Raw genomic sequence first — 72,089 nt, forward strand, 5'->3', positions numbered from 1 at the left:
GCTATAAAAAGGGAGCAAAGGGGCCGGCGCCCTAATGAAGGTGAAGCTCTCTTCCTCCAAGCCGTGGCCACCCCTCTCCCCTCCTTGGTTCAGCCGCAAGCAAAGGGAAGAAAAGAAGAAGCCATAGGCGGCCTTCTCCTCCTCTCTTCCTCCTTCCAATGCAGGAAAAGAAAGAAGGCTGCAGGGGCTTTGATCCTTCTCTGATCTTCATCCTTATTCTTCCTCCTCCCAAGCACAATCAAGAGTTGATCAAAAGGAAGGAGATCAGCCACCAAAAAAAAGTCTCTGCAAGGGAGCTAGCACCCCGGGGAGACAAGGAAACCTTGATCGGTCCTCTACTTCGTGTGGATACCCGTAGAGGCCGGACGCTTGTGCGGCTTCAAGTGAATCTTATTCCGAAACCACGAACTTTAGTTTGCGGTGATCATCTACCCGCACAAGGTGAAGATATGATCTTCCTAAAGGTTTTAAAAGTTTTAATCCTTATCTAACTACGAACGGTTCATGAAACAACGTTCATGAGATGAACGTCGATCCCGCACATGCCGATTCCGCTGCCATCTGATTTTGTTTTGAATTATCAGCGGCATGGGCGGGGTTTCCAACAACAACATCTCATGTCAATAGAGAGGTCCAGCCCCCCGATGAAACTTGCCCACTGTGTCCAGCCGAGACAAACCAACACCAGAAAGACCTTAGCAACTATACTACGGTGGAAGACCTGTGGACTTAATATTGGTTAATCATGTCTTAGTGTTTGCAACCTTGAGCTCTTCATAATTAAGTAACCACCTTTCATGCTTTCCTAGACACCAATTAGATCAATTAATCTAATATGACTCGCTTATGTTGGTTCACTCTTGACTGATTGAGGAGGTTTTAGTTTAGGTCTCAGTGGGATTGCTCTACTAGTTTGCATCATATGTAAATCTATCTATCCCGCATACATTCGCATCACATGCAAACAGCACATCGCAGGCAGTCAAAATCGCAGCAATAAATAAAAGCTGAATTTTAAATAGGTGATGATCATGGATTCTAATTAGGTCATATTACAAGCACATGCACGTCAGTCGATCAACTGGTCTTCAACTCTTGAATTGGTCCTAAGCCTCCTTGATTCGATCCTCGATCAACTCTTGATCCAATCGCCATCAACTGCTCAGATCGCCGTTCATCTCATGTACTATCTTCGACTGATCGTTGACGTACATTACATCACAGAAATACAACCAGATATAAAATAAATTACATCTCTTTTAGGAGGCACAGAGGCCCCTCAAAACATCAAATAAGATGCATGCAAGCATCTGAAAGTATTACATAACATTACAGATCACATCGCAGGTCTTTACATTTGATACCAAAAGGGTTTGAATCCTATGATCATCACCACATGCATCTTATGCATGATTTTATCTAATCTGATTTTAATTTTATTATGCAACCATCTGAGATCCAGATCATGCAATACCTTAATTTTAAACATCATAATCATATCAGAATTTTAAAACTAACATCGCATGATCGATCTAACAAAATCAGCATGCTGAAAATTTCAGCAATCACGAAATTTCAGCATGCAGAATTTTTCAGCATGCATAATAATTATAAAATCAGAACTAATTCATAATCAATTAATTATTATCTTAATTGGTTCCCCAAAAACCATGCTCTGATACCACTGATTGGTTCACCCCACAGCGGCGCGACGATCGCGGCGGAATCCGCATGCCGGGCCCGGTGCATCGCATACGCCGGAACAGGATCGGGTGGATTTCAAAAAATTTTTGAATCAGAACGATTCAGAACCCTTTTGAATTCAGATGGGGACTAAACTAAGATCTAATAATTAATTATGAATTGTTAAACTACCAGCAAATCAGAAATCTAAAAATTCAAATGAAGATCTCATCTTCACCTTTGTGCGGGTAGAAGAACACCGCAACCGATGATCGTGGTTTGGTTCCTTGTAGCCGCACAAACGTCCGGCCTCTATAAGTATCCACATGAGGTTGCTGAAAATCAGAGATGGGGCTTCACCGGGGTGCTAGCTCCTTGCAAAAGCCTCTTTTGGATGTCGAAGAAGAAGGAAGAAGAAATCACAAAGATCCCACCTTGTGCAGCCTTCAAAGGAAGAAGAAACTTTTTTTTTTGTTTTGATTCTCTTCTCTCCTTTTTCATTGCTGATTTAAATATCCCAAAAATTCCTCCTTGCTGCCCCACGCCTGGGAGAAGAAGTCTTGAAAAACTTGGGGTGTGGGGCTCCTTTTTTATAGGGTTCAAAACCCTAGGCGCCAAGGGTCCTAGTCCCACTAGGATTCCTTGGCGCCTCCTTTTTTTAATTGGCTGGCCCCTTGATTCTTGGAAAGAATCAAGGGGTGCCGGCTCCCAGCAAAGAAGGAGAGAGGGCCACGCCCCTCCTTGCCCTCTTGGCTGCCCCCTCTTGCTTATTTTGACTCCTCAAAATAAGGCATCAAGAGGGAGGCTCTTCAGGGAAAAAAAGTTGAATTAAGCAGGGTTTTTAGGGACTCGATCTAGCCAACTCTTGACTAGGATTTGAGTCAAATTTTTTTGGGTCAGACCCAACATAATTTGACTCAATTAATCAGCAATAAAAGACTTAATTATAATCTAATTATAATTATTTAATTCTTTTATTTAACTCACTAACTCTTAGTGGGTTATTTCAAACATCAATCTTATTAACAATTGACATTGTGATTCCAAATCACAATTCGACAATCCTAATAATCAGAACCTCTAATGTGTGTGACCTTATAGGTTCTAATCTGACTGGTAATGAGACATATTGAGATCTCCATCTTAATATCACTGAAACACCTTTCAGTGGACTGAAACACTTTCAATTCTACTCGTCAGGGTTTACCGATCATCAGGTAAATGCCCGTGAGTCCCAACATCCACAAGTGACACCTAGCAGTATGTAGTGGCAACCCAGTAGAATAGAACAATGAACCTCTAGGTGCGTTATCGTATGATACAGTCCTTCTATCGTGGATTCCTATAGGACGGAGGTCATGAACAACTCATCAAACCCCATCGTCTGTCATATGTCAAGATTTATTCGACTTAAGATTGAGAGTGAAAAACTCTTTCTCCACTGTGTATACTGCCCCGGCCGAGGTCTTATGAACTTAGTCTTATAAATCACATAGGATATCTCCTTATCTATCAAGGTCGACATATACCATATAGGTGCATACCCTACTCCTACAGTGAACCTACTGCAGCCAATCTACACTGCATGGATCCATATATCTAGAGACCATGTATTCGTACAGTCAAACTATAATAACCTCACTATGAGTAGCCGAAGCACCGCAGGTCAAAGAACCAATCACACTACTGCAACATCAAGCAAGTTACTGACGAGTGAATAGACATCCAAGTGACTTCTTGTCTTGGTCACGCTCAGTACCCTTGTTCTCTAACAAGCACCTGCACTATTACTTCAGTGTCCCCACACCGTGGACTCGAGTCTCGTCCATCCTCAAGAAAAGTAATGTGTGCACTGATCTCATCGGATCGATCACCGTCCTCGTGATGATCCATCGATCAGGAGCATTTAGAAATTAATTACCAATGATACATGGCTCAAATTCTCAACTCTTGAGAATATGCATCATTAACCTATTAATTCTTTAGACGATTCATAGACACATAAACAATATGACTGAAAAAGATGCCTTTTATTTATTCAATAATAATAAAGTCAAGTACAAAATTATGTCCCAGAATTAACAATGTGTCAGCCAGATTGGCTTCTAGGGCATACATCTAACAATTTGAACGTCTAAGACATTGCATAATTCATGGGTTAGCTAAATCAAATCCAATTGATTTGGTCTCAATGGTTGAAATCAAACTTGGTAGAGTAGTTGATCTAATCTAATTAAAGTTGTTTCTTAGATTGGGTCAAGATTACTCTTAATCTTTGCAATAGTTGTAGTTGATCAAGTCCATGTCTCTGATTAGACCAAATGGATGTTGATTTAGGCTTCGTGGTTGAGCTTGAGTTATGATATTGATCGAATTGAAATTGATAAACCAGTTGGTGCCAAAGGCAACTGTAATCAGTAGGTTTTTAATTGGGAGCTACTTGCTTGGTTTCGGTCCAGTCAAGTTAATGGCATACCCTTCCGCTGATCTCACTTACCTAGCCATCTTGGTGAATCTCTTTTGATCAGATCTCTGATTGACTCTAATTAACCCATGCCTGTAAGAAAATCAGTTGGACTGATTTAGGTGCATTGACTTGAATCTATTTCCTATGATACCTGACTTATGAAGTCAGTGGGAGGATTTGGATTGAGTCAACTTTTTATTATAAAAATCCTCTAAATTATTAGGTCCATAAAATGATATGGTTAATGGAGATGACCACGTCATAGCCTCCCATTAGTTGTGTGATAATGAGTCCAATGCGTCTATATACATTGGAGGCGCGTGCGCGCACTGGTGCGTATCAACCATTGGAATTGTCATACAATAATGATGAGTCAGTTGCAACTATTGGAATGGGTGGTCCGGTTGGATACCGGCCAAAGTCGGGTTGGAATATTTTTCAACTTTACAAATCCTGTGACTCCTCACAAGGATTATCCTAGCCAAGATTTTGCTAAATTGAACACAAAGGCATTATCTCCTATCACCAGAAGGGGTCAATTCTATCTTGACTCACACACCGACTTCGCAAGTACTTGACTGCACCCAGTAACCTTCCATCACTAAATTAGAAACTTAGATAGTCTGGTACCAAAGTACAGTGAGTTGCTTGCTAGTCATCGTGGTGATCTCAGGTCAGAGGGACACATACACCCATATCCACTCGAAACATCTCTTGACAGCAGAGCATTCTGGAACTGGTCATGTTCAGTGAAATGTATTCCTACACTTCACCTGTGTGGCATATCAGTGTCTCGACACTTCTTAGTTAAAAAGACAACCAATGACTCATAGACGTATTCTTGATAATACTATTGCCCTAGTAATAGCATATCGTTTGGTCGCGAACAGGTTTAAGGACTCATAGACAAATCCTCCTTTATCTTTTAAAAGAGTCCTACGGACTTCATCACATTACTAGAGTTCAAGAAGATGTACAAAATATATGCGATGAATAATGCCAAATAACCTTTTATTAATTTATTAATTCATATATAATTCAATCATCAACAGGCTGACGATTGACTTTTAGGACACAAATCCTAACACCTACTACTGTCAATCTGCATCACAAGGATCGATATGGCTAGAGACCATATATATGTGCAGTCAAACTACAACAACCTCACTGTGAATAGCCGAGGCACCATAGGTCAAAGGACCAGTCATACTACTGCAACATCAAGTAAGTCACTAACGAGTGGATAGACATCCAAGTGACTTCTTGCTTTGGTCACGCTCGGTACCCTTGTTCTCTAATAAGCACCTGCACTATCACTCCAGTGTCCCTACACTGTGGACTCGAGACTTGTCCATCCAAAAAAAAGCGATCTATGCACTAATCTCATTGGATCAATCACCGTCCCCATGATAATCCATCGATCAGGAGCATTTAGAAGTTAATCACCAATAACACATGGCTCAAATTCTCAACACTTGAGAATATGTATCATCATCTTATTAATTCTTTGGACGATTTATGGACACATATATAACATGAATGAAAAAAGATGTCCAATATTATTAAATAATAACAAAGTCAAGTACAAAACTATATCGCAGAATAAATAATGTATCAGTCAGATTGGCTTCTAGGGCATACATCTAACATCAACAACCTAGAGTTATGCTGTAACTATTTGGGATTGCACTGTATTTAGATAGAACGATCTTTTTCATATGGTGGAAAAATCGGCTGCCAAGGTAAGAGGGCCTAGATCGGCTTAGGATAGATGCCTAGCTGAGAAATATCCATCTGGGCTATATTTTTCTCATTAGGTGACATATGATCTTGGGGTCTATGGGTTTGTTCATCCTGCTATCACCAAGATAGACTTGGTCCGGCTAGGCAGGATACCATATGAGTTATGACTTGGACCAATTCGGTCGTGTTATGCCATCAAACTCATTTTCCACTATAACAATTTTCAGGGGAGCCACCCTAGTTAGAGAATGACCTGCACTACAAGCAATTCAACAGACTTTCATGAATGACAAAATTGTTAGATCTTGCCACTAGTAGATCAATAGTGATGCGGTCTTAATCTCTTGTTTGTGAGATATTACATTCATGGAGCAGTTTTCTCATAATGGAAGAAAAAACAGAAAGATACAGGGAATTAAAAAGCTATCATGTCCCAGGTAAGTCATTGTCTTTAGCATTGTCTCACTAAGATACATCACAAAGCAATCAAGTTGTTCTTGAATGCTCACAACTATGTCAACCTTACAATATTGCATTTGTCTCGGATGGAGTAACATTTCTTTTCTTTTTTCAAGCACAGAGTTATCTAAATTTAAACTAGTTTGCACTAAAATGCTTGCACGGGTACCATGGACATTTGTTTGGAAATTAGAGACCAGTACTCTGCTCAGAATTTATATAGAACTGTTCAGAAATATACAACTTGGGCACTTCAGCGTGGCATGAACCGTACAGTTCAGAACAAGGAAATACAGGCAAGTTATTGTCATGATGTCATTGCTAATCCAGCTTAATTACACCCTCTGTTAGGGGTTTCATTAAAAATACCAGTAATAACATTTTGCACGTTGAAGGACTTCATATGAAAATGCCCCTATGTATAGCAGCATGAACTCATTCATCCCCCCTTAATTGCACATAGATGGGGAGGCCTCCAAAACTCCCCCTCCCGAAAAGTTCAATTGTCAATTTTGCAGACTGACCCAGATTTCATCCTCATATATAATCAAATCAAAACGATCCAAAGCATAAATTACAAATTGAGTGCAAAAATAACTTGGAACTAGAAGTAGGACGATAATAAAATGGCAAATTAAGACATCACGAAATTTGAAGTTGACATTCCACCATCCAGTGTGGTGAACTATACATAACTGAAAAACAAAAACTTTGTCAAAATCAAAGAGTCTCCCGTCTTTAAGGGGTAGTAAGTTTCGCAGCATTGCTGCTTGTGGTCTGACCAGAACCACTAAGGTGACTGCTGCTGGGAGGGTACTACCACCTGGACTGCTGATATGGAGTGCTTAGCAACCTGCCTATCGATCCACATGTTAAGCAACGGTCCATGAAGTCGCATAAAAATGGACCTATCATGCTCGTCCTTGAAAGCCTCGCAGGCAGAAAGGAATGCTTCGGAGGAGATGTTAGGCAGTGTTTCCAACTTGTCAATGCAATCTTCAATCGAATACACCCTCGGTCCAGCAACATTTGCACAGCTGATTTGTTCTTTAGTTATCTTTGGTCGCCTCCTTCTTGTCTGCACAGGATCTGGTATAGCTTTTGCCACAGCAGTCCTTTTTCTTTTTCTGGGATTTGAGGAACTAGAGACTTCACGGGATGTGTTAGAGCTAGTATCCCTGTCATTTGCATCTAGAGCCGTTTTATCCTGATGCTTCGCAATTGATGTGTTTGCACAAAGCAACTCAAGGATCGCAAAAGCTGGGAAAGGTCTGTCCTTGCACTTGGCATATTGTGGATTTGCCTATTTTAAAAAAGAACACCAAATAAAATGGATGGTAAAAAGGATGCATAGATTGAACCACACTACTAGCTGGACAACTTAAGAAATAAACACCTACCTCTATCATGTCTTCCCAGTCTGAAAGATCTCCAATTATCAGCATATTTTTATCTGGATCCCATCCCCATCCACTTTTGGTTGCAAGGGTATGGTACAATGAGAATGACTTCTTTAAGACCTTCAAACGATTCTTGATATGGGCCTTAGTGTAAGTTAAGCCCGTCTGAAGATTAAACGTTGAGACTATTTGTGTCCAGGCATCATTTGTGAATTGTCCCCCAACATAGTTTCCTAGCATGTACTCCTGTTTCAATATCCTCAGCATGGTCTCATCAAGTGCATTGGTCCAATTAGAAGTGCGTTCCCTAACAGACTTTGCAGCAACTCTCTTTGTTGGCATGTCTAACATCAAATATTCAGATACAACAGATACAAGAAGAAGTAACCATAGCAGCATTATATAGCAGCAAAAGTAAAATGTATGATAAATCAATCAACATAGAACAAAGATACTAGCTAAACCTCAGGCAGATCTCTCTCTCTCTCTCTCTCGCTCTCTCTCTGTCTCTCTCTCTTTTCCTAAAGGAAAGAATGGAAGACCTAGACAGGGCTCCAAATTTTAATAGTATATATAGCAAAGTATGTTACCAGATTACAGCAAACTGAATTTCATATTTTGCAAAATACAGGAAAATACTTGATCACTAGTCAAGCAGCACAATAAGTGGTAAACTAGCATAAATAGCAGGCTTAGATTGAGTCACAAATAAAATAAATAAATAAATTAAACCAAAGATGTAGAACATTATCAGAATGAAAAAAATGGCAAGGGTATACAATAGATGTGACCATGGATGACATACAAGAATATTCACAACTTCGTAGCATATATAACATAAAACCATGACCACCATAAACAAATTATGTAATGGTATATATTCTCGTAGCACCATGTGGAGATTCTCACATCTGAATTTCACATCACCACATATGAAAACAGCAGAGATACAAAAAATGGTTAGGGTGAGCCCATATAAATGAGGCTGCAATCAAGACTTAGATCAAGCCAATTCTCATTTCCAGCATGGGAACTGGAAATGAGCAATATAAATGAGTTCAAACCACAAAATCTGACAGCCAAAAGTGAACATAAGAGAAGTGTAGATTGAACACAATATTGAGGCTTGGGCTGGGAAAAAAATAAGAATTAAGGCCTGAATTGAATATAAATGAGTTCACAGCACAAAATCTGATAGCTGCAGATGAATATAATAGAGGTGTAGATTGAACACAAAATTGAGGCTTGCATTGGGGAAAATAAGAATTAACGCGTGAAAGAACCAGTTCCTCAAATAAGAACAAAGAAATTCTTTTTCTAGTAGAAAAAAAAAAAAGCAAAAACAAAAGAATAGGATTCCATTGATGCTAAAGCTGAAATGAACAACATAAACAAGGCCAATTCTATTCTCAAAACATAGCAAGGGTGACATTAAGCACTACATTTAGACAGCATGAAAAATTAGACCAGATCTAAGCAAGACCAGAACTTGCTCCCATCCACCCACACTATAGTCACCAAACTTAACTATAAAGAGACAAATGGACATAAATTAGCAGGGAACAGAGTGAGATGACCACTATCTTCCCAGACACGTACATGGTCTTCTCCAATCCCACCTCCAACAGTAAATTTTATTTTGCTGTACATACTGTCATAATGATGCAAATTTTCAACAGCACCAATCATTCCAGCATCTAATAGTCCCAGACCTTTGCATGCACTAATTTAACATATTAGCACTAGAAGACCATATTTCCAGACAAGCTTTCACCATAGAAAATTATAAATAAACCAATTTTCAGCAAGAACAACTCTAAACAGTCTGTGTTAAAACACTCAGCCTATATTAGATTGAATATCATGATCAAAAACTATATTAAAAAAACTAAAATCAGTCAAAAAAGAAACAAAATAAAAAAACCACAGGCTGTAACAGTTCTAACCAAGGTCTGCTGAACCGGTACCGAGATCCGTACTGATCGGCGGATGGGTCGGTACAGTACCGAACATCCATTTTTTTGAAAGTTTTTCAAGTTGATGTCATTGGTAATCAATCTTTTTGAACATTTTCAATGATTTTAAATCTAATTTGATGTTCTTTTGATTTTTTTTACGTTTCTATGATCTCGGTTTAACCTAAATGATGCATCTTATTGTTTTCAAATGAAACAAAATATAAAATGATTAGTGAGATATTGCATGCTACAAAAAGCAACGTAAAATATTCTCAAATCAAGTAGCGAAATAAAAAATATAAAATAATATAATCAATTATATATATTTAAAATACAACATACATACCGATATTTAAAATCTCATTGAGTGGTGATACCTCTCGTAAATATATGGATCATTACCATAGTCAGAAGGCACATCAGCCCATCTCCCTAACCAAGCAGCGTTGTAGTCTTGTATGTTCATCCCATAAAGAACGTGTTCCAAGTTATAAGCACTCTCAAATCTCTCGCTGAAGCTCTAGCTCTGAAAAGTATCTTCTGGTTAATAAACTGACCAATAAAATGGTTGTGAAGGGGCACATCCAAATAAGCCGGCAGCAAAATCCGATCCATAAGATGCTCTAAGCTGCGTAGGATAATAGCCACCGGAAGATGCCTCAGACATACTATATCTATATCCGTATTCGTATGGGTCATAGGTTGTCTGTGGCTGCAGGTAATAGGATCCAATATACGACTCGAAATCTGATACGTCTATGGATTCTACTCCACGTACGAGATCATCTGCAGCTGCATCGTGTCTTCCTAAATGACCTCGAGGAACGCGTCTACTATATGCAATCAGATCCTCGCAGGCTCCACCAAATCATGCACCGTAATCTCCATCCTATGTATGATGCATAAACTGAGACTTACCAGTGAATTGAAGACCATCCTGCAGCTGTCTCATAAATGGTCTCATGTTCACTTTTTTTTGGCCAACAAATCTATGACCACCAGAACTGCTGCTTCTGGTCTTTGAATCTAAGTGAACTACTCGACACTCTCCATTGGGGCTACAGGTGCCTTTTGTTTTTTCTTTCTTGGTGCACTGGCCAGCTACCTTCTTACCCTTCGTGGCCTTCGTTGTCTACTTACCCTTCGTGCCCCTCTATTTGGCTATGTTGGGAGGATGTATGTCGCCCTTCTGACCGACCGAGTTGATTGAGTCGACTGAGTAGCGTAGTGGCCTCGTCTAAGCATCTCTCGATCATATCTCTGAGAGAAAGTCTCGGACAAGAAGTCATATGGTGACTGGCTCTCCTATGGCTGTGGTTAATCAGCTGGAAGGATGTGTAGAATATTATTTTCTACCCATTGCCTTGCATCAACCTTAGCCTTGCAGGCTATGAAACTGGCCAATCGTAGAGGCGATCCTCGCTCATCAAGCTTGAGCTCCTGCTGCTGGCCCACAAGCCATCCGATTGTAGGATCATTCTCATCATCAACGAAAGCACAATGGATCGGATCTATATACTTTAGCACCAATTTCTTCTGAATGCACTTTAGCCTCAACCTCAGATTGTAGTGAACATATACAAGATCGTTGAGGTGCTTCTATGTCAAATGGTTTCTCTGCTTGCTGTGGATGAGGGCGAAGGTGGACGAGTTGCGCTCATAATCACTCGAGAAGACCGTTTAAGAAAGAATTCGAATAGCTAAACGCTTAAGATTTATCGTGGACAAACCAAAATAAATCCACCATTCAACTACAAAAATATTAAAAAAAATATTTATAAAATAGTACCATATTAGTAACCATCTAATTAAGATAAATGTCCTCTTGATGTGTAATATATCTGGATTCATACTTTTCTTACTTACAACAGCTGTCGAGACTCCAAAGCTCTCGGTGCCCTCTCTAAATATTTTAGTCTATGCAAAAAATCGTCTTGTAATATGTTAATAATTGAAGATACCAATTAACTTCCACATCACTTAAGTTACTTACATCTTTTAGACATAGGGCCACGACTTCTGGATCAGGCTCAATCTTATAAATCACATTACGCAGAGCGGCCAGAAGTTCGTCATCCATATCGATCCAGCTATGGTGCACTGAAACCAAGGGTTCAAATAGTATGCTCCAAATAGAGTTCGTTATTGTTTTAGTAAAATTACACAAAGTACAGAAGCAGTCTAATTTTCAGTGTTCTTGCTTACCTGCTAGATGCAAGTCTCTACTCATCTGGTAGTTCCACCGTCGCTCAATGATGTCGATGTACTCCTAGGCATACAATGGATCTGCCTTCATGATCTGAATCTTTGCCATCTCCATCATGTGATACAAGCCCATCTGAAAGTATCTCTCGTTGTCCACGATCCGAAATACTTCATACAATGGTCTAATAGCCTTCACTATCGTAAAGACCCGCTGCGAGAATGTCTATCTCATCACCAAGTCCGTAACAATGCTCCCTTAAGTGTCGGCCCTTGCATATTTACTTTACTACCACTCGAGACTGACAAATATCTGAGTAAGGCTGCTTTTTTCTCCAGAAGACTATCGAGTGCAACGTAGTTGGTAGCAAATCATATGACTCCTAGTCTTAAGATTTCTCTCCCTACATACCTCCTCATCAGTGAAAGGACCCATGCATGGTTATAAATATATCTGGTGATGGTTTTGAACGTCTCCATTGTCTGTTGCACCCTACGAATCTTCGCAATGTCTATCAACATAAATTCGATACAATATGCAGCACATGGGGTCCAAAAAATATATAGCTGCTGCTCCATCAAGATCTGCCCAATGGCCTTATATTGTGGCCCATTATTAGTGATGACCTGCACGATATTTTTCTTTTCTACTTGATCAATCACCTCCTCCATCAATTTCTCTTTGTATCACAATATATCAAAAAGTTGATAATGCTCTATCTAGTAGGACCGGTCCAACCATCACACATCACCGTCATTCCATATATGGGCCACTTGCTCTTGTATGAGGCAATCTATTTTTCTAGCTCATTATTTTCAAGAAGCTCATCGTAGATGTTTTTCGAGCCTGGAGAATACGTATTGTCTGCCAAATTCGCTAAGATGTGGCTGAAGTAAAATCAAGATCCAATAGCTCACCACATATCCTTCTTTTTATCCTTCTTCAGCATTGTGTCAACCCTCTGCTGCTTCAAATCTCTGTTGGAAAAGTCATATGGATCTAAATATGGATTATTGCTTCTGGTGGAATCTCTTTGGATGACTTCTTTTTACTACTAAAAGTCTCTAGCATAGATACAATACGACCACCGCATCTATTGACGTCCTCCTTGACTGAGAAGGTTCTCTGAAACTCTGGATCCGCCCTGCCGCTCGTAGAACCAGAGCCCGACTCGTATTATAAAGGCCCAAATTGAGCCCATTCCTGGCCACCTTATCTTGTTGTCAATGATCATCCAGGCTCACCTATATAACAGCTTGAATCTGTGCCTCCTCGTCATTTAGAGCAGACGCTTCTTCTGACTTCCTAGAGTGATAGGAAGATGGCTCTGCTGCTCGGTGGTCCACCTCCGCCTTCTTTCTGGAAATCCTCTCCTTCGCTGTTCTAAAATCAGCAAAGTACTTCATCAGCTGTCGAGCCTTCTGTGGCCATTTTCGGCAAATAAATATATTGGGGTAACCACCAACTAAAATCCTCTTTTGAACTCTATGTTGCACTTTCAATAGTGCTAATCCGAGAGCATTTACCTATGATCCCAACCAATATCACGCTCTAGCTTCTTTTCTCTTGATGGCTCTATTCATGCAGATTTATCAAATACGTCATTTTATCAATTATTTAAAGATAGAAAAATTTTATTACAATAAAGATAATTTTTTTACGTCAGAAAGTATATCTGATTTATCTAATATATAATATTAATTTTTTATTTTTATTTATTTATATATTTTCAATAAATTTAAATTTAAAAAGATGTTTAAATATTATTGTTGGGGGAATAAGATTTTTCCCCCAAGTGACACGAATGCCCCCAAGAAGCCGCACAATCGCCGAACCTGAACAGCCGAAGTCGGCATCCGACCTCAGAACGCCCGACCTCAAGACATCCGACCTAGAAAAATCTTGATGCTCAAGGTCTACCCTTGTCAGCCACCTACTACGGCCGTACTCCTCCGAGGTCCAACTGAGGACCATACCCTGCCACTGCTTCAGCATTTATTGCGCATGGCCGCTGTAACCCTCCGGTTCACTCTACAATTAATGTGGATCTCCGGCTTACTCCACCATTAATGCGGATCTCCGGCTTACTCGACAATTAATGCGGATCTCCGGCTTACTCCACAATTAATGCGCATGGCTTCTGACATCTACGGATCCTCGGCTCTCCACGGCAAGTTAGCCCAGCAGAGTTTAGTCAACCATGATAAGTCCCCGATCTCGGCCATACCTCCGACACCGATGCAATAATTCGCCTGGCAGCGCCCCAATTCAGGTCGTACGACGACCTCACCGCCGACATCGATGTAATAATTCGCCTGACCGTGCGCCGACCTGGACAACATGCCAAGCCGTACTACGGCCTCGCCCCGTTACATCACAGGTACACCGACCCCCGCCTATAAAAGGGAACCTTGGCTTCTCAGGCGGGGGGAGAAAAAAATTACACGCTCTACAAACACTTTATCTCCTCTTTAACATTATTTGCCCCCTCCCTGACTTGAGCGTCGGAGGGCCGGCGCCGGAAGACCCGGCCACCGGCTTGTTTGCAGGCACACCAAACGGAGGACGCCGCTCGCCGACGGATCGCCGCCCCGCCGTGAGGACCCCCAGCTCCCTCTCTCCGGCAACCCCAAGCGGAGGACGCCGCCCCGCCGTGGTGACCCGCTGCTCCCTCTCACTCGACCGAAGATTGCCCCGGGGTCCAATTTCCAGCAACAGTTGGCGCTAGAGGAAGGGACCGAGTAGCAGTCATGAAGTTGAGAAGGGAGCCTCCAACGTCTCCCGGCGTCCCCCGCAAAGTCCTGGACGCTCCGTCCAGAATTCTCCAACTCCGGCTGACCCAATTCCTCAGGTCCAGCCGGAACAGTTCAACGCCTTAGTACAGCAAGTCCAGGCCCTGGCCGCCGCCGTTCAGGGCCTGCGACGCGAGGAAGCTTTACCAACGCTTCCCCCGCGGGCCCAGTTCCCGCCGGAATTTCCTCCCAACGGCCCGGTTCTCCCCGGCCAGAATTTACATGGCTCCTCCAGAGCCAATAACGAGGAGCGGACTTCCCCCCAGAGAGAGCTGCCGGGGGAAGATCTCGACAGAAGACTCCAGCCTTCTGAGGCTGAGTCAGCTCCGGACCGCCGTGAGCCGGTGCAAACCACGGCAACAATTCCGCAGGCAGGGGAGCTCGACCGAAAAGTTGAGCATCTGGAGCGCCAGATCGCGGCACTCCACAGCAAGAAGGCGAGGCAAGAGGGAGACTTTGAGTTCACTACCAAGTCCCCCTTCTCCAGCCGGATCGAGGATGAGCCGGTTCCCGCGAGGTTCAAAATGCCTCAGATGGAGCCCTACAGCGGAATCACCGACCCTCTCGACCACTTGGAGAGCTATCGGGCCCTCATGGCCCTACAAGGGTCCTCGGAGGCCATACTTTGCAAGGCCTTCCCAGCAACCCTCCGAGGGACCGCTCGGCTTTGGTTTTCTGGACTGAAGCCGAACACGGTGTCCTCTTTTGAGCAACTCGGCAGGCAGTTCGCCACCAACTTTGCTGCCAGCCGGCGCCAGCCTCCCTCGTCACACCCCTCGGCCTAGGCGCGCGCAAGGCGTGCGCAAAGGGGGCTGGTCCTGCGCTGTCCATATGCAGGAGGCGCAGCAGGGCCAGGCCTGAGGTGCGCGCTGCCTGTGGACAGCCCCCAACCCATGTGCGGAGGCGGGCAGGGGCGCTGCCATTTTAGCAGGGGCCGCGCGCACGCAGCAAGCGCGGCCAGGCGAGGCCGAGGACCGCGCGCTACAGCACGCGCGGCCGAGCGTGGCACGATGGCTGCGCGCAGGCGGGCGCGCAGCCCGGCGACGCAGGTGACCAGGGCGCATGGCCCGGCGGACATCCGAGCGCAGGCGCGCGCACGAACCCGGAGGGCCGGGTGCTGCGGGCGCGCAAGCGGCGCGCACCGTAGGCCCTTGCGCGCGAGGAGGCGCGCGACATGGCAAATGGCAGCAGTGCCATGACTCGGTGCAAGACAGCACCAAGCCATGAAACTGTGTGCGAAGTGATCGCACACTAAGGAGAGACCCCGCATGGCGTAGGCGTGCGCATGCGGGACCTTGCGCGCAGGGAGGCGCGCACTCATTTGGACCGTGCGCAGCTTGGGCGCACAGCCAGGCACTCGGCGGTGCCGCGCGGCAGGGCGCGCGCGGATGTCACAGCGCGTGGGCGTGCGCGCATGGACACAGGCCAGGCGGTGGCTGGCCAAGTCAGCCAACAGTGGCACATGGGCTGCCAGGCAGCTGGGCGCCAGCCGGGCTCCAGCGTGGCTGCCAAGTCACTTGGGCGGTTGACCAGGTGGCAAAACAGTTGGCCATGTGGCTGGGTAGTTGGCCTGGTGGTTATGCAGTTAGCCAACCAGCAAGGTGATTGGCTGGGAGGTTGGGCAGTTGCTGCCAGCAAGGCAAGAATCAGTTGAACAGCAGCCAATGGCAAGCTGACATTTGGACTGTGAGCTGCCACTTGGGCAGGCTATAAATAGGCTGCATCAAGGCCAAAGTGGCAGAGCTCAGTGGGTACATTTCTCCCATCCGGAAGAGAAGAAGTCTGGAGTCCATTCCACCGAGAGGGAGTTCTTGGGGGCTGGGCCGAAGGGGATTTCATGGGAGAAAGAGCTGAGTGTATGCAGTGAGGTATTGGGTCATTCGGCCATTGTAAGGGGAGTGATCCATTCAGCCAAAAGGGGCTTGGCTGAGCTACCTGTGTGTGGGTGGCGTGGGGGTTTTGAGAAGGGCTGATTGCAAGGCTATGTTCCTCGGCTTGTGAGGGATTTTCGTTGGAGGGTTCAATGAAGCTTCTTTCCCCATATTCTTGAGCGTATGTGTGTACATTGCTGAGAAGGAATTGGTGAGGCATTGTTATGCCAAACCAAGGTGCACTTGGGCATGATCCTGGCCCGAGAGAGTGCAAGGTAGGCTGACTTGCTGTTTTGCAGGAAAACAGTCAAGTGCCGCACGCCGGGAGGAGGAAGACTCGAGAAAAATTTCGGTGTTTCCATTCCGCTCTCCCAAAGGTGTGACAGGAGGTATCAGAGCAGCGTTCTTGCTGTTCTTGGGGAGTTCTTGAAGTGATCTTGGTGTGCTCTCAGCACCATGACGTTGGCGGAACGAGTTACCCGGCTAGAAGAGATAGTGGGTAACCCGGGTGAAGATGAGTTCCCTGATTTGCTTTCCATCTCCACCGAGCACCAAGAGAGGCTGGCTACATTGGAGGCTTCTCATCAAGATCTGGTCCAAGATGTGGAGGTCCGGTCCGAACACCAAAAGGCTAAGCAAGCCGGTTTGGTGGAGAGCATGTCGAACCGAATACATTCCTTGGAGGAGGTAAGCTTGCTGAAGCGTTACATGCTCAATGCCCCAGCAGCGTCCTCTTCCCATGCAGATCATGGAGGAAGGGTTAAGGTGTCAGAACCCAAACCCTTCGGTGGTGCAAGAAATGCTAAGGAATTGGAGAACTTCCTATGGGATCTTGAAAACTATTTCAAGGCTGCAAAGGTACCCGACTGTGACCAGGTGAATATGGCCACCATGTTCTTGCATGGTGATGCAAAACTATGGTGGACTCGGGTGGCAGATGACCTGAGTGCTGGACGCCCTCATGTGGAGTCATGGAATGCCTTGAAGAAAGACCTTCGTGATCAATTTCTTCCTTGCAATACTTCTTGGATTGCAAGGGAAAGTCTCAAGAAGCTTCGCCATACGGGAGCCGTTCGTGAGTATGTCAAGGAGTTCTCTTCCCTTATGCTTGACATCACGAATATGTCCGAGGAAGACAAGCTCTTCAATTTTCTGTCGGGCTTGCAGCCATGGGCGCAGACGGAGCTTCGACGCCAAGGGGTTCGGGATATCCCCTCGGCAATGGCTGCTGCGGAAGCTTTGGTGGACTACCGCACCAACAATCAAGGTGCTGGACTGAAGGCTAAGCCCAAGCCTTCGGATGCCAAGCCGGCAAAGGGAGGATGGCCGAAGAGAAGAAAGACAAATGGCGATCCAAAGAAGAAGAAGCCTGCTGTTCTACAGTCCAAGAAGCAACAGCAAGAGAAGGGCAAGAGTTCTTGGGGGTGTTTCATATGTGGTGAACCCCATCTTGCCCGAAATTGCCCAAAGAAAAAGACCCTTAATGTGCTGCCGGTGCAGGAAACTGCAGCACATGATGGGGAGGAAGGGGGCACAACTCGTGTCAATCCTTTGCAAATGATAAGTGCAATGGCTGCAGAGCCAAAGATCCCTCCTCTCTACACGGGGCTGATGTATACCATGGTACGAGTCAACAAGGAAGGAGTGCGGGCAATGCTGGACACGGGTGCAACTAATAATTTCATGTCAAGCTGAGCGCATGCGTTTGAAGGTGTCCAATTGCCCAAGCAAGATCAAGGCTGTCAACTCCGGGGCCACACCAGTGAATGGAGTTGCTGACGTTTCCCTTGAGTTTGGCTCCTAGAGAGGTAAATGTACTCTCATGATTGTACTTCTTGATGACTTTGATTTGATATTAGGTATGGAGTTCTTTGTGGCTGCCAAGGTGAGCCTTATGCCTTTCTTGGGTGGGATCTTGATTGGAGATGAAAGATCCCCATGTTTTGTGAAGACCGAAGCAAGTGCTCCTAAGCCTAAGGGCAAGGGGGTGATGATGACGGCCAAACAGGCCAGCAAGGGGCTGAAGTATGGGGAAAACACTTTCCTTGCTGCTGTCAGGGAGATTCAGCCCGATGTACAGCAGGAAATTCCCCAACCAGTGCAGAAATTGTTGGCTGATTTCTTGGACATTATGCCAAGTGATTTGCCAAGAGAGCTTCCACCTAGAAGACCGGTAGACCATCAGATTGAGCTGCTGCCAGGCTCATTACCACCAGCAAAAGCACCATACCGTATGGCACCCTTAGAGCTGGCTGAGTTGCGCAAGCAATTGGATGAGCTCTTGGAGGCTGGACTGATCCGACCTTCCAAGGCACCCTTTGGAGCACCGGTGTTGTTCCAAAGGAAGAAGGATGGATCCCTTCGAATGTGTATTGATTACCGGGCTCTTAACAAGGTAACGGTCAAGAACCGATATCCTATACCTAATGCTTCAAATCTCTTTGACAGATTGGCAGGGGCATCATACTTTACAAAGCTTGATTTGAGGTCGAGCTATTGGCAAGTAAGGATTGCTGAAGGAGATGAGGCCAAGACTACATGCATTACGAGGTATGGCTCATTTGAGTTCTTGGTTATGCCCTTCGGGCTTACTAATGCCCCGGCTACATTTTGCAACCTCATGAATGATGTTCTTTATCCTTTCCTAGACAAGTTTGTTGTTGTATACCTAGATGATATTGTTATCTTTAGCAATAGTCTTGAAGATCATCTAGAACATCTAAGACTTGTATTCTCATCCTTAAGAACCAACAAGTTGTACATCAAAAAAGAGAAGTGTCAATTTTGCCAAGAAGAGATATCCTTTTTGGGTCATCTCATAAGCCATGGCCGAATCCATATGGAGAAGGACAAGGTGAAGGCAATTCAAGATTGGCCGATCCCTACCAAAGTTGGTGAATTGCGGGCCTTTTTAGGTCTAGCAAATTACTATAGAAGATTCATAAAGGGGTACTCAAGGATTGCAAGTCCCCTTACTGATCTCTTGAAGAAAGACAAGTCATGGGAATGGACTGCGGTATGCAGTGAGGCATTCACTGATTTGAAGACCTCAATTGCAACCGAACCCGTACTCAAGCTACCAGATTTTGATCATCCTTTTGAAGTGCATACTGATGCTTCTAACACTGCCATTGGAGGGGTATTGTCACAGAGTGGACATCCGGTTGCATTTGAGAGCAGAAAACTCAATGCTACCGAACAGCGATATTCAGTCCATGAGAAGGAAATGACTGCAGTTCTTCATTGCTTGGAGAAGTGGCGCCATTACTTGCTGGGTACACACTTCAGAGTTGTCACTGATAATGTGGCCAATACCTACTTCTCTACTCAAAAGAAGTTGTCCCCAAAGCAAGCGAGATGGCAGGAATTCCTTGCTGAATTTTCCTTTGACTGGGTGCACCGACCGGGCAAGCAAAACTTGGTGGCTGATGCACTGAGTAGGAAGACTGTTGAAGGCTATGTTGCTGCCTTAACTTCTTTCCAAAGCACTTTCCTAGCTAAACTCAAAGATTTTGCTGCTAATGATAAAGAGTATGCAAGAATTCTGCAGGATGTGCAGGGAGGTGTAACGCGCAGATTTTGGGCTGAAGAGGATGGACTGTTATATGCACGTGGAAGGAGGCTGTTTGTACCAAAGGGAGGAGGTCTTCGGCAGTCCCTTTTGAAAGAGAGTCATGACCCACAGTGGGCTGGTCATCCGAGGGCTGAACGCATGATGGCTTTGTTGTCAAGAAGCTATTATTGGCCGAAGATGGAGGAGGACATCGAACTCTACGTCAAGACTTGTCACATTTGCCAAATGGACAAGGTTGAACGCAGAAAGGTGGCAGGGCTGCTGCAGCCTCTGCCCATCCCTGAGAGGCCATGGACATCCCTTTCCATGGATTTCATCACTGGTTTGCCGGAGGTGAAAGGGATGCGTTCGGTGTATGTGATCGTGGACCGGTTTTCTATGTATGCTGTCTTCATGGCAGCACCATTCCCTTGTCCAGCAGAGAAGGCTGCAGACCTGTTTTTCAGTGGGATAGTGAAGCATTTTGGAGTCCCAGCTGATGTGGTTTGTGACAGGGATCCACGGTTCACTGGTAAATTCTGGACTCATCTTTTTAAACTAATGGGTTCGGAATTGCTGTTTTCCACAGCATACCATCCACAAACCGATGGGCAAACGGAAAGGATCAATGGGTTACTTGAAGAATTTCTGCGGCACTATGTGACAGCGAGCCAAAGAAATTGGGTAGATTTGCTGGAAGTGGCTCAATTCTCTTATAATGTCCATAGATCCTCTTCCACCGGCATGAGTCCAGCAGAGCTTAGCATGGGGTTTCAGCCCATGTCACCTTTGGAGGTTGCACTCCAGGGAGATGGGGACACATGCCCGGCTGCCCACCGTTTGCTCCGGGAGAAGGAGGAACTCATTGAAGAGGCCAAAGAGAGTCTTGCAAAGGCTGTCAGCCGCATGAAGAAATTTGCAGATCGCAAGAGGAGGCCCTTGGAGTTCCGAGTGGGTGATCTTGTTTTGCTAAAGATCACACCACAACTATGGAAGAAGATGGGGAAGATTAAGCTCCATCGGGGGCTAATGCCAAAGTATGATGGGCCCTTCAAGGTACTAGCAAGGTGGGACTGTGGCGTACCGGCTAGAGTTGCCGGAGAGGTTGAAGATTTTTCCTACATTCCATGTGAGTTTCTTGCGCCCCTACTATGAGTCGGAGGATGCAAGTAGACCGGTGCCAAGGAGGGCACCACCCACCATCAGCAAGGAGTACTCTAAGAAAGTCCAAAGAGTACTTGGGAGGCGCAAGGTGGGGAGAACCAATGAATTTTTGATTCAATGGGAAGGCGAGGAAGTGGCGGACGCTACTTGGGAGCAAGCAGCAAATCTGTGGCAATTTGAGGATCAGATCCTCTCATATGTGCAGGAGGAGTCGACGAGGGCGTCGACATCTTCGGCCGGGGGAGGATTGTCACACCCCTCGGCCTAGGCGCGCGCAAGGCGTGCGCAAAGGGGGCTGGTCCTGCGCTGTCCATGTGCAGGAGGCGCAGCAGGGCCAGGCCTGAGGTGCGCGCAGGCAGCGCGCACCCTGTGGACAGCCCCCAACCCATGTGCGGAGGCGGGCTGGGGCGCTGCCATTTCAGCAGGGGCCGCGCGCACGCAGCAAGCACGGCCAGGCGAGGCCGAGGACCGCGCGCTACAGCACGCTCGGCCGAGCGTGGCACGATGGCTGCGCGCAGGCCGGCGACGCAGGTGACCAGGGCGCATGGCCCGGCGGACATCCGAGCGCAGGGGTGTGCGCGCGCAGGCGGCGCGCGCACGAACCCGTGCGCACGGCCGCGCGCAGGCGCGCGCGCGGCCAGCTGACCAGGAGGGCCGGGTGCTGCGGGCGCGCAAGCGGCGCGCACCGTAGGCCCTTGCGCGCGAGGAGGCGCGCGACATGGCAAATGGCAGCAGTGCCATGACTCGGTGCAAGACAGCACCAAGCCATGAAACTGTGTGCGAAGTGATCACACACTAAGGAGAGACCCCGCATGGCGTAGGCGTGCGCATGCGGGACCTTGCGCGCAGGGAGGCGCGCACTCATTTGGACCGTGCGCAGCTTGGGCGCACAGCCAGGCACTCGGCGGTGCCGCGCGGCAGGGCGCGCATGGGCGTGCGCGCATGGACACAGGCCAGGCGGTGGCTGGCCAAGTCAGCCAACAGTGGCACATGGGCTGCCGGGCAGCTGGGCGCCAGCCGGGCTCCAGCGTGGCTGCCAAGGCACTTGGGCGGTTGACCAGGTGGCAAAACAGTTGGCCATGTGGCTGGGTAGTTGGCCTGGTGGTTATGCAGTTAGCCAACCAGCAAGGTGATTGGCTGGGAGGTTGGGCAGTTGCTGCCAGCAAGGCAAGAATCAGTTGAACAGAAGCCAATGGCAAGCTGACATTTGGACTGTGAGCTGCCACTTGGGCAGGCTATAAATAGGCTGCATCAAGGCCAAAGTGGCAGAGCTCAGTGGGTACATTTCTCCCATCCGGAAGAGCTGAAGTCTGGAGTCCATTCCACCGAGAGGGAGTTCTTGGGGGCTGGGCCGAAGGGGATTTCATGGGAGAAAGAGCTGAGTGTATGCAGTGAGGTATTGGGTCATTCGGCCATTGTAAGGGGAGTGATCCATTCAGCCAAAAGGGGCTTGGCTGAGCTACCTGTGTGTGGGTGGCGTGGGGGTTTTGAGAAGGGCTGATTGCAAGGCTATGTTCCTCGGCTTGTGAGGGATTTTCGTTGGAGGGTTCAATGAAGCTTCTTTCCCCATATTCTTGAGCGTATGTGTGTACATTGCTGAGAAGGAATTGGTGAGGCATTGTTATGCCAAACCAAGGTGCACTTGGGCATGATCCTGGCCCGAGAGAGTGCAAGGTAGGCTGACTTGCTGTTTTGCAGGAAAACAGTCAAGTGCCGCACGCCGGGAGGAGGAAGACTCGAGAAAAATTTCGGTGTTTCCATTCCGCTCTCCCAAAGGTGTGACAGGAGGTATCAGAGCAGCGTTCTTGCTGTTCTTGGGGAGTTCTTGAAGTGATCTTGGTGTGCTCTCAGCACCATGACGTTGGCGGAACGAGTTACCCGGCTAGAAGAGATAGTGGGTAACCCGGGTGAAGATGAGTTCCCTGATTTGCTTTCCATCTCCACCGAGCACCAAGAGAGGCTGGCTACATTGGAGGCTTCTCATCAAGATCTGGTCCAAGATGTGGAGGTCCGGTCCGAACACCAAAGGGCTAAGCAAGCCGGTTTGGTGGAGAGCATGTCGAACCGAATACATTCCTTGGAGGAGGTAAGCTTGCTGAAGCGTTACATGCTCAATGCCCCAGCAGCGTCCTCTTCCCATGCAGATCATGGAGGAAGGGTTAAGGTGTCAGAACCCAAACCCTTCGGTGGTGCAAGAAATGCTAAGGAATTGGAGAACTTCCTATGGGATCTTGAAAACTATTTCAAGGCTGCAAAGGTACCCGACTGTGACCAGGTGAATATGGCCACCATGTTCTTGCATGGTGATGCAAAACTATGGTGGAGGACTCGGGTGGCAGATGACCTGAGTGCTGGACGCCCTCATGTGGAGTCATGGAATGCCTTGAAGAAAGACCTTCGTGATCAATTTCTTCCTTGCAATACTTCGTGATCAACATGCCAAGCCGTACTACGGCCTCGCCCCGTTACATCACAGGTACACCGACCCCCGCCTATAAAAGGAAACCTTGGCTTCTCAGGCGGGGGGGGGGGGAAATTACACGCTCTACAAACACTTTATCTCCTCTTTAACATTATTTGCCCCCTTCCTGACTTGAGCGTCGGAGGGCCGGCGCCGGAAGACCCGGCCACCGGCTTGTTTGCAGGCACACCAAACGGAGGACGCCGCTCGCCGACGGATCGCCGCCCCGCCGTGAGGACCCCCAGCTCCCTCTCTCCGGCAACCCCAAGCGGAGGACGCCGCCCGCCGACTGGTCGCCGCCCCGCCATGGTGACCCGCTGCTCCCTCTCACTCGACCGAAGATTGCCCCCGGGTCCAATTTCCAGCAACAATTATAAATTCAGAAAAATATGTTTTCTACTTCAGAAATTACTTCTGAATTATGCAATACGTACTACTAATTTTTCATAATTTTTTGTATTAGTTATATTTTTAATTATTTTTTAAAATTTAAAAATAATTTTTGAATATTAATATTTTAAAAAATTAATTTTAGCTCAGATCCATATAGAACTTAATAATGAATGCTACATATATTTTTTTAGGCCTACGGACATGCATCAAAGGCTACTTATTTCTTCATTCTTTTTCAAATTTAGGCCTAGGCCACTATGCGCATGACCGCATACTTGAATAAATGGACACCAAATTTTTCTAAAGAGTAGCTTGTATTTTTCTAAATACGCTTCTAATTTTATATTTTTATGATATATATTTTTTCTCCATTTTTCATTCCAAAATATATTTTTAATTTTTAAAAATTATATATAATCCAAAAATTAAAAATTTTTACGTCATCATGCATCCATAAATCTACAACATATAATAAAATCAATTCTAAATCAAAAATTTTGGCATGATCTCCACTTATTTTGCAAATTTCGAGCTATTTTTTCAAGCCCAAAAAAATAAAGAAAATGAGATAGGAAGAGGAAGTACACATTATTTAATCATGCTGAATCGATGTGATTTTTGCCGTAAGAGGAATAAGGAATGCTCTTCAATTTAGAAACACAATAAAGGCTTTCCTAACATCCTTTTGTAACAAAACAAAGAAAGGGGGAAGAGGCCCGATTCTGAACCAGGTCGACTCAGTAGGAACCGAATGGTTTGCACTGAGTTCGAATGGACCTAGCCAGTTCCGAACGATTTCGGCCTTTTTCGGTCGGCTCGGAACCTTCCGAACGATTTGAGGTCAGAACCGACTCCAATAAGCAAACCAACTCGATTTTCTACCAGGTCGACTCGGTACAGGCCGAACCGAGCGGGTCGGTCCAGTTCGGCCTACCAGAACGTCTAACCAACCCAAGGCTATAGACAATTTCTAATTAGATAAAGGAAATGAACAAACAAATAGAGGAACCGTTACTTGCAAGGTTGGCATGAGGATGATAGTGTTATTTCGATGATTGACACAACCATTCAGAAAATATCAAATTAATAATACAATTTAACGTGATACATCACTAATGAATACGACACCCTCGATAGATTAAGAGAATGAGATCAAGATGTCTTCCAATGATTAACAACGAGATAAAATTTGTACTAAAAAAGAGATAGAGAATTCTTAATTCTAATTGAGCAAAATTTCAAGTGAAATATACTCTTAAAGGGAAAACAGTGATTTTCATTGTTAAGAGTATGTAGCACTACCGTGGTATATACTCAAAATTGCTTGAAATATATTTCATTTATTATATGGATTAGTCTAACCTTAAGATGCAGCAAAATGTGGAATGAGTCGACCCCAACATAAGTAGAGTCGACCCTGGCACATCATGGAACCATCTGGCACACCCCTGCAAAAATGACACAGATGAACAGTAAGTGGAGTCGACCCCATGTATGCTTGAGTCGACCCAGGAGTGGAACCGACCCCAAAGAACCTTGAGTCGACCCCAGCTTCAAGCTTCAAGAAAACAACTCTCTAGAATTTACTGAGAGGGCCGACCCCAAGCTTCCTTGAGCCGACCCCAGCTGGAGCCGACCCCAGGAATACTTGAGCCGACCCCAATGGAGCCGACCCCAACTAAACATGAGCCGACCCCAAGGATATATGCTTAAAAACCATGTCTCTGGAATCCCTGAGAGGGTCGACCCCAATGAAGTTTGAGTCGACCCCACTGTAGCATGGGTCGACCCCAAGATAGGTTGAGTCAACCCCAGTGAGAACAGCCGGAAATACAAGGTTCTATGATTCCTGAGAAGGCCGACCCCATTGTAGCAGGAGTCGACCCCATCACGGGCAGAGGCATAACGGCTAGTTCTGTAGAAGTACTTTTTGACCTCCCAACGGCTAGTAACGGATAGTTTTTCAAATCTGACCAATGGGAAGTGACCAAAAGATGTGGGAAAGTATTTAAAGTGACACTATTCATCAGAGAAAAGTATCTTTTGCAAACAAATCAAAGTTCATTTAAAAAAAAGCAAGCCCTAGCATTCTTCAATCAAATGCTTCATTCAAAGAGCTAAAAGAAAGTGGTTGAGCAGATTCTAAGAGGCATTAAGAGCTCCACCAACCCTTGAAGAGTGAAGCAATCTTGACAAAGAAGAGAAGAGTCTTATCAAAGCGATAACTATATTCTAAACTCTTTTTTGTAGCTCATAATTGTTATATTTGCTCATCTAAGAGTTTCAACTCTCTTCCTCTTAATCAATTTGTAAGGTTTGTTGGTGAGCCCGTAAAACCAACGGTGTAGGTTTGTTGGTGAACCCGTAAAACCAACGGTGAGGGTTTGTTGGTGAGACCGTAAAACCAATATAGATTTTTGGTGATCCCGAAAAACCAAAGTGTAAAGGTTTTTGGATTGTGAGCCCCAAAATCAATCCAACTGTAATCCACGGAATTATAGTGAATTCTCAAAGGATCGCTTGGGGAGTGGACGTAGGTGCTTAGGAGAGCACCGAACCACTATACTTCTTGTGTGTTTGCATTGTGTATTGTTCTAACTTCACTACAATCACTCACTCATCAATTAACTCAATTAAGAAATTAAAAATTTAGAAAAACTAATTCACCCCCCCTTTGGCTTGTCACCTTGGGCAACAAGTGGTATCAGAGCAAGGTGCTCTCATAATATTTGTTGATCTCACAATCAAGAGTCAAAGATCATGACAACCCAAGTAGGATGTTCTATGAACAAGGGGCAATCCGCAAATAGACCTCCTCTGTTTAATGGCACTAATTACACATATTGAAAAGCTAGGATGAGGATATTCATTCAAGCTCTAGATTATGACTTGTGGAATATCATAACTAGAGGACCACACACACCCACAATTAGTATAGAGGGCACAATCATTCCTAAACCAGAAATGGATTGGAATGAGAGTGATAGAAGACTAGCACAATTAAATGCTAAAGCAATTAATGTACTTTACTGCTCACTACATGTAACTGAATTTAATAGAATATCTACATGCATCTCCGCGAAAAAAATTTGGGATAAACTAGAGATCACACATAAAGGAACTAATCAAGTCAAAGAGTCAAAAATAAAAATATTAGTACATAAGTATGAATTGTTTAAAATGGAATCCACTGAGTCCATAACTGAAATGTTCACTCGATTCACGAAAATCATAAATGGACTAAAGAGTTTAGGAAAGTCTTATACTAACTCTGAACTAGTGCGAAAAATTCTCAGGTCTCTACCAAGAGTTTGGAAAGCCAAGGTAACTGCAATTCAAGAAGCAAAGGACCTTAATACACTACAATTGGAAGAACTTCTAGGATCACTCATGACCCATGAGTTGACCATGAAGCAAAATTCAGAAGATGAGGTCAAGAAAAGGAAGACCATTGCCTTGAAGACAACTCCAAAACAGAAAATTGAATCAGAAGAATCTAATGATGAGGAGGAATATGATGAAGAAGGAATGGCTATGCTTGCACGAAAATTCAGAAAATTTATGAGAGGAAAGAAGAAATTTCATAAAAGGAAGCCCTTCCTCAAAGGTAGCTCGAGCAAGGAAAAGGGAAAGGACAAAGAAAAAGAAAGGAAAACGCCAATTTGCTATGAGTGTAACAAGCCCGGGCATTTCAAGATAGATTGTCCAGAATTGAAATGGATGGCAAGAAAGCTTAAAAAGAGGAACCTCATGGCTGATTGGAGTGAAAGTGAAAAGTCAAGTTCGGAAGAGGAAGATCAACAAGAGACGGCCCAAATCTGCTACATGGCCAATGACGATGAGGTAAATTCTGAACTTGAATGTGATTTTACAGTAGAAGAGTTACATGATACATTTTTAGAACTCATGGAAGAACACAAGAAGCTAATCAATAAAAATAAAATTCTAAAAGATGAAAATCAATCTCTTATCAAAGAAAAGCTGAAACTATCTAATGACTATGAAACATTAAGTAGGAGGTTCACTAATAAAACCAAAAGTCTAATTGTTGAAAATATCAAGCTAAAAAAAGATGCAGAAAAATACAAATCCTTAGTGGACAAGTTTACACTTAGCTCAACTAAATTAAATATAATTCTTGATAGTCAAAAGGCTGTATATGATAAAGCTGGATTGGGATATAAAACAAATAGGAAGCAAAAATACTTAAAGAACATATTTGTGAAAGCCAAAACTGAAAATATAACTTGTCATTGCTGCAATAAAGCAGGACACAAAGCATATGAATGCAATTTTAGAAAGTCTAGCTATAACAAATTGAGTGATAAGAGTAAGCTAAAATCCAAGAAAATTTAGGTTCCAAAAGGAACATCAAGTACTAACCTTAAAGGACCCAACATGGTTTGGGTACCTAAAGCACATTTTTGACTTTGATTGCAGGAGTATCTTACAGCTAATAAGAGGGATAAACGATGGTATCTAGATAGCGGCTGTTCAAGACACATGACAGGTGACATAGAACAATTTGTCACTTTGGAATCTAAGAAGGGTGGAGTGGTAACCTATGGAGACAATGGAAAAGGACTTATCATTGGAAAGGGTAAAATCTATATTACTCCATCCACTTTTATAGAAAATATTTTATTAGTTAATGGTCTAAAACATAACTTACTTAGCATAAGTCAATTTTGTGATAAAGATTTTAAAGTCACATTTGAAGCCTCAGTATGCCTAATTACAAATCCTAAAGATAATAGCATTGTACTTATGGGACATAGGCATGGAAACATTTATATGATAGATCTTCATGATGTAGGCAAGAAAAATGGATTATGCTTAATCACTAATGAAGAAAGGAAAAGTGAAACAAGTTGGCTTTGGCACCGTAGACTAGGACATGCTAGTATGGACTTAATATCAAAACTAGTCAAGAAGGATTTGATAAAAGATGTGCCAAAATTGATCTTTGAAAAAGACAAAATCTGTGGACCATGCTCATTAGGAAAGCAAACAAAATCATCCTTCAAATCAAAGAATATAGTATCAACCACTAGGCCTTTTGAACTCATACACATGAATCTATTTGGGCCTACTAGAACTGCAAGTTTAGGAGGAAAAAAGTATGGACTAGTTATAGTAGATGATTTCTCAAGATATACATGGGTTTCATTTCTTGCACATAAGAATGAAGCATTTTCAGCATTCTTGAAATATTATAAAAATATCATAACTGAAAAGAAGCTCACCTTAATTGCAATTCGAAGTGATCATGGAACCGAATTTAAAAATCAACACTTTGAAGAATTCTGTAATGAAAATGGTATTTTCCATCAATTTTCAGCACCTAAAATGCCTCAACAAAATGGGGTTGTTGAAAGAAAAAATAGGACCTTAGCAGAAATGGCACGCACAATGTTGTGTGAGTCAAATCTCCCAAAGTACTTTTGGGTTGAAGCTATAAGTACTACTTGCTAGATTCTAAATCGTGTTTTAATACGACCTATAACCAAGAAAACTCCTTATGAACTTTGGAAGAATAAGAAACCAACTGCTAAATATTTTAGAGTATTTGGATGTAGATGTTTCATTTTAAACAATGGCAAGAAGGATCTAAGTAAATTTGATGCCAAGTCAGATGAAGGTATCTTCTTAGAATACTCTACATCTAGCAGGGCATACAAAGTGTTCAACAAAAGAACTCTTGTAGTTGAAGAGTCAATTAATATCATTTTTGATGAGTCTGATAGTGAGTCTCCTAGAAGAGAAAATACTTTTGATGATGATACAGAAATTATTGAGTTTGAAAAATTGAATCTTAATGACGTGCCAAATCAAGAAAAGAAAGATCGTGTGCCACCACAATCTCAAAACTTGCCAAAGGAATGGAGGTACGCACATGGACATCCTAAAAACCTAATTATTGGTGATCCATCTCAAGGGGTAAGAACTCGATCCTCTCTTAGAAATTTAAATGACTATCTTGCTTTTGTTTCACAAATAGAACCTAAAACTTATGAAGAAGCTGAAAATGACATAAATTGGATTAATGCTATGCAAAAGGAATTAAATCAATTCAAAAAAAGCAATGTATGGACATTAATTGAAAGACCAAAGCATAATTCTGTAATTGGAACAAAATGGATTTTTACAAATAAATTAGATGAAAATGGGGTTATTATAAGAAATAAAGCTAGACTTGTAGCTAAGGGATACAATCAAGAAGAAGGAATAGATTTTGAAGAAACATTTGCTCCCGTGGCTAGATTAGAAGCTATTAGATTACTTCTAGCTTTTGCATGCTTCATGGACTTCAAATTATATCAAATGGATGTAAAAAGTGCCTTCTTAAATGGCTATATAGAAGAAGTGTATGTAGAGCAACCTCCTGATTTTGAGAATCATGAATTCCCTAATCATGTATTTAGATTACATAAGGCACTATATGGATTGAAACAAGCACCTAGGGCATGGTATGATCGACTAAGCAAATTTCTGTTAAATAATAATTTCAGTAGAGAAAATGTAGATAAAACACTTTTTCTCAAGAGAAAAGACAAAAATTTGCTAGTAGTACAAATATATGTAGATGACATAATTTTCGGTGCCACTAATGACAGTCTTTGCAAAGAATTTGCTGAATTAATGCAAGAAGAATTCGAGATGAGTATGATGGAAGAACTGAATTTCTTTCTCGGATTGCAAATCAAGCAAACTAAGGAAGGCATCTTTATTCATCAAACTAAGTAGACAAAGGAAATATTAAAGAAATTTGGAAATGAAAATCACAAGGGAATAGGCACCCCAATGAACCCCACTAGTAAACTAGACAAAGATGAAAAAGAAAAAAGTGTAGATATGAAGCTCTACAAAGGCTTAATTGGATCTTTGCTTTATCTCACTGCTAGTAGGCCAGACATAGTATTTAGTATGGGAATATGTGCTAGATACCAATCAGATCCTAAGGAGTCACATCTAAATGCTGTCAAAAAAATCCTTAGATATTTGAGAGGAACCACAAACATAGGATTATGGTACTCTAGAGACTCCTGTCTAGATTTGCTTGCATATTCTGATGCAGATTTTGCTAGATGCAAATTAGATAGGAAAAGCACTAGTGGAACATGTCAATTCTTAGGGAATAACTTAGTATCATGGTTTAGCAAAAAGCAGAATTCAGTAGCATTGTCAACGGCTGAGGCCGAATATATAGCTACCGGGAGTTGCTGTGCTCAAGTACTATGGCTCAAGCAACAACTAGAGGACTATGGAATTAAACTAGATAACATTCCTATAAAGTGTGATAACACTAGTGCCATTAACCTTACCAAAAATCCGGTTCAGCACTCTAAAGCCAAACATATTGAAATAAAGTATCATTTCATTAGAGATCATGTACAAAATGGGAATATATGTATTGAACATGTATGTACCGAGAAACAATTAGCTGACATATTTACAAAACCTCTAAATGAAGATAGATTCTGTATGCTTAGGAGGAAATTATGTATATGTGATCTCTTTGATTGAAAACAAATGAAAAGAACAACTTGTCACATGATACTCTCCTCCCATTTTGAAAATTCCATGAAACATGAGTAAAATTATTCATTTATAGATTCCTTACTCACATATAAATGTCCCACAGAGATTTGGTAAGGATCAGAAAGGAGAAATTAAAAAAAAAAAAATTGGCTTGAACTGGGGCCGACCCGAGCCAGAATGGGGTCGACCCCTCCTTGAGTCGACCCAAGAAAAATCTGGGGTCGACCCAACGGCGGGACCCGTTTTTAAAAGAAAACCCGTGAGCCATTCTAGGGCACTGTTTCTCCTTGTCCTCTTCCTAAAATCCTATTTTCCACTTTCCAATCCCTTCCAATCATCTCCAAACAGTACTAGATTGCTTCTCTAAGCCGTTAGATCAAGACCTAAGGAAGGACTTGGTGAAAATGGGACCCAAGCGAGCCGTTGCTAAGCGATCCGGGAGAGTCTCACGGCCAACCATTGTTGATAGGCATGCTAGGGATTCGTCTACAGTGCCTCCACAAGGTGAGACATGTGCAGAGCCTCCTCCACCTCCTTCCCCTTCAGTTCAACTTGCTAAATATGCGGGAAGACCGGTAACCACGGGAAGAAGGATCCATTCTGAGTTTTTGGATCAAGAAGGGTTTCGGTTGGGTGGTTGGATCCGAAGGCAAGGATGGGAGTATCTTGCTCCCTAGATTTGGTGACCTACCCGGGCTTAGTTCGTGAGTTCTATGCCTTCCTAAAAGTTGGATCGGGAGGGCTTGTGTCTGAGGTCCGAGGAGTGCGGGTTCGTGTCTCCGAAGAAAGCCTAAGTGAGTTGCTTCATCTCTCCTGCGAAGGAGCCACACCAGAAAGCAAGTTGAGGGCTCTACAGATAATCTTTGAGAGAGATAACTTTGACTACTCCAAAAATGTGATAGCTAGCTCTCTATCAGCTGAGATGAGATTGTTGCACAACTTCATAGGTCGGATTTTGTTTCCGAAGAGTGGAAGATTTGATCACATATCTGAGAGAGACATGGTCATTATGGAGCATGTCATTTAGGATATTTCCTTGAATCTTCCAGCTATGATGATCAGGCAGATGAGAGAGGCCATTTGCAAATCGAGAGTTTCCTTGCCCTACGGTATGATACTCTGATATTCCGACAGCATGACATATCTATGGAGGGAGAGATATCCAGGCATCTGCTATTTACTGACACTTACACTGCACAGTCCTTAGTTCGCATGGGTTATGAGAAGGTGGATGGTCAGTGGGTGCGTGGAGGTGCAGGGATACATGCACCGGAGGGTGATGCACCAGAGATTGGAGACTCTGTCCCTGAGCATGAGATACCTGTGGATCATCCTACAATACCTTCAGAGGCTGGACCTTCGTCATCCATACCTACAGGATGTAGAGAGGAGTTTTGGAGTAGGATGACTGAGCTTGTGTCAGCTCAGGTGAGGACTCTCTGATGGGATGATAAGCAGGGTGGATATTATGACTGCTGAGATTAGAGATCTCAGAGACCAGGTGGGAGCATTACAGAGAGAGAGAGAGGCTCATGGTCCATCTGTGCCCCGAGCAGTTGAGTCGGAGGTTTCGGCACAGAGTCACCCAGCTCACCAAGGTCCACGCCAAACTCAGTCCCATCAGACTCGACCTTCCCTCGCCACTTATGCTAGGAGGATGAGGACTAGATCACAGCCATTAGATTCCCCCTAGGTCCGATGTTAGCACTACATGAGTCTATCATGACTAGTACCTAGGATTTATCTAGTTCTCATACATATTTTACTTGGTTGATGTACTTTGCACCTTAATTGAAGAACATTGTACTTTTGGCATTAATGTACTACAATGTTCCATTTTGATCAATGAAATTTGAATTTTTATCATTTACTGCTTCTACTTATCTATTGCTATACACTCGTTTGATGATAACAAAAAGGGGGAGAAGTAAGAAAAGAAAGAAGTTGCAATATAGAGAGAGAAATAAGTTTGAAAAATATAGGAAGAGATAATATTCACTTAAGAGGGAGCAATATGTAACAATGAAAATTTTTAAAACAAGAAAGTCTGAATTTTCAATCAAAATTTCTGAATTTGGCACATATTTCTCATGCCTCGATACATAACCTGAAACTCTTGCTTTATCTCAAATTTTTGAAGTTTCATCCTTAATAAAATACAAAAGAAAGGAGGAGAAAATCAAAAATTCTAATTAGCAATATTTGGATGAAAGAGGGGGAGTCTTCACTTTCAAATTTGAAAAGCTGAAATTCAGCAACTTGAGCTCTTTCTAAAACAAAACTCCTAATTTTAATATAAGTATCAATCTGTTCATACTCAATGTTTTGTAATCATCAAAAAGGAGAAGATTGAGGATGATAGTGTTATTTCGATGATTGACACAACCATTAAGAAAATATCAAATTAATATTACAATTTAACGTGATACATCACTAATGAATACGACACCCTCGATACATTAAGAGAATGAGATCAAGATGTCTTCCAATGATTAACCACGAGATAAAATTTGTACTAGAAAAGAGATAGAGAATTCTTAATTCTAATTCAGCAAGATTTCAAGTGAAATATACTCTTAAAGGGAAAACAGTGATTTTCATTGTTAAGAGTATGTAGCACTACCGTGGTATATACTCAAAATTGCTTGAAATATATTTTATTTATTATATGGATTAGTCTAACCTTAAGATGCAGCAAAATGTGGAATGAGTCGACCCCAACATAAGTGGAGTCGACCCTGGCACATCATGGAACCATCTAGCACACCCCTGCAAAAATGACACAGATGAACCGTAAGTGGAGTCGACCCCATGTATGCTTGAGTCGACCCCAGGAGTGGAGCCGACCCCAAAGAACCTTGAGTCGACCCCAGCTTCAAGCTTCAAGAAAACAACTCTCTAGAATTTACTAAGAGGGCCGACCCCAAGCTTCCTTGAGCCGACCCCAGCTGGAGCCGACCCCAGGAATACTTGAGCCGATCCCAATGGAGCCGACCCCAACTGAACATGAGCTGATCCCAAGAATATATGCTCAAAAACCATGTCTCTGGAATTCCTGAGAGGGTCGACCCCAATGGAGTTTGAGTCGACCCCACTGTAGCATGGGTCGACCCCAAGATAGGTTGAGTCGACCCCAGTGAGAACAGCCGGAAATACAATGTTCTATGATTCCTGAGAAGGCCGACCCCACTGTAGTAGGGGTCGACCCCAGTGAAAGTTGGATCGATCCCAGAGGAAGTTGAGTCGACCCCAAGTCTGATGAACAGTAAGTTGAGTCGACCCCAAGTCTAATGAACAGTAAGTTGAGTCGACCCCAGGAAAGCTTGGGTCGACCCCAGCACGGGCAGAGGCATAACGGCTAGTTCTGCAGAAGTACTTTTTGACCTCCCAACGGCTAGTAATGGATAGTTTTTCAAATCTGACCAATGGGGAGTGACCAAAAGATGTGGGAAAGTATTTAAAGTGACACTATTCATCAGAGAAAAGTATCTTTTGCAAACAAATCAAAGTTCATTCAAGAAAAAACAAGCCCTAGCATTCTTCAATCAAGTGCTTCATTCAAAGAGCTAAAAGAAAGTGGTTGAGCAGATTCTAAGAGGCATTAAGAGCTCCACCAACCCTTAAAGAGTGAAGCAATCTTGACAAAGAAGAGAAGAGCCTTATCAAAGCGATAACTATATTCTAAACTCTTCTTTGTAGCTCATAATTGTTATATTTGCTCATCTAGGAGTTTCAACTCTCTTCCTCTTAATCAATTTGTAAGGTTTGTTGGTGAGCCCGTAAAACCAACGGTGTAGGTTTGTTGGTGAACCCGTAAAACCAACGATGAAGGTTTGTTGGTGAGCCCGTAAAACCAACATAGGTTTTTGGTGATCCCGGAAAACCAAAATGTAAAGATTTTTGGATTGTGAGCCCGAAAAATAATCCAACTGTAATCCGCGGGATTATAGTGAATTCCCAAGAGGTCGCTTGGGAAGTGGACGTAGGTGCTTAGGAGAGCACCGAACCACTATACTTCTTGTGTGTTTGCATTGTGTATTGTTCTAACTTCACTACAATCACTCACTCATCAATTAACTCAATAAAGGAATTAAAAATTTAGAAAAACCAATTCACCCCCCCTCTTGGCTTGTCACCTTGGGTTGTCACCTGGGTTTCAAACTCGAGACCTATAACTCTGATACCAATTGTCAGGATCAAGCGCTACTATTACACCAAAACCCGCAGGTTTTAGTGAAGGCGCAACTTTATTTCCTTAAACTAGCGCAGGGGCTCATAGCGCCACAAGTCGACTCCGACCAAGCCTCGCCCGACTCCGGACTCCGACAGGGCCTCACCAGTGGGTTCAGGGACCCCCTAGTGGTATAACCCATCCTACTCCAGCGCAACCACGTTGGCAGGCGGCAGGACTGACTCGGCCCTTCAGGCCTCCGCCAACGTTGACTCGGCCCCTCAGGCCTCCGCCAACAATCCCCCCCCAACGTGATGCCTGGGTTTCGAACTCGAGATCTATGGCTCTGATACCAATTGCCAGGATCAAGCGCTACCATTACCCGCAGGTTTTAGTGAAGGCGCAACTTTATTTTCTTAAACTAGCGCAGGGGCCCATAGCGCCACGAGTCGACTCCGACCAAGCCTCGCCCGACTCCGGACTCCGACAGGGCCTCGCTAGTGGGTTCAGGGACCCCCTAGTGGTATAACCCACCCTACTCCTCCAGCGCAACCACGTTGGCAGGCGGCAGGACTGACTCGGCCCTTCAGGCCTCCGCCAACGTTGACTCGGCCCCTCAGGCCTCCGCCAACATGGCAGCAACAAGGGAAGGCAGATTGAGGAGAACGGCAGCCGCAGTGGATATTCTTAGAGAAGGTATGAAAAGAATAGGGATAAGGAGGAACGAGGAATTGGGATTGTGATGAGAGCTCAAGAGGCCATGGGAAAGAAGGCAAGGGTCAGGGCCAAGGATAGTCGTCCTGCCCCAAACTACTCGGTTCAGGATGTACCAAATTGTTCCATCTCAAAAGTCAGGGTGGGATGTCCTTGATTTTGCTTGGGTTGGGTCATTTCAAGCCGGTTCAAGGCCTGTCTTGCCCTTAATAATAGAGGGGAGACGTGAAGAAGGCATCTTGTACCTTCTCAACCCTCCCACTCATTTTGCTTTTCAATGCAAAAATACTGGCTTTCCAAATCTTCGCAGATTTCATCCGAAATCAACTCTTAATGGGAAAATTTCTCTCTTCCCTTTTCTCTCCCATGTTGTGTTTTTATTTTTGAATCCTAAAATAGGTAGAAAAGGAGGAATATAAGGGTAGATCATGCAAAAATTTGGTATTTTGGCATGATTTCGTGACATACTATAAATCTAAGGATGATCTACACAATACTAAATAAATCACAATTCTTTGTTCATCATATAATTTTTTTATATTAAAAATATATTTTTGGATTAAAAATAATAAAAAATAAAATAACATTCAAAAAAATTCTACAAATCAATAGCATACTTAAGGGTATCTCAATTTGATAGCAATTTATTTAAATTTGGACAAGAACATGGCTACACGAATGTAACCCTAAATTTAAATAAATTCAAAAAATATGTTGTGATTAGTGGATTCCCATGGAGTGAGAATATATATATATAGCACCCTATGTTGGGTGCTATAACTAAAACTAATTTTCTAGATATTTTATAGTTGAATATTAATTTATTAATTAAAAATTAACTAAAAATATTGAAAGTTTACAAAAATATTTCATAATTAGTGGATACCCATGGATTGAGAATATATATGTAGTACCTTTTGAAGCAATTCAACCATTTTTTGCATTACAATATAAATTACATAATTTTTAAATAATTATTCAAATAATTATTATTTTAAATAAAAAAATATATGATACGTGTTCGTCAAAAACTTGCAGAAATAGATCCATGAAAGACAAAGCAGGCAGAGCGTGACATAAATTGAGAGCACAAGCTAATGATTTTAGGCCGGCACTACTAGAGATGCAAGTGATGCAATGTGCAGTGGAGAGGGGAGTGACGAGGTTGAAGCAACATCTAGTTGGCAGTGACCCCAACATAATTGCTTATAGAAAATATCCAGAAGAGGTCTGTCAAATGTTTAAAAAGCACTCAGCTCATTTCAAGGAAAGCAAGCACAAGTGTTGAGAAATTAGCGAAAATCAAATGACGCACAGCTGAGTTACCTTCATACTACTTTAGGGATCTAGAGGACTATGAGGCATTGAATTGGGATGATATGGAGAAGGTGCAAATTCAAGCTGCTATACAAGAGATCCTAAATTATCAATGGTAGAGGAAGGAGGTCGCCAAGCATAGGGCTCGGTTTGAGCCATCACAATTCAAGTTGGATGCTGGCTCCATATCCACCAGGGCAAATCCTAGCTAAAGGAAGAGCCAGTCAGTCAAAGAGGTAGGAAAAGGTGGCAGCCAAATTGCATCTATGTTTGAGACCTTCTAAGCAAACAAGGAAAAGTCCTGGGATATACCAAAAAAGGGCCACCATTAATGACGTAGATTCATATGCCTTACTTTGCAAAAATTATAAGCAACGGAGGATAGATACTATGCTTGTGAAGGGCAATAAAATGGACATGTGGATTTAACTATCGCTTCCTAGTTTCACTTCAGCCACATCCCTACCAATGCCACAAACTACATGTATTATCAATATGCTATTAGCCATATATGTGTAGATCCTCCTGGTTCAAAGGATATATATGGTGAGTTGCTAGATCGTAATAAGAAGCTAGAGAGATGGATAGCCACCCACCAAAGCAAGTGGGACACCTGACTTTAATATGTGATGGTTAGAAAGGGCCCAACAGGTGAAGCATCATTAATTTCTTGACATATTGTGATATGATCTTTTTTTCATAAGTTAGTTGATGCTTAGATAAGGTGTAAAATGCTCATTACATCTTCAACTTGATGAAGTAATTGTTAAAAGATAGAAGAACAGCATGTTATGTATGTGGTTACGGATAATCGACCATAGTACAAGGTCATTGGAGATATTCTGATGATCAAGAGGCCATATATTTTTTGGACTTCATGTACTGCCTACTACATAAATCTGATTTTGATAGACATAAGCAACATCCATAAGGTGAAGCAGGTTGTGGAGACAGATCAATCCAATATAAAATTCATATATAAGAACATATGATTCTGTCTTTAATGAGCAAGTGCACTAAGGGTGAGATATTGAAGCTAGCAGTCGCTTTGCTACGTACTATATTGCACTCAATAGCCTTATTAAAAAGAAGGCAAGCCCGTGTCGGAAGTTCATGAGTACTGAATGGCAGGAGAGCAAATATGCCCATACTAGCACGAAAGGCAGTCACATGAAGGGCTTAATACCAAGCCAAAGCAAGCCCAAAAAATAGTTAAGGCTAATGTATCATTATATCAAGAGCTCAAGGTTGTGGATGGCAAGAGATACCCAAAAACGGGCTTTTTGTACCATATGATGAAGGTTGCTAAAGCCGAGATCAGGCATGCATATCTAAGGCATGCCGATGAATACATTAAGACGGAGCAAAATGGGATTACCAAATAGGTAAGGACTTACATCTAGCAAGTAATCATTTGTTTATTCTTAATAACCAAGTAATTTCTTATGGTTCTTTATTCTTATAAAATAAAAGCTAAGTTCAATATCTTGTTTGTTAATTGAATCAATTACAAATATCTTGGTTGTCTACTACCTAAACCCAAAGTTCCAATATGGTGTCCTAAGAATAGACATGGGCAAGAAATTTTTGACCACCCTGTGCAATATCTGTAAGATGGAGCTTCATCCGACCATTGTCGCTCATTGTCTGAAGGATGTAAGTTAGTTTTAACGGGATGCAAGATCATCATTTGTCAATTCAAGTAGATCATTAACATCATATATTGTGTGTTTTACAGGTTAAAGCACTTATGGAGGGTTCTCATAGCTTCAGTGAAAGAGTAACTATGGCAAGCAAAGATAACATGAATCTAGATATTTCTCAACATTGATAAACTGATCTAATATTTTATGATAAATAGAATTTGATAGGCAATTTACTTGAATCCATTCGTGGCTAAATGGTGATTTCACTTTAGCCCATAATCGAAATATCTTAGAAGGCATGTGATCCGGATCCCCTAGCAGATGGTCTCATCCAGTGGTTGTGAGAGCAACTAGTCAACATTTGCCCTAATTCACAACAAACAAAAAAATCGCTTGATGCAGAAGAGGTTAAATGATTCGATATATGTCCATTACAATTTAAGATTCTGATAAAGTGCATAAAAGAAGTGGAGATGAAGTATGATGGTTTACTTCATAATGAGTTTGTATATGATGAGGATCTGATGATTGGTTGGTTGAGGATATGTAATAGTAATCAGAGCTTAATGAGCTAGGATTGCCTCCTCGACCGGCTAGTTTCATAGCAAACGAAGCTGGGGTGGATACAGAATAATGGGCAAAAATGCACATGCCATGATCACAACCAGCCGAGAAACCACAAAGGTCAAGCGAAAACCAATCATCATGCAAGGCTTTATGTTTGAGATATCCTCCCAAATATTTGATAGAGAAAAATACTAAGAAGACACTACTATGATACTCAGTCTAGTCAGTGAGGTAGGGCCAGTCAATGGTGGACCCATTCAACCACCTAGGAATACTAAACAGGTACGGGCACCTAGGGAAAAAAAGCAATTTCTCATATCAGCAAGAAAGAAAAAGGAAATAGATATACGGACCCGTTGGAAAGAGTGAAAAATGAGCTTGTCCACTTTGACAAAATATGTAATAGGCCTTAGCCTGCTTGCTGTTTGTCATAGTTTATTGCAATGTTCAAGTAGTCTTTCTTATAAAGTTTGAGATGTTGGTTAGTCTTTTCCTTAACTAATGGACTTTATAATAATAAAAGTAAAACACAAACACCTCCAAAAAGATTGACCACACATGTATGAGCTCTCAACTATTCTTCTCAATAAGACCTAGTCAAATCTCAAGTATCAGTCATTTTATGTCCATCTTACTTCTTGTCATGAAAACGTAGATGATGTATTGAAAGTAGGAAATAAAGTAATCCACAAACATATTTGTTAACATCATGCTTTCAAAGGTGAGCAAGCAGTCATGATTTAAGATTATTTTCAATCATAACCTATCAGATTGTGTGGTGTTACCTGATAGCTAGCTATGTGAAAGCAGTTTTAAACACGTAGCAAGTGCATGTAAAAGCAGACTCCCATAATCCAAACTGATCCGAACCAAAATTTCCCACGGGAGACATGGCAGGGGAATAAAAAAAAGAAACTTGAAGAAGTGGCAAGAAGACAACAGAGCTGAGAAAGGACACCTGAAAAGCTGACAACAATAGAAAAACCATGAGGAACACTTCAGTGACTGACAGTAAACAAAAGAAATAATATTCAAATCAGGAAACTAAGTGTGTACACCTCCTTACAGTGACAAATTGAGAAGGCACAACAAACATGCAACTGGAGAATGAAAGGCAGCAAAGACTAAAAAAGGCATATAGAATGAGTGTTCGGAGGTTTTATGGGGGAGACATGGAGGGAGGAATATAGCAGCCAATAACATGAGAAAAAGCTATAACTGGATCCCTAGGATAAAAAATCATTGGCCAAGAGAGCCATGGCGCCACCAAGGTGGTAGCCTGGTAGTAAGGGGGCTTGGACTCTACCTGAGTTGTCCGAGTTCGAAACGCGCGGGCGTCGATTAAATCAGGGGACCGCATGCCCCATGCCCGAATGGCTCTGTGTGAATATGCTTTTCTTCCATCAGTACTGAGGTGGCGCTGGGGTGACGTACTCACACGTGGATGGCCCAGTGGGGTTTTCCACGAGTTGGGGAGGGCACGCGAAAATTTGCGACCCACATCGAACATTCCCTAGTGGAAGGGGGGCCCAGTGGGGGCTGCTATGCAGGTGGGGTTCTACCCCTCCCCCTCCCCTCCTATTTTTCACCAAAAAAAAAAAAAGAGAGCCATAACGGTGCAAGCAGAGTAACCTTGGACATTTACAACAAATAAAATTTGTCTTACTTGTAAATATCTAGAAAGTGAAAGACAACTATGAATGAATGGATCTTATCTGTTCTGTTGAGAAGAGATGTGCAGGAAACTAATTGGTGTATTAGAACAACATAGGAAAAATTTCCCCAACCATACAACAATCTTGCTAAACACAACCGGTGTTTAAAAAGCGGCCATGGTATTCGGGCAGTCAAGAGACTGCATAATGCATATGCCATATACGGGTTGCATACGCAGGTACATATGCAGTTAGTATTTTTTAACTATGTAAAGATAAATAAAGTATATTAAGTACAATAAAAACAGCAATGAAGATAGTAATATTTTTCTGGATAATTAATATCAATATTATTAACATAAACAATTAACACCTAGTATTTATTATTTGGTATAAATACTAACAATAATAGTTACAACATAATCAAACCCCACATTTGACTTGACCATCAGTTTGAACATGTTTCATCCACACAAGCACACATAAGAATGGGACTCATATTTGGTTCCATAATGCAAAGTGGGTCAAATATGTAGCCATACAATGCTAATTGAGCCACACATATAGATGTGATGCTAAATCAACTCGTTTCAGCCCATATGCGGTATGAACGTATATGGTAACTGCATATAAGCAATGCAGGGCAGTCAGGGGACAGCATACACATGCGGTGACATATGTGGTCTTATGCACACCACATTTTAAAACACTGAATACAACAAGCAAAACCCGCATAGTATATTAGCTGCACAACATGTAAACAATGAAGTACTACATAAACATGTGTAATGTGTAACTAGTAAACATATTAGACATCAGGGTCATAACCTCACCAAGAAATTTTGTCAAACAGGCAGAGAGTGTTTTTGAACTGGTGGATCTAGCAATAATAATGCACAAAAAAATGTCAAAAAGCCTTAAGTCCATGGCATGGCTTAATCAAAGAAGAGTACCGAAGACCATTGGCGACTCTAGTGGCAATGATGGGATGAGGTTGGAAGAAGTTGTGGATGTGATGAAGCGAGGAAGTTTGGGTTGTTGATGTTGTGGAGAACAATGACTACAGTCAAGGCAGCGCCACCAAGTCAGCAAAGGGAGGCGTTAGTCAGAGAAGAGACGAGAGGCAAAGGCATTGCCATGAAGTCGGAGGAGATGAATAAAAATGGCAGAAACCTCAAAACAGGCAAACAAGAAAAGAGGAAAGTGGAGCCTTCTAGAGAGGGATCTATTTTTGGAGAACTCGGAAGAAGTGATAGAGGGAGGGATATAACAAAGTCCTCTATAATTTTAGACATGACAATAGAACAATCTCCTGATTTCATCTAAACTGGAGAAAAGAAATTAGGAAAAAGAAAATGATAAACATGGAATGTAAAAAGGTCACACAAAGTTAAGGAACTGCTAGTAGTAGTAGTAGTAGTTGTTGTTGTTGTTGTAGTAGCAGACATACACATACATACATATGTATGTATGTATGTATGTATGAACATATGCATATATATACGTATGTATGTATATATGTACATATGTAAGTACATACATATGTTTGTATGCAATATGAATGTATGTATATATGTATGTATTTATGTATGTGTATATATATATGTTTGTATTTTCATAAGTTTGTATCTATGCCACATGATTTGAAGAAGACAAATGATGGGACATTGATTATGAGAATGCATATGACTGATCATATAACTGATTTGCGAAAAAGGAACAATACAAAAATTAGTTCACAGCACCACACATGATAACAGCACAATATAATGAGTTCACAGCACCACACATGATAACAGCAAAGAGATACAAATAATGGTCAGGTTGAGGACACAAATTAGGCTGCAATCATGGCTCAGATCAAGCCAGTTCTCATTTCCAGAAAGGAACCGGAAATGAGCAATATAAATGAGTTCATAGCACAATATCTGACAGCAGCTGATGAATATAAGGGAAGGGTAGAATGAACACAAAATTGAGGCTTGGGTTGGTAAAAAAATAACTAGGGCTTAAATTGAGCCAGTTCCTCAAATGAAAACTAAGAAATTTCGAAAAAAAATTAATTAAGGCTTATATTGAGTCCTAACATGAAATAAACAACATAAGCAAGGCCAATTTTATTTCAAAATATATAGCAAGGGCGATGTGAAACACCGCGGCTAGACAATACAAAACTAAAGTTAGACCAGCTTTAAATGAGACGTGAACTTGTTCTCTTTCCACCCAGATATAATCATCAAACTTAAATTAGAAAGAGACAATAGGACATAAATTAGCAAAAAAGAGAGCCAAATGACCTATCATCTTCCCAGACACATACATTGTCTTATCCAATCCCATCTCCAACAGTAAATCTTATTTTTCTGTACATGCCCTCCATAATGATGCAAATTTTCAACTGCATCAATCTTTCTAGCCTCTAAATTGTTGCGGTCCTTAAAAGTACTAATCTAACATGCTAGCACTTTCAGGACTAAGTTTCACTATTAAAAAATCATATATTCAACCAATCTTCAGCAAGAACAAGCAAAAAAAAACCACAGTTAATATAACCAGCCTATATTATATTAAGCAAGATTTTAAACTCTAAAAAACTAAAAATTCAGTCAAAAGAGATGAACTGGAAAAAAAAACAAAAATTCAAAGGCTGAAACAGTTCAATCCAACTCAAAGCCATGGAAACTTCTGATTAAATAAATAAAATGACAAATAAGGGGAGGAACCCTTACTTGCAAGGTCGGCGGCGGCGAGGGAAGGCGGGTTGGGGAGAGAAATCGGCGGCCGCTGCGAATATTCTCAGAGAAGGTATGAGGAGAATAACGACGAGAACGGGAGTATGAAGAGAGACTGGATGGGATTAGGGCTCCTCGAGGTGGGAGGAGACCATGGGGGAGGGGAGGGGACGAGGGCTAGGGCACAGGGGAATAGGGGAGGAGAATAGAGATGGGAATTGGTAAAGGTATTTCGCCTTTCATCAATGCTTTTTTGCTGGAATAAACCCAGGATGTGCTAGTTCCACCGTACACTTGGAATTGTTATTCCTGGAACTCGGCCCCCCGTTATGCTTCCCATTTCCACCACCCCGGCAGCAATGCAAATGGGTCCGGCGGACCCAGTAGCAGGCCGGAGCCATGATTTCTCCGCATATAGAAATGGGAGGAGTTATTTTTTTTTTCAAAAAGTTCTAAAAATCACTGCTCCATTCTGCAGTCCGACGTGGAAGTAGGTGATTAGCTAAGCGGTAGGCAGTGTTGTTTTGTGGCCCTAATACTCATTATAGATCAGGGTTCTATTTAATTTGCACATAATTTTGCATGTGAATCCGGCCTTAATATTTGTCAAGCTATTGTCCTTCTATTTCCTCAAACTTAGGGCATAAGATTTTAATTTGTCAATAAGATTTATTATATTCATTACATGATAGATTTCCTTGAAAAGTATTGCCACATGCGACACCACTGACCCACCCGTTCACCATGCTAACCCAAACTGCCACCTCAGCTTAGCAAACTGTGTAGTGATTTGATGGGTGATTGGTCGGGTGATTGCGCTATCAAGTGGAATGAGCTATATGTTTATTAACTAATCTGCCAAGCCAATGGTATTATCCTTATAAATGTATATATAATTTAAATATAATTTATACTATGTTGGCTGCAGGTAGACATGGTTTGGATTATAAATTTGGGGACTTGGGCAGAAACCTCCCATTGGAAGCATGAAAATGAGTTTAAATAAAGGGTTGTTCAACTAGGATTAGAGTGCCTTAGATGTTTATGAACTACACTAACAGGCCAATGGTATTAACCTTATAAATCATTTGTGAATATAATTTCTATATATAATTTAAATGTAATTTAAACTATGTTGGGTCGAGGTTGACATGATCTGAATTTTAAATATGGGGACTTGGGCAAAAACCCCCTATTGAAAGTATGAAAATGAGTTCATATGCTCTCCAAAAAATGAAGGGTAGTTCAACTAGGGTTTATATCTGCTATGTGCTAAACCGAGAATATTTTCACTGCAAAACTAATATCTTGCCCCACTCTATCCCATTGTAGTTCACATGTCTACATGGCCCTCATGTGGCACATTGTGCTTTGACCGCCCACTTTGTAACAATTGCGTTAGCACATCCTTAGTTGCAACAACATTGTCGTGTCGCACGGGGCTGAGCAAAGATTGGAGCCACTATAAAATGACAAATAAAAAAGGCATTGATGAGAAAAAGATGTATAGCTATGATACCTCCATCTAATAAAATAGTTCTATTAATTGTATAACTAGACGAACATAATAATATTATTGATGCCAGATACAAATTGGGTTGAAAGTAGTAAAATGTAAAAAGTAGATTGAGCTAGTAATAGGAGATATGTGGAGATATGAAAATGAGGATATGAAAACACTTGTATTAACATTAGAGACAGATTAGAATCGTAAAGCCAATCCTTGCGGCATGTATGTTTAGCTTGTGAATTCCTTTTGTTTTTTCTCTTGAGAATTCAAAATTTTTACTTGGACTATTGTAAACCTATTGACAATTACAAAAATATGAACATAGTTAAGAAATTAAACTTGGGACAACCCCCACGTGGTGGATGAAGATGACCACTTCAATCCAACTTCCAAAGATTTTTCATTTTTTTTTTTAAAATCATATTATCTTACCACCATAACATTTGAACTTTCAAAGGCCTTTAAAGAATAATTATGTCAGCTTGGTTACTCCACTCTTAGCTAGCTTTTGATTTACACTACCCCAGAAGATAAGAAAATGGACTGTAGGCTAGTCCTGCTTTTGCTGTTTTAATCAATCAAATAATATAGAAAATCTCACATGTGCATCTATCCATCTATCTCTGACTCACATATTTTCAGGCCTCTACATCTAATATTGGATTGGGGAGTGATGTAGGACAAATTATATCCATCACAGTCACAAAGCCTTTGAGTGATCTTTGGACTACCCTTAGACTAGCTAAGGGGAGAATGCATGGTCACACTTGACTCACAAGTTTCCAAAGTGCACAATCTTTTGTTAAATTAGGTTAACTTATAGTATCAAGTATAGTCTAGTGCACATGAGTCTGAAATATGGCTTCATTTTGATTACCATTGATTGAACTTCAATCCAATACTATTAGATCCGAAATCTAGTAGGTTTTCCGATGCTACTCAAATCATCTTGATTGGAGCTTGGATGAAGAAGTTATAGGCAAAATATTGAAGTGGTGTTAGTATAGCCTGCAAGCAAAAATCATACCTAAGGTGTTTGTCATCATATAATTAGACTCTGATCCTTGAGCATCACCATACTTGATTTGCAACACAAATACAGGGAGGATTGGATAAACTCTACTGGCAAGGCTCACTATATTGGGAAGCTGAATCATACACCAAACTTTGGAAGGCCCTACCATGCATGTACGATATTCGATTAAGTTGCTTCTAGTTTTGAAATCATCTAACTTTTTGAGCTCTACAACATTATGCCTATTTACATCACATCTTGACAACATAAAAGATGCCCCGAATGGATACCATGTGGATAAACTAAATGAAAAGAACAACTTATGTTGACCCAAAGGATTGATTTTGTTGATTTCAAATATTACTAATGATTGTGCATTATTGGAGAAATTAGATTCATTTCCATAGGAAGCTTGAGGCAATTGAAAGCTTCGAGAAATATGGAGCAACATATCAGAACGGATCTCAAGTTTGGAGAAGAGTTTGAAGTGCGTCAAGAGGTTCTGCAATGGAGGAGACAGCTCTAGGTTCATAGAAGTCGACCCTTGGATATCCACAGGCTGAAATAGAAAAATATAATTTTGCAAGACTTCAGAAGTCGGCCCTAGATCTAGAGGAGTTGATCTTTGCACTCCAGAAGTCGACCCCAACACATTGGAATTGACTGGCACAGTCTCAGAAGTTGATCCTTGAACTACCATAGAGTGAAAAAGAAGATCTTATTTTTGAAGCATTTCAAAAGCTAACCTGAGTCAAGAAGTCAACCCAAGATGATTAGGAATCGACCCCAGCTAGCCAGGAGTTGATCCTGTTGGGAATTGTGTCCTAAATCCAATCAATTGTTGATTGTAAATGTATTTGAATCAATTATAAATAACATGGTATTTATTCATCACCAGAACATTTTCACAAACTCCGATGTGATGAAGTCCTTAGGACTGCTTTGTGTAATGAAATATGATTTTGTCACATAGGTCCTTAAATGTTCATGACCGTATGATATACTATTAATAGGACGATAGTATTATCGGGCGTAGGTCATTGTGTATCATATTTGTTAGTTATCTTCCAAACCAAAGAATATAGAGATACTAGTATGGTATATAGGTGAATGGTAGTGTATGTTGTCCAATTCCTGTTTACCTAAAAATATGCTAAACAGATCGTTGTTAGAACCGACAAACAAAGTTTAAATTAATTTTACTCTTACCTGTTCTACTCGAAGAATAGTGGTCGTAAGAGGTCGATCCACAGGAAGGCGATTGGAGTTGCATGAAAATTAAAACGTTCACTCGGATTCGAAATCGATTCTTAAATAACAAAAGAAAAACATTACGTCGGGGATGTTGACGAACTCTCTGGTCTATCGGAGAATGTTTTCTACTTGAAATTAACGGAAAGACAAGTGCTTAAATTCGAAAAGCATTTATATATTTAATGAAAAAAAAAAGCTCTAGCATAAAATGGATGAAAACAGTGCTAGAAATATTGAAGACTGGAACATCGATTGCATGAAAGAAATTTTCATGTATTGCATAAAGAAGAAGAAAGATTACAAAATTTGAAGAACAGAAATTAAAAACAACAGAAATTAAAAACTTTAGTATAAATAAAACTCTCTATTAAATTAAAACTAAAAATTCCAAAACAACATGCTCTCAATTAAAATTCAAACTCAAAACACATTGCTCTCAATTAAAATTCAAACTAAAAACAACACATTGCTCTTAATTAAAATAAAACTAAAAAAAATAAAACAAAAAGCTAAAACTCAAAAAAAAAATAAAAACACAATGCTCTGTTTTCAATGAAGTTGAAAACAGAGCAAGGCACTCTCTCTTCTCTCCCCTGTTCCTTCTTGAACCAGCCGACCACCTTCCCCTCCTCTTCTTTTCTCTAAAAACCGAGCTGAAAACCTCCTCTTCCCTGTTCTTTGGCCCAACCGAGCGCCCCCTCCCAGCTCCTCCTCCCCTCTTCTTATAACCCCTTGGAGACACGTTGAAGACGCCGGGAAGCACGGTGATCGCGGACGGGAGAAGAGGCATCCCGACTGGCTGCGTGATCCTTGGCGTGATGCGGAAGAGGATGATGCGGGATGGCAGATTGCGGACGGATGGGGCGGATAGCTGGGATTTTCACCGCATGAAGAACGCTATCGCTGGGATTCCGGGAGGTGGATCCGGATGCGTCGTGGACAATGGGAGAGGCTGGATCGGCTCCAGAAGCTTCGAATGCTGGGATCACGGCTTGAAATCGGACGTGGGAGGCTGAAAGATGGCAAGGATTGATTGCGAAATCTCCCCTGTTTTCGCACAGCTCACGGCTGATGTTTGCTGGGAGACTGATCCGGAAAGGGGCGCTGCGGGATCTTTGCTGGAGGAGACGGTCGTCCGGGTCCACACGGAAGAGGGAGGAGCTGCAGACGCGTGATTTTTGGGAGGAATGAATGCACGGAACGGCTGGATGCTGTTGACGCGTTGTTCCTCCCCTGTTTTCGCATGGGATGAGATGGGAAAAGAGAATAGAAGATTGGGACGTTGCTGTGAACGTGCTGGGAGGCTGGGAATGCGGTGTCTTGGACACGGAGGATCGCTCGCGGAATCGCTGTTGAAGTTGGAGAACCTGGGAGCGCGGGAGGAAGAAGAACAACAGTGAAAAAAAAAGTTTTATATCATAACACTGTTCATAGGAACAGTGTCTTCACGTAACACTGTTTATATGAAAGTGTCTTCACGTAATACTGTTTATATGAACAGTATCTTCACGTAACACTATTCATATGAATAGTAATTTCAGCCATGAACAGGAATGAATAGTATTTTCAGCTATTCTTCATGAGATTGGAGGTTAAAAAGATCTTTTTCTTTGTGATGAAGTGAGAGTGAAAATCTCTATTCCGAAAGAGTGCGAGTGCTAATCCGGAAAGGAGGGAACGCGAGGATCACTGGGAGATCGCACGCGGGCTCGGATGTTTGGGTGCAAATGTGCTCGATCAGATCATGGCAGGATTGGGCCCGTGCGGTTTGGGGCCATATGCATCCCTCTAAACCTTACCAAATGCGCATTTAAACTTTAATTTATACCAACCTGTGCCAAACAAAAATATAATATTAACTTAGTGATTTTATCGTTATATGTTAGCAGTAATACTAATTTAAGCAGTGTGTAGATCGCACTTTTGTGCTCTCATCACACCCGCCAAACTAGCTTATTGCTAGTCTCTAGCAATTAACGAGCAAACGATAAAATGAGGGCACAAAAGATGTAGTCTAACCTATGACTTCTTATTGAAGCTAAGTAAATAAAACTGAGATACGTACCCACTTTCGTAGAGCATCATGATTATACTTAGCACGTGCAGCAAGCCTTTAAACTCCTAGGTTATCCTAGTGGACGAGTGTTGTCTCGTGAGGGTTTGCAGTGAAGTTACCCACAAACTTCTTCAGTCAGGGATTTTCAATTTTTAACTCGAAATTTGAACAAGTATTACTGTATGAAATTAGAATTGCAAGGACAATAGAGACTTGTTGCTATCATATTTAAGCAGACTCTAACTCAAGTTTCATTACACCCCATCTATCTGCTAACAAGTCAAGAATGTAGTGAGGTGCAAGATAGTATCATATAAATGAGTGGCTTTCACTTACTTCCAACATGATCACTCCAATTTTCAAAACTTTCTAGAGTTAAATGGTAATAAACACCCCAGATTTATTTATTTATTTATTTATTTTTATTTTTTTATATTATTTTTTTTAATCAGACTGAATGCTAAGAAGAATGACTTGTGCAATATCTAGCCTTATTAAGCTTTCTAGCTAACCCATGTAGCGAGTGTTAGGCCAATGACTCCCGATCCAAATGGCTCAGGGCACTAGGTGTAAAGACACCCTAACAGGCTTAATAACTCAAGTCAACTAGGCTCCAAGGCCAAATTAGTCACTCAGAGTTTAATCTCAGCCATCCTCACCTTTTTACACGAACACTCGCTGCTTGCCAGGCAAGAGGCCCGGTTACTCAGTGAGAAGACTTAAACCTCTTTTTTTTTATTTTTTTTAGGGTGTTCATCGCACATCTAACTTTAAATTATCCAGAAGATTAAAAGTATTCATATTAGTTGCAAGTTTACATACCCCACTATTCATGTGCTTACGTGTAGGTACTAAATCATCTTCTATCATGTTAGCAGGAGACAGGTGGGACGAAAACTCAAGCTAGAACTGCTATTATATTTCTTAACTCAAAGCTATTGTCAAAGCAATTCCTAGTTTATACAGCTAAAAAGATTAGAATTTGAGTTAGAAATTTGAAATCCCCTCTTTTTTAAAAAAAAATCTTTTTAGATAGAAAAATCAAAAATATTCTCACCCCCATACCTAAATCTAACATTGTCCTCAATGTTAAAGAAAACTTAAAGCAGTAATAGGACAGAGGAGAAGTTACCTGATATGGGTGGGTAAATTAAAAATTGGGGCAAAATCCCCCAAACCTGCATGTTAGTTTTTTTTTTTTGCATGAAAGATATTTACATGTTGGGTTGCCTCCCAAGAGCGCTAAGTTTTATGTCTTCAGCCAGACATTTCCGATTCACTCATAATAGACAGGGTCGGTCAAAAGTGTCTCCTCGACTTCTAGACTCAGATACTCAAGGTATGGTTTTAAACAATGTCCATTGACTTGAAACGACCTACCATCCTTAGTATTGCATATTACTACCGCACCATGCGGATGCACTTTCTCTACCGTGTATGGGCCAGTCCAGCGAGATTTAAGTTTTTCAGGGAATAGATGTAATCGAGAGTCGTATAAAAGAACTTTCTGTCCTGGATGAAATTCCTTACGGATGATCATTTTATCATGCATGATCTTCATGCAATCTTTGTACTTCTTGGTACACTCGTAAGCGTCGTTTCTAATTTCTTCGAGCTCATCGAGCTGAAGCTTCCTATGTTCTCCCGCTTTGTCAAGATCGAAATTTAAATATTTAATAGCCCAATAAGCCTTGTGCTCTAACTCGACAGGTATTTGGCAGGCCTTGCCATAGACAGTTCTATATGGAGACATTCCAATTGGTGTTTTCTAAGCCGTTCGATATGCCCACAGTGCATCCGTTAGCCTAAGAGACCAATCCTTCCGAGATGTATTAACGGTTTTTTCAAGGATGGTCTTGATTCCCGATTGGAAATTTTGACTTGTCCACTTGTTTGTGGATGATATGGTGTACTGACTTTATGATTAATGTTGTACTTTCTCATAAGGGCTTTAAAGATTTTATTACAAAAATGTTTCCCCTCATCACTAATGATAGCACGAGGGGTGCCGAAACGAGCAAAGATAGATTCTTTAAGGAACTTGATCACCACTTTGTGATCATTGGTCTTACACGCGATAGCCTCAATCCATTTTGATACATAGTCAACTGCCACAAGAATATACTGGTGCCCAAACGACATAGGAAAAGGACCCATAAAATCAATACCCCAAACATCGAAAATTTCTATAATTAAGATAGGGTTCAGGGGCATCTCATTCTTTCTCGAAAGTTTTCCTAATCGTTGACATCGATCGCAAGATTTATAATAGTCATGCGCATCTCGAAAAAGTGTGGGCCAATAAAATATGCACTGCAAAACTTTTGCTGCAGTTTTTTTTCCACTAAAATGACCACCACAAGCATGGTCATGACAAAAGAAAAGGACATTCCTTTGATCGTGTTCAGGGATGCATCGTCTGATGATTTGATTAGGACAGTATTTGAACAAGTATGGTTCATCCGAAAAATACCATTTTACACGAGCTAGGAAGTGGAATTTCTCTTGTTTGGTCCATGAACTGGGCATTCGTTCAGTAACTAGATAGTTGACTACATCAGCATACCATGGAACATTGGTATGGAAAATCATCATTAATTGTTCATCAGGGAAAGTCTCGGACACAGGCATGGATTCTCCAGATGATTCAACAATTAATTTGGACAAGTGGTCAGCTACAACATTTTCAGATCCCTTTTTATCTCATATTTCAAGATCAAATTCCTGAAGCAATAGGATCCAACGAATGAGTCTTGCCTTGGCATCCTTCTTTGTGAGAAGGTACTTAAGGGCGGCATGATCAGAAAAAATAAGGACCTTGGATCCTATCAGATAGGGACGAAATTTGTCAAGAGCAAAGACAACAACCAACAACTCTTTTTCAGTGGTAGAATAGTTGAGTTGGGCGTCATTTAGAGTTTTGCTCGCATAATGAATCACATGGGGAAGCTTCTCCATTCGCTGACTGATCGGTTCTTTTAATTTCAAAAATAAACCACGCAATAGCACGTATCCTGTAGGACAGTGATTACGGGTGTCGATCCACAGGGATTGGAGAATAAGTTATTTTTCTTTAAAAATAAGTCAAGAAGAAGAATTTGCTGTTTAGCAAAAAAAAAGAAGAATTTGCTAACTTGCTTTAACTAAATTAATCTATGAGTATGAATTAGAAGTTATCAGAATAGATGAATCTAGGGTTTAGAATCCACCGCATAGCATTGCATCAGGGTCTGTGTTCTTAATTTTTATCTTTTGGAGAGGCATGCAAATTGGCTACAAGCCTATATAATAAAAACTTAAAGAGTTTTAGGAAGATCCATCTTAGGTTTAGCAAGAAGTTTCTACCTACTTATGCTAACCTAGGGTGCAGTACATCTCTTCTTCCTAGGCATGGATCATCTTAAACTACTTTAGCAAACATGAATAGTAAATAGCATGCTCAAAGTTTAAATATCATAAAAGAGTATTTCATTGAGAATTAGAATTTAAACAAGCTCCAAAAAAATAAAAGGTTAAGAACTACAAATGCCCTATTACATTGCTAGGGCTTCATCCAGCCCTAGACTAGATGTTTAGCTGCGCATGGCTTCCGGACGACCTTCCATCTTCATGTGAAAATCTTCCGTTCCGTTTGGCATCCCTCTATTCCCAAAATATACCAAAGTATTCTCTCTCCCCCTCCTTTCTCTTTTTTTTATTTCTTTTTCTTCTTTCTCTGGTTCGGCTCTCTTCTCTTCACCGAAACAGAGCCTCCCCTATCTTCTTCAAACCGTGCCCTCCCCTCCTTCTTTCCCGCCGATGGCTTCTTCATATAGACAACTCTCACCTGGTGATGGATCTCCTGGGATTGCGCTGGTGGGGATGCGAATCCGGGATGCTCATCCGACGGGAACTGGCTGCGGGATCAATGTGGAATGCATCGCGGGAGAAGAAGCGGAGGACAGATCGCGGACGGTTGGAATGGCTCAAATCCGGCAGAGGGGGATGGCTAGATGCTTGATTTCATGGGATGCTGGAAGCGTTGATCATGGAGGAGATTTGGTTGCGGAATTGCTGGGCGGATCGCTCTGGTCGACTTCTGTCTTTGGACCGCGGAAGGAATGGATGCGGGATCGCCGGACGCCTGATGCGGAAGGATGGCTGACTCCAAGAGCATCTGGGACGCGATGCTGGGAGGAGCGAAAGAAGAAAGTGCTGGATCCATGGCTCCGGATGCTTCGTGGAAGGCTGGGATGTTGGATGCGGTTGGAACGAGCTGATCGAAGGATGTGGATCTTGGCTGCTGGGAGGTGGAACGGGCTGATGGCGGAGGAGCTGGATCTCGGCTGCTGGGAGGTGGAACGGGCTGCGTCACGGGCGGAAGAAGGGCCGGAGGATCTGGTCGTGGGATCGTCGGGAGGGCGCCGTGGACGGCTGTGATGGTTACAGGGAGGAAGAAGATGAATAGTGTAAGGATTTTGTTTTTCGTAACACTGTTCATTTGAACAGTGTTTTCACGGAACACTGTTCATATGAACAGTGTCATCTCGGAACACTGTTCATATGAACAGTGATTCCAGTAATTTTTCCCGAAATTACTGTGGATATTTAATTATTTTTTTTAGTTTTAAAATTATAAATTTTATACGAAGGCAGGCAAGGAATTGGTTGGAAATTGGCTTTGGATTTGAGGTGGGTCATGATCGTTGATTTGCTTTGTTGCCCAGATAGACAACCCAAGAGGGGGGGGTGAATTGGGTTTTTAACTTAACTTAGCTAATTAAAACTTTGTGGATGATTAACTAAATACTATAGCCAGTTATTTAATTAAAGCTAAGTGTTGTGAGTAATGTGTGGGGAAGAAGATGAGAGACAATGCACTACAAACACAAAGTTTTATAGTGGTTCGGAGCTAACCCTTGCTCCTACGTCCACTCCCCAAGTCTCACTTGGGAATTTCACTATAACCCCCTTTGGATTACAGCCGGTTGTTTTGCAAGCTCACAACCGAACTTGTTGTTTTACGAGCTCATAACGAACTCGGTCGGTTTTCCCAGGCTCACCGACTAGAACCAACCCCGATTGTTTTTCCGGGCTCACAATCAAACCCTTACACTCGTTGGTTTTAAACCGGCTCACCAACCAACCTTAATCCCCTTGATTCAATCCCCCGATTGAATCAAGTAAATACACGAGATAGAAGAAAACAGAAAATAGCTTCTCAAAAAGCAGATTTAAAACAATATAATCGTAAAGGAGTTAGAAGCCCTCAAACGCTTTTAAGATGGTGAAGAGGTGTAGCTTCTGGAACTCCGGTCTCCTCTTGAAAGAGTGATCGACTTGAAAGCAGGAGGAGGAAGCTTTGAATGCTGGGAAGATGTTGGTGGAGCAGTAAATGCAGATCTTCCCTTTTTCTCGTTGAAGAGCACTTAGAGAGCTTGAAGACTTGAATGCTAGGAGTGGAATGTGTGTTCTCTACCTTGCTACAGTCTTCTGTGGCTATTTAAGCCAACCACCACGGAAACTAGTCGTTACTCTGCTTTTTCTGGCCGTTCTGCACACTCTGCGCAGCCTGACAATGTGACCGTTGGTGGGTTGGAGTCGACTCGCGCGATCAGGAGTCGACTCGGCTGTAGCAGGAGTCGACTCGAGCTTTTCCGGAGTCGACTCGGCAACTGTTCCCAGTTTGAATTAAAGTTGCCGTCTTGACTGGGAGTCGACTCGTCTTGACCCGGAGTCGACTCGCCAACTTCTGGCGCTGACCTGGCAATTTTGGAGTCGGCTCATCCTCTGTAGTCCGTGGATCCAAATTTGAATTTTGTCCACTCGAGTCGACTCGACTGTCCTGGGAGTCGACTCTAATCTCAGAGCCCGAACTCCCAATTCTCTGTCTTTTGGCTCATCCAGTCTTGGAGTCGACTCGAACTTCCTTGGAGTCGACTCGGCTCTCAGTTTCTGAAAGTTGGTCTTCTGCCTTTTGACGTGAAGCTTGTCTTGGAGTCGACTCGAGCTGTCTGGGAGTCGACTCGAATCTCAGAGGCAGTAACATGGTCTTCTGTCTGTCGATGGTCGCACAGTCTCGGAGTCGACTCGCGTACTGCGGGAGTCGACTCGAATCTCAGAGTCCATAAAACGCTCTCTGACTTTTTCTTTATGTACCGCTGGGAGTCGACTCGCGTTCCACTGGAGTCGACTCGAATCTCAGACCTGAAAAACTGCTCTTCTGTCCTTCTGTCTGTTTTCAGTCGGAGTCGACTCGTACTGATCAGGAGTCGACTCGAGCTCGTGCCGGTGACCTTGATACGCTTGGAGTCGACTCGTGAAACTCGGGAGTCGACTCGTATCCCAGACATTGGTTCATGCAGACTTCTTAACTTATCCAAAATGCTATGAACCAAGTCTAGAGACACTTGGACAGGATTTTCACTGAAACACTCAATTGAATTCATTAGTAATCACAAGATATACTCCAATGCTTTGAGCTCATCAAAATCAAACGGGGTTTTAATCGATCACTCCACAATCTCCCCCTTTTTGATGATGACAAAACTTTGAGTATATGTAAAATGAGTTGCTCAGTAAATAATGAAATAAACTCCATAAATGAATTCAAATGTCTGATAATTTAATTTATCCAAGTTTGAAAGGAGTGAAACATTAAATTTCGGAGTTAAAGTTCCCCCTTTCATTTGGAATTATATAAGTCTTCATATTCTGCAATCAATTGTTTGGCTTATATGACATTAATGTTTTAGCTTGATTAAAATTCAGATTCTTCCCCTCAACATATGCATTCAACTATGTTTTGATTTTCTGAATTTTCTTTTAATGCTTTGAAATTTTTGAACTAAAATTTTTGTTTTTAGAGGAAAAATCTGTCAATTTGTTCTTGAGTAGGATTCAGCTAATCTCCGAATATCCCTTGAATAGATTCTGGAGATTACTCCATTAGGAGTCCCAAAAGAGAGATAATGAGCCTCGAGGTACCGAATCCACTTAGAACAAATTTATGTGTGTTTTTAAGAGTTTATCGTTTTATTTATTTCCATTGATTTCTTTTACATATTTTTTAATATTTCTCCCCTTTTACATTTTATACTTACACATTTCTCCCCCTTTTTGTCATCATACCAAAAAGGAGGTAATCACACACAATCAATGGCACAAATGGCACAGTCAATCATCAAATGGCACAGAAATGAAGATAAGATGTCTACTCATTGTATTGATATGAAGGTGAATACATTTGAGCATACAATAGGTAAAGCAAGAACAATACAAAAGAAGACAAAACACAACTCAAAATCATCTATGACCTCCTCGAGGATGTGGCTCCCCCTCTCGAGGATACATCTCCTCCTCTGGAGGATGTAGCTCCTCCTCTCGAGGATGTGACTCCTCCTCTCAATCGGCTCTGCTCCATGAGGAGGGCGACTGCCTCTGTAACATGGCCCAGCTGCGTGATAATAGACGTGGTGGCTCTGCTATGTGTAGTGGAGAGCTCAGTCACCGACGTCTGAAGCCCAGTCACCGAGGTCTGAAGTGCGTCCAGCTTGTCGATGAGCACATTCGACAAGCGCTCGGCCCCCTCGGTGGTGGTGTGCATGTCACGGCGGATGTCATCCCGCATCCTCCTCGTGGTGCTCGTGACCTCGCTCATGCTGTGGAACTGGGCCTGCACCAGGGTCCTAATGTTGTAGATCTCCTTCCGCACCTCAGCCGTCATGTCTGTCACGGCTGTCAAGGATGGGACCAATGCTGAGGATGGAGTGGGTGCAGGAGTGGGAGCTGGCACGGAACCTCGGAGCTCCCGGAGCAGCTCGTCCCTCAAATCTCGGACGATCTCCTGCCGCAGCTCCCGGAGCTGCTCTGGATCAATACGGACCTCCATAGATGGTGGAGCTGAGGAGGAAGGTCCGGCAGAGGTGGTAGGAGCAGGAGGAGTGGATGGAAGGTCTGGATGGTCTGGGGACTCTGGGTAGTCAGAATCTGGCTCAGGACTGGGTGATGGTCTGGTGGTCTGAGCGGTGAGAGTGGACTTTCTAACCCAGATCCCTTCTCTCTTCCGAAATCCCATCCTGTGCATGGTCCCCGTACCCAAGCGATCAGTCCATCGCAAGGCACGAGAGGGTTCCTTCTCAGGAATGGAAATTTCGTACTGCCTAAAGAGAAGAGTGAATATCATTCCGTATGGGAGGGAGAGCCTAGGTCTATCCAGGGGCTCACACATATACCTATAAATGAGCTTGGGGAAGTTGACCGGGGTGTCCTGAAGAATGTAAGACATAATAGCTAGGTCCCTCTCATTCACAAAATCAAATCTCCCTGTCTTAGGGAAGATGGACCTGGACAAAATGCTCAAAAGGATTCTCACTTCAATAGGAAGTGAGCTAGCAGATACCTCATCTAGGGGAGACTGAGGTGGATGCCCTAAGACGATCGTAAGGGCCTCAAATCTATCCTCAGGATGTGCAGGAGCCACCCCTACTAATGGAAGGTGGAGGATATGGGCAATGAGGTCCTCTGTGACACGCAATGGGACACCTAATACCGTGCCCTCAATACCTCCATCTCCTCGATGGACGGTACTTTAGAACTCTTGAACTAGGCCAGGATAGGTGGGAAGGTCCAAGGTGAGGAAGTACTCTAGACCCTGGGCTCTAAGCCTATCGCCTATGGTGAATCCTTCCCGGGAGAGATAGTCGAAAGTGACATACCTCCCGGAGGTGACGGCCTTCCCGGCCAACGGCCTAACATAAACCACCCTAGGCGGGGAACGATCCGGAGGAGGTTGCCTCGCGGGATCGTGCCGCGCCTTGGAGCGCCGCTCGGGACCGGCCACGGGACGGGACCTCTTTCTAACAACTCCCTTGCGAGGCATCTTGACCTAAACGAGATGAAAACCTAGAGAACGAAGAAGGATCGATAGAGGAAGCTCGGGACTGACCTGAAAAGACCTAGGAACGGACGGAAACTCAATGTCCGGCGAAGAATCGACGGAAAAAGGGCTTGGAGACGATCGAGGATGACCTAGGAGTCGGCTCTAGGGCTTTGTGAACAGTGGCGGCTTGAGAAAAAGTGTTTGCGAAACGACAAACCTAGGGTTAAAAAGTCGGATCCCGACTGCGAGTCGACTCCCCTGAGTCGCGAGTCGACTCGACCTCGAGTCGACTCCAGAAAATGCGCGAGTCGACTCTCCTTATGCGCCTGTAGACTTCGAGTCGACTCCCGACAATGTGCGGGTCGACTCCCCCTTAGGAGCCGGCTCTGAAACTTACTCGAGTCGTCTCTAACCTTGGCACGTACTTAAAAATCATGCTATAACCGTGCCAAATGAGGGAAAATCACCTAGTTGGGATCTGATTTGATGATCATTGAATAGAAACTCTATTTTAACCTCATTTTAACCATCAAAATCAATTAATCTAGTGGAAACTCCCACTAGGATGGGTCAATCACTCCTAATCCCCTCCTTAGTACACTGAACCTCTCTTCACTTAGGGGTTTTGTGAAAATATCTGCTAATTGATTATCAGTACAAACAAATTGGAGAGTCACATCACCATTCAATACATGATCTCTTATGAAGTGATGTCTTATCTCAATGTGTTTAGTTCTTGAGTGTTGAATTGGATTTTTAGTTAGGTTTATGGCACTTGTATTATCACAATTAATGGAGATTTTATCTTGTTTAATGCCATAATCTTCTAATTGTTGTTTAATCCACAAGATTTGAGCACAACAACTCCCGGCTGCAACATATTCAGCTTCTGCAGTGGATAATGCAACCGAGTTTTGTTTCTTGCTAAACCATGAGATTAGGTTTTCTCCTAGAAATTGACAAGACCCGCTGGTACTTTTTCTATCAAGCTTACATCCAGCGAAGTCTGAATCTGTGTACCCTATTAAGTTTAGGCTAGATTCTTTAGAGTACCACAGCCCTATGTTCTTAGTTCCTATTAAGTATTTAAAGATTCTCTTAACTGCAGCTAGGTGTGATTCTTTAGGATTAGCCTGATATCTAGCACACATGCACACACTAAACATAATATCAGGCCTACTTGCAGTAAGATACAGTAAAGAACCTATCATACCTCTATAAAGTTTTTGATCTACAGATTTACCTGATTCATCTTGATCTAACTTACATGATGAGCTCATGGGAGTGCTGATTGACTTGTTTCCCTCCATATCAAACTTCTTGAGCATCTCCTTGATATATTTGGCTTGATTGATGAAGATGCCTCCTTCAGATTGTTTGATTTGAAGCCCGAGGAAGTAGTTCAGCTCTTCCATCATGCTCATCTCAAACTCACTCTGCATCAAATCAGCAAATTCCTCGCAGAGGCGATTGTTAGTAGCACCGAAAATGATATCATCAACATAAATCTGTACTAATAACATATCCTTATTTTTCTTTTTCAGAAATAATGTTGTATCTACATTTCCCCTAGAGAATTCATGTTCTAATAGAAATTTACTAAGTCTCTCATACCATGCTCTAGGTGCTTGTTTTAGTCCATAAAGTGCTTTGTTCAGTTTATACACATGATTGGGGTATTGATGATTTTCAAAACCAGGAGGTTGTTCCACATATACCTCCTCATTAATAAACCCATTTAGAAAAGCACTTTTTACATCCATTTGATATAGCTTGAAGTCCTTAGAGCATGCATATGCTAATAATAGTCTAATAGCCTCAAGTCTAGCTACGGGAGCAAAGGTTTCATCAAAGTCTATACCTTCTTCTTGATTATAACCCTTTGCTACTAGTCTAGCCTTATTCCTTATAACAATTTCATTTTCATCTAGCTTATTTTTATATATCCATTTTGTACCTATAATTGGATATTCAGAAGGTCTCTCTACTAGATCCCACACTTTGTTTCTAGTAAATTGGTTTAGTTCTTCTTGCATTGCATTTATCCAATTTACATCATTTTCGGCTTCTTCTATATGTTTGGGCTCAAAGTGTGAAACAAAAGCTAGATGGTTATTCAAATTTCTAAGGGATGCTCTAGTCCTAACAGGTTGGGATGGATCATCTAGAATTAGTTCCTTAGGATGCCCATGAGCATACCTCCAAGCTTTAGTTAGCCCATGATCCACTATAGGCTCTTGGTTTGATGATTCTCCTTCAATCAATTTTTGATTATCATCTTGTAATCCCATCTCATCTATCTTTTCTTCAAGTATTTCAATATCATCATCAAGATTAACCTTCTTACTAGATGAGATGTCACTAGAGTCATCAAAAACAACATGTATAGATTCTTCTATAACTAGGGTTCTTTTATTAAAGATTCTATGGGCTTTACTAGTTGTAGAATAACCTAGGAATATTCCTTCATCAGATTTTGGATCAAATTTCCCTAGATTATCTTTCCCATTATTATGTACAAAACACCTACATCCGAAAACATAAAAATAGTTAACCTTTGGTTTTCTGTTTTTCCACAGTTCATATGGTGTTTTCTTTAAGATGGGTCTTAATAGAACTCTATTTAATACATGGCAAGAAGTATTAATGGCTTCTCCCCAAAAGTACTTAGGGAGGTTACTTTCACATAACATCGTTCTAGCCATTTCCTCTAGGGTTCTATTTTTCCTTTCCACAACTCCATTTTGTTGTGGTGTCCTAGGTACTGAGAAATTATGGGTTATCCCCTTTTTACTACAAAATTCATCAAATAATTGATTTTCGAATTCGGTACCATGGTCACTTCTAATAGCTATAACTGAGGATTCTCTAGCATTTGTTACTTCCTTATGGAACTTCTTAAACATAGAAAATGCTTGATCCTTATGCGCTAGAAACATGACCCATGTGTACCTAGAGTAATCATCTACTATAACTAGACCATATTTATTTCCACCTAGGCTTGTTGTTCTAGTTGGACCAAATAGGTCCATGTGTAGTAATTCTAGAGGCCTAGAAGTAGAGACACATTTTATGGATTTAAAAGAGTTTCTAGATTGTTTGCCAAATTGACATGCTTCACATATTTTGTTCTTTTCAAATTTTAATTTTGGCAAACCTATCACGGAGTCTCTTTTAACTAGTTTAGTTATTGTGTCCATGCTTGCATGACCTAACTTACGGTGCCATAACCAACTAGCATCATTTTCTTTAGTTTCATTAACAACTAAACATTGGTTATGTTTTGTAAGGTCTTCTAGATCTACCACATATACATTTCCACGTCTCACCCCTTTAAAAGCTAAACTATTATCATTAGGATTTGTTATAATACATAGTGATGGTTTAAACATAACATCATATCCTTTATCACATAATTGACTAATGCTTAACAAGTTATGCTTAAGACCATCAACATATCTAACATTATCTATAAAGGTAGAAGGGGTGATTTGAACTTTACCAATACCAATGATGTGACCTTGGTTGTTGTCTCCAAAAGTCACAGCACCTCCCTTCTTAGCTTCAAGGGTGAAAAATTGATCTTTATCACCCGTCATGTGCCTTGAACAGCCACTATCCAAATACCAGCAGTTTTTGTTGACCTTGGCTGCAAGACACTCCTACACAAGCAAATCATGTCATCTTAGGTACCCAAGTTTTCTTGGGTCCTTCATGGTTAGTCAAGTTGGTTCCTTTTGGAACCCATACCCTTTTATTTTTTCTTTTAGTTTTACTTTTCCTAAAATTACATGCATTTGCTTTATGTCCTACTATTCCACAACAAAAGCAAGTTATTTTCTTAATTTTAGTTTCCCCAGCTTTAACAAAGAAGTTACTAAGAAGTTTTTGCTTATTCCTTGGTTTATACCCTAAACCCGCTTTATTAAATACGGCTCGTTGATTATTAAGTATCATGTTTAACTTTTCAGAACTATATGTGAATTTTTCAACTAAGGGTTTGTATTTGTTTAGTTCTTTAGTTAATGTCTGATTTTCGGTTTTTAGATCATTTAGCTCTTTAGTTAGATCCTTGTTTAAGACTTGTTTATGGTTTTTGAGATCTGAGAATTCCTTTGTTAGTTTCTCAATATCTTTCGTTAAGGTGTTAGTCTTCTTAATTAGGAGTTGGTTGCTTGTCTTAAGTTCTAGATTTTCTTTGGTGAGATTATCTTTATCCTTAATTAATGAATCATGCTTATGAATATAACTTTGGTTAGTTACTTTTAGTTCTCTGTTTTTAACATTTATATTCTTATACTCAATCATTAATTTATTGAACGCATCATAAAGTTCATCAAATGTAAAATCAAAATGCGTATCGGAAATTACCTCATTTTCGTTGGCCATGAAACAGAAATTGGCCTTCTCTTCTTGTTCTTCATCCGATGATGAAGATGATGCGTCGGAGTCCGATAGGGTGGTGACAAGTGCCTTCTTCTTCTTGTACTTACTCCCCTTCTTCAGTAAGGGGCACTCTGCTCTTATGTGTCCCGGCTTCTTGCACTCGTAACACCCAATCCCCTCATTTTCCCTTTCCTTACCTTTGTCTCTGCGGTAGGAATTTGAGGGACCTCTCCTTTGATGATACGTCTTCTTGTGGTTGATAAACTTCTTGAACTTGCGCACAAGAAGTGCCTCACCACCATCTTCCTCATCTTCTTCCTCTTCACTGCTGCTGCTGCAAGACAGGTCCTTGTTAGAAGAAGTAGATTTTAAAGCTATTACCTTTTTCTTATGGGAGGACTCTTCCTCGTTGTGTTGTTTCATGGTAAGCTCATGCGTCATCAGGGATCCAAGGAGCTCTTCAAGTTGAAGCTTGTTCAAGTCTTTAGCTTCTTGGATCGCTGTCACCTTGGCTTCCCACGACCTTGGTAGACACCGAAGGATTTTCCTGACAAGTTCACTGTTAGTATAGTTCTTGCCAAGGCTTTTTAGGCCATTGACAATATCAGTAAACCTAGTGAACATGCTTGTGATTGTTTCATTTGAATCCATTTTAAATAGTTCATATTTATGAACCAAGATGTTTATTTTGGATTCCTTGACTTGATTCGTGCCCTCATGGGTCACTTCAAGTCTGTCCCAAATTTTTTTTGCAGAATTACAAGTTGAAACTCTATTGAATTCATTACGGTCTAAGGCACAATAAAACACATTCATTGCTTTAGAGTTTAGTTGTGCCTTCCTCATGTCATGTTCATCCCAATCCGTTTCTAGTTTGGGTACCTTAACACCCTCTACATATGTGGATGGGATGTATGGGCCATTCACTACAATGGTCCACATCTCATAGTCTTGGGCTTGGATGAATATTCTCATCCTAGCCTTCCAGTATGAGTAGTCGGATCCATTGAAGAAAGGAGGTCTTTGGGTGGACTGACCCTCAATGTGAGAAGATCCAAATGGGGTTGTCATTTTGATCTTTTAACTCTTGAGTGGAAGAATTTTTGGCTCTGATACCACTTGTTGCCCAGATAGACAACCCAAGAGGGGGGGGGGGGTGAATTGGGTTTTTAACTTAACTTAGCTAATTAAAACTTTGTGGATGATTAACTAAATACTATAGCCAGTTATTTAATTAAAGCTAAGTGCTGTGAGTAATGTGTGGGGAAGAAGATGAGAGACAATGCACTACAAACACAAAGTTTTATAGTGGTTCGGAGCTAACCCTTGCTCCTACGTCCACTCCCCAAGTCTCACTTGGGAATTTCACTATAACCCCCTTTGGATTACAGCCGGTTGTTTTGCAAGCTCACAACCGAACTTGTTGTTTTACGAGCTCACAACGAACTCGGTCGGTTTTCCCAGGCTCACCGACTAGAACCAACTCCGATTATTTTCCCGGGCTCACAATCAAACCCTTACACTCGTTGGTTTTAAACCGGCTCACCAACAACCTTAATCCCCTTGATTCAATCCCCCGATTGAATCAAGTAAATACACGAGATAGAAGAAAACAGAAAATAGCTTCTCAAAAAGCAGATTTAAAACAATATAATCGTAAAGGAGTTAGAAGCCCTCAAACGCTTTTAAGATGGTGAAGAGGTGTAGCTTCTGGAACTCCGGTCTCCTCTTGAAAGAGTGATCGACTTGAAAGCAGGAGGAGGAAGCTTTGAATGCTGGAAAGATGTTGGTGGAGCAGTAAATGCAGATCTTCCCTTTTTCTCGTTGAAGAGCACTTAGAGAGCTTGAAGACTTGAATGCTAGGAGTGGAATGTGTGTTCTCTACCTTGCTACAGTCTTCTGTGGCTATTTAAGCCAACCCCCACGGAAACTAGCCGTTACTCTGCTTTTTCTGGCCGTTCTGCACACTCTGCGCAGCCTGACAATGTGACCGTTGGTGGGTTGGAGTCGACTCGCGCGATCAGGAGTCGACTCGGCTGTAGCAGGAGTCGACTCGAGCTTTTCCGGAGTCGACTCGGCAACTGTTCCCAGTTTGAATTAAAGTTGCCGTCTTGACTGGGAGTCGACTCGTCTTGACCCGGAGTCGACTCGCCAACTTCTGGCGCTGACCTGGCAATTTTGGAGTCGGCTCATCCTCTGTAGTCCGTGGATCCAAATTTGAATTTTGTCCACTCGAGTCGACTCGACTGTCCTGGGAGTCGACTCTAATCTCAGAGCCCGAACTCCCGATTCTCTGTCTTTTGGCTCATCCAGTCTTGGAGTCGACTCGAACTTCCTTGGAGTCGACTCGGCTCTCAGTTTCTGAAAGTTGGTCTTCTGCCTTTTGACGTGAAGCTTGTCTTGGAGTCGACTCGAGCTGTCTGGGAGTCGACTCGAATCTCAGAGGCAGTAACATGGTCTTCTGTCTGTCGATGGTCGCACAGTCTCGGAGTCGACTCGCGTACTGCAGGAGTCGACTCGAATCTCAAAGTCCATAAAACGCTCTCTGACTTTTTCTTTATGTACCGCTGGGAGTCGACTCGCGTTCCACTGGAGTCGACTCGAATCTCAGACCTGAAAAACTGCTCTTCTGTCCTTCTGTCTGTTTTCAGTCGGAGTCGACTCGTACTGATCAGGAGTCGACTCGAGCTCGTGCCGGTGACCTTGATACGCTTGGAGTCGACTCGTGAAACTCGGGAGTCGACTCGTATCCCAGACATTGGTTCATGCAGACTTCTTAACTTATCCAAAATGCTATGAACCAAGTCTAGAGACACTTGGACAGGATTTTCACTGAAACACTCAATTGAATTCATTAGTAATCACAAGATATACTCCAATGCTTTGAGCTCATCAAAATCAAATGGGGTTTTAATCGATCACTCCACATGCTTGAACTTGTTCTCGAGCCCAATGTTATTTAAATTTAATTCTTGCTAAACTGCTTCAGACCGAACTCGACCAGATAAAGTAAACAATACTGTGACTTAATAAAAAGGGTTACTCAAACCTTTTCCCCATACAAAAATAAATAATTATAACTTTCAATCTAATCAGGACCAAAACTCATTTATTTATAACCTTAGCTTGATTACAACTCTATCAGGTTATCGAACCGGGTCAACACAATCTCCTCCTTATATATTTTCCTGTAGTTTTCATGAAAGATCGCAACCAAGAGAGAGACAAGTTCAGAGTCTGGTTTAAGAAAAGAATTATTTACTTCTTACCATATTTTAAATTTATTTCAATGATTATTCAATTTCATGGTAAAAATGTATTTATCAGTTTAAGAACATTGATAAGTGCTATGAAAAGATAACTAAATTATAAATTATTCAGTACTTATCACACCCCCAAACCTATATTTTGCTAGTCCTCGAGCAAAATAGAAAAAAAATTAACTCACTTTCGCAGGAATCGCGATTGCATTTACCTTATGCAATAAGGCTTTAAACCCCTAGGTAGCCCTAGTGGACGAGTTTTGTCTCGTGAGAGTTTTCGGCTCAGATATCCACAAACTGCTGTCTCTACCCAAAGAATTTTTTTTTTTATAAAATCTAATTTCAAATGCATAAGTGCCAAGAATTTCAAAAGCACACAAAGTTTTAATTACTAAGTCAGCCCAAATCCTAGGTCAAAATGCAATTCAAGTTGAGGTCATTAAGTTTCCGTTAGAAAGTTGTAAGACTTATTTATACTGGAGTGCTCCGTGAAATCTGGACCGTACACAAGCTAAGGGTTCAGATCTCCAAAATATTGCTAAGATTAGTAGTTTCCAAGGATTGGTCGAAAGGGACCTACTCACTGATTCAAAATCATTTTATCTGCAGGATTTTGAGAGTTGTGGATGTTTACTTTAGTACCTCACGGGCTTTATCTGTAATATTCCAGTTTACTCGAATTTTTACAACGACGGCTTTCACACTATTATCTTTTTCAAGGTCAATACAGAATTTTTTTTTTAAAAAAAAAGCTGTATAAATTATGTACTTTTACTCTTGTGGTGATTTCTCCGTGTAACGAGCAATCAGTCGACAGCTCTCACACCAGTTGGCATAAGGTGTCGGGCATCAAGACTCCCGTACGGACTTATGCTCGGAGTCTGCATCACAAGCCCACTTAACCTTTGACAATAGGTAGCCCTTTTCGATGTTCCTGACTAAATCCATTTTTATTGATGATTTTTTCTTTTTGGATTAGATAAGTATGATTCATCAGGATCCAAGGTTGCTACTATACTATCAACATAATGTCGAGCCTAGACCTTAGAAGTGTCGGCCAGTATGTAGTGAAATTTCAATTAATTAGCTTACAACTCACTAAGAGAGACTTAATAAAAAGAACTCAATTTTGCATTACTTTCGACTAGTCATTGGACTTTTTAGATTTTATATACCTTGTGTGTTTATTATTCTCGCATTAATGTATAGAAATTAGGTTTTTAAAAACCTATCTTTTTTTTTAACTTATAAAAATGAAAATGAACACATTTTTTTTTCTAAAAGAATTTTTTTTTTCGATCGATAAAAATCCACATGAAGACCCCCAAACCTAAACCTGACATTGGTGAAGTGAAAACGAATGTAAGAGATGCAAACAAAAAAAAATGCTTAAAAATACTTAAAAATATCCCCAAACCTAAACATAACATTGTCCTCAATGTTAAAAAAATCTAAGAGAATTGGGTTGCCTCCCAACAAGCGCTAAGTTTACTGTCTTCAGCCAGACACAGTGCATCCTTAATTATTTTGATAAACAGGGTTCGTCAAATTAAGGGATTTGTTGCCCAGATAGACAACCCAAGAGGGAGGGTGAATTGGGTTTTTAAATAATTATTGCAATTAAACGCTTTGTGAGTAACTAATTAAATCTTTTTCCGAGTAGATTAATTAGATGCTATATGCAGTGGATGAAGGGAAAGTAAGAGACAATAAAGCAATCACGAACACAAGCAAATTTATAGTGGTTCGGAGTTAACCCTTGCTCCTACGTCCACTCCCCAAGCCTCACTTGGAAATTCACTATAACCCCACGGATTACAGCCGGTTGTTTTACAAGTTCACAATCCAACTTGTTGTTTTACGAGATCACAACGAACTCGGTCGGTTTTTCCAGGCTCACCGACTAGAATCATCCGATTGTTTTTCCGGGATCACAATCAAACCCTTACACCGTTGGTTTCAACCTAGGCTCACCAACAAACCTTAACACCCTTGATTCAATCCCCTGATTGAATCAAGTAAGGAACAAGAGGTTTGAAAACAAACAGAAAAAGGAAGAAGCTTCTTAACAAGCAGATATTCAGCGATATTAATAAGGGAGAAGTTAAGAGCCCTCAAACAAATTTATGAAGATGTAGAGGAGGGCTTCTCGAACTCGGGGTCTCCTCTTGAATGTCTCGAAGACTTGATGACTGATAGAGACTTCTTGAATGCTGGGAAGAGTTGGTTGGTTGGAGTTTAATGCCCCTCTTTCTTCTTTCACTTGTATTTGCTTGAAATCCTTTGGTAGGTGGAGATTACTTATTTTCTTTGAATGGAATGTCACTTCTCTGCCTTGCTACAGTTCTTTGTGGCTATTTAAGCCATTCCCCAAGAAAACTAGCCGTTAGACCCAATATTTTAGCCGTTCTGTACATTCTGCAACTCCTGACAATGTTTCCGGTGGGATCGGAGTCGACTCGCGCGATCTGGAGTCGACTCGCCTGTTGCAGGAGTCGACTCATGCTTTTCAGGCAACTGTTCTGGATTTGAATTAAAGTGCTGTCTCGACTTGGAGTCGACTCGTCTGTACCTGGAGTCGACTCCCCAATGTCTGGAGCTGACCTCGCACTTTTGGAGTCGACTCGTTCCAAGAAATCCAGAGATGTATTTTTCAAGTTTGCTCACTCGAGTCGACTCGGCACTCAGAGTCCGAACTTCCGATCTTCTGTCTGTTGACTTGTGCCGTCTCGGAGTCGACTCGAACTGTCTCGGAGTCGACTCGGCTCTCAGAGAAGAAAATTTAGTATTCTGTCTTTGGGGTCGCACTGCCTTGGAGTCGACTCGAACTGTCTTGGAGTCGACTCGCCTCTCAGAGACGAAAATACCATCTTCTGTCTTTGGGGTTGCGCTGTCTTGGAGTCGACTCGGACTTTGCGGGAGTCGGCTCGGCTCTCAGTGTCCGAAATTTGCTCTCTAACTTTTGCCTTGTATTACTCTGGGAGTCGACTCTCGCTTCCTTAGGAGTCGACTCTCGCTTCCTTAGGAGTCGACCTGCCAACCATCGGAGTCGACTCGAGTTCTTCGGGAGTCGACTCGGCTCTCAGTGTTCGAAATTTGCTTTCTGACTTTTGCCTTGTATTACTCTGGGAGTCGACTCTCGCTTCCTTAGCAGTCGACCTGCCAACCATCGAAGTCGACTCGAGTTCTTCGGAAGTCGACTCGGCTCTCAGAGTTCAAAATAGCTTCTCTGTGTTTCTGTCTGTTACTCCCTGGAGTCGACTCGTACTATGCTGGAGTCGACTCGGCAAGCATTGGAGTCGACTCGCGCTCTTCAGGAGTCGACTCGTTGACAAGTTCTGAGATGAATCTTTCTGTCCGGCTAAATGTTCTCAGTCGGAGTCGACTCGAGCCTGTGCCAGTGCTTCTGATACGCTTGGAGTCGACTCGTAATCTCCCGGAGTCGACTCGAGACTCAGACTTTGGTTCAAATTGAATTCTTTACTTATCCAAAATGTATTGAACCAAATCTTGAGACACTTAACCATAAATTTACAAGTATTTGACTGAGACACTAGATTGAATTCATTAGTATAACATAAGATATACTCAAATGCTTTGAGCTCATCAAAATCAAATAGGGTCATAATCAATCACTCCACAATATCCCCCTTTTTGATGATGACAAAACATTGAGTATTTGTAAAGTGAATTGCTCAACCAAAAAGAAAATTTATAGTAAAATTTTAAAATGAATTCAAGTGTCTAGTTATTTAATTTATCCAAAACTGAAAGGTGTGAAACAGTAAATTTTGAAGTTAAAGCTCCCCCTTTCATTTGGAATTATATAAGCCTTCATGTCATGCAATCAATTGTTTGGCTTATATATATTTAATGAATTTGCTTTCTTAAGATTTCAGATTCTCCCCCTCAACACATGCATTCAACTTTGTTTAGATTCTCTGAAATTTTCTTTTAGTGTATTGAAGCTTTTGAACTTAAATTTTTGGTTTTTAGAGGGAAAATCTGCCAATTTGTTCTTGAGTATGATTCAACTAATCTCCGAATATTTTTTGAATAGATTCTGGAGATTACTCCTTTAGGAGCCCCAACAGAGAGATAATGAGCCTCGAGGTATCGAATCCACTTAGAACAAATTATTTTGTGTTTTAAAAATTTTCTTTTTATTGATTCCCTTTACGTGTCTATTCAATATATTTTCTCCTCCTTTTTGTCATCATAGCAAAAAGGAAGAAAGCACATCACAAAAGCAATTAGAGATCAAATTTGCACAATTTGAAGAGAAATGTCTACTCATTGTATTGATGTAAATTTAAGTACACTTGTAGATACATCAAAAAGTATAGCAGTAAGTACATATCAAAAAGAGAAAACAAGCTACACTAGGATTTCTTTGTGGAGGATGTGGCTCCCTTTCTCAGTCTAGATTGTTGCATAATTAGACTGATCCCATCTGTAATGTTTCCTAGCTGCTTTATGATCTCCGAGGTGGCCCTACTCTGGATTGAGGTAAGCTCAGTCAGATTCTCCTGGAGGGTATCCAACTTGAAGATCAGTACATTGGCTAGACGCTCGGCCCCCTGACTCTGGCTGCCTAAGTCCTGTCGGATGTCATCTCGCATCTTTCTTGTGTTACTCGTGACATCGCTCATATTTGAAAATTGGGCTTGAATTAGGCTTCTTACATTGTAGATTTCTTCCCTCAGATGAGCCGTCATCTCGGTCACGGCTGCCAATGATGGAACCAGAGCAGTGGAGGGAGTAGTCGCTGGACCTCGGAGCTCCCGCAGTAGGTCGTCTCGGAGATCCCTCACGATCTCCTGTCGCAACTCCCGGAGCTGCTCAGGTGATATCCGGATCTCTAGTGGCTGAGTAGGTGGTGCAGTGGAGGGTCCGGCTGAAGTAGATGGTGCTGAAGTGGAGGGATAGGTGGAAAAATCGGAGTCATGATCAGGGCTGGGGGAGTGACGAGTAGTAGGGTCAGAAGGTGTGGAAGAGGATGGTTTCCGGACCCAGACTCCCTCAACCTTATGGAAACCCATCCTGTGTAGAGTCCCCTCACCCATGCGATCTGTGTATCGCAGTGAGCGAGAGGGTTCCCCCTCAGGAATGGGGACCTCTAGCTCCCTAAAGATCAAGGTATAGAGCATGCCGTAGGGAAGAGTAAGCCTTGGTTTGTCTAGAGGCTCACATAGGTATTTGTAAATGAGTTTTGGGAAGTTAATTGGAGTATCCTGAAGGATGTAGAACATAA

General features: G+C 42.0%; 1 protein-coding gene across 1 annotated transcript; it reads right to left on the reverse strand.

Annotated features, from left to right (window-relative positions):
* Positions 1 to 6,933: 6,933 nt before the first annotated feature.
* Positions 6,934 to 44,607, reverse strand: LOC103697481 (L10-interacting MYB domain-containing protein-like). Its single transcript, XM_088717930.2, has 3 exons — positions 44,489 to 44,607; positions 7,753 to 8,082; positions 6,934 to 7,655 (listed from the first exon to the last, which is right to left on the reverse strand). The coding sequence occupies exons 2-3, from the start codon at positions 8,017 to 8,019 to the stop codon at positions 7,143 to 7,145; spliced, it is 780 nt and encodes a 259-aa protein (XP_088574056.2). The 5' UTR covers positions 8,020 to 8,082; positions 44,489 to 44,607; the 3' UTR covers positions 6,934 to 7,142.
* Positions 44,608 to 72,089: the final 27,482 nt, after the last annotated feature.

This window comes from Phoenix dactylifera, chromosome 3, assembly GCF_051530095.1.
Source record: "Phoenix dactylifera cultivar Ajwa chromosome 3, Ajwa_hap1_PhDact_Kaust_v1.1, whole genome shotgun sequence".
Lineage (NCBI taxonomy): Eukaryota > Viridiplantae > Streptophyta > Magnoliopsida > Arecales > Arecaceae > Phoenix > Phoenix dactylifera.

Bases quoted from the DNA above. Each gene is read 5' to 3' on its own strand.
- LOC103697481 (XM_088717930.2), bottom strand. From the start codon at position 8,019: ATGCTGAGGATATTGAAACAGGAGTACATGCTAGGAAACTATGTTGGG. The intron at 7,656-7,752 runs GTAGGTGTTTAT...TTTTTAAAATAG, and splicing joins ACTGGGAAGACATGATAGAG to GCAAATCCACAATATGCCAA.